Source organism: Narcine bancroftii, unplaced genomic scaffold (genome assembly GCF_036971445.1).
Source record: "Narcine bancroftii isolate sNarBan1 unplaced genomic scaffold, sNarBan1.hap1 Scaffold_152, whole genome shotgun sequence".
Lineage (NCBI taxonomy): Eukaryota > Metazoa > Chordata > Chondrichthyes > Torpediniformes > Narcinidae > Narcine > Narcine bancroftii.
In genome coordinates this window covers 1,660,244-1,732,332 of record NW_027211887.1, presented here as the reverse complement: position 1 = coordinate 1,732,332, position 72,089 = coordinate 1,660,244, and positions in this window count along the sequence as shown.

Here is a 72,089-nt window from a genome sequence, read left to right as displayed (position 1 = left end):
CACTGTTCTGCAGTATTCCCCACTTCTCCACTATTTTCCAATTTTTTTGCCATGATCGCTTTGGTTCCTCTCTGTCTGCAGTGTTCTTCACAGTTCCCCACTTTATCCAATCCGTTCCCCCTGCTACCTTTGTTTCCCCTCTGTCCTGCAATGTTCTCCACGTTTCCCCACTTTTTGCAATCCATTCCCCCTACTCCTTTTGGTTCTCCACTGTTCTGCAGAACTCCCCACGGTTACCCACTTTTTCCAAACCGTTCCCCCTGCTCCCTTTGGTTCCCCTCTGTCCTGCCGTGTTTCCCACGGTTACCCACTTTTTCCAATCTGTTCCCCCTGCTCCCTTTTTTTTCCTCACTCTACTGCATTTTCCACACCGTTCCCCACTTTTTCCAATCTGTTCCCCCTGCTCCCTTTGTTTCCTCACTCTTCTGCATTTTCCACACTGCTCCCCACTTTTTCCAATCTGTTTCCCCCGCTCCCTTTGGTTCCCCACTGTTCTGCAGTGTTCCCCACTTCTCCACTATTTTCCAATTTGTTCGCCGTGCTCGCTTTGGTTCCTCTCTGTCTGCAGTGTTGTTCACAGTTCCCCACTTTTTCCAATCCGTTACCCCTGCTCTCTCGGTTCCCCTCTATTCTGCAGTGTTCCCCACGGTTCCCCACTTTTCCGAGTTCTTCCCTCTGCTCCCTTTGAGTCCTCTCTGTTCTGCAGTGTTCCCCATAGTTCTCCACATTCTTTCCAATCTGTTCCCATGCTCCATTATTTCCCCTCTGTTCTGCTGTGTTCCAGACAGTTCCCCAATTTTTTCAAATCTGTTCCCCCTGCGCCTTTGGTTCCCCTCTGTTCTGCAGCTTCCCCACGGTTCTCCAAATTTTTCCAATCTGTTCCCCCTGATCCCTTTGGTTCCCCTTTTTTCTGCAGTGTTCCCCAAGATTCCCCACTTTTTCCAATCTGTTCTCCCTGCTCCCTTTGTTTCCCCTCTGTCCTGCAGTGTTCGCCATGGCTCCACACTTTTTACAATCTGTTCGCCGTGCTCTCTTTGTTTCCCCTCCGTTCTACAGTGTTCCCCACAGTTCCCCACTTTTTCCAATGTATACCCCCTGCTCCCTTTGTTTCCTCACTCTTCTGCATTTTCCACACTGTTCCCCACTTTTTCCAATCTTTTTACCCCGCTCCCTTTGGTTCCCCTCTGTTCTGCAGTTTCCCCACGGTTCTCCACATTTTTCCAATCTGTTCCCCCTGCTCCCTTTGGTTCCCCTCTTTTCTGCAGTGTTTCCCAGGATTCCCCAATTTTTCCAATCTGTTCTCCTTGCTCCCTTTGGTTCCCCTCTGTCCTGCAGTGTTCCCCACGCCTCCACACTTTTTCCAATCTGTTCGCCGTGCTCTCTTTGGTTCCCCTCTGTTCAATAGTGTTCCCCACAGTTCCCCACTTTTTCCAATCTGTTCCCCCTGCTCCCTTTGGTTCCCCTCCGTCCTGCACTGTCCTCCATTGTTTCCCAATTTTTCCAATCTCTTCCCCGTGCTCCTTTGGTTCCCCTCTGTTGTGCTGTGTTCCTAACGGTTCCTCACTTTTTCCAATCCGTTCCCCCTGCTTCCTTTGTTTCCCCTCTGTTCTGCAGTGTTCCAAACACTTCCCCACTTTTTCCAATCCGTTCACCCTGCTCCCGTTGTTTCTCCACTCTTCTGCATTTTTCCACACCGTTCCCCACTTTTTCCAATCTGTTCGCCCTGCTCCCATTGTTTCCCCTCGGTTCTGCAGTGTTCCCCACAGTTCCCCACTTTTTCCAATCCGTTCCCCCTGTGCCCTTTCTTTCCCCTCTGTCCTGCATTGTCCTTCGCGATTCCCCACTTTTTCCAATCCGTTCCACCTGCTCCATTGGTTCCCCTCTGTTCTGCAGTTTTCCCCACGGTTCCGCAAATTTTCCAATGTATACCCCCTGCTCCCTTTGTTTCCTCACTCTTCTGCATTTTTCCACACTGTTCCCCACTTTTTCCAATCTGTTTCCCCCGCTCCCTTTGGTTCCCACTGTTCTGCAGTATTCCCCACTTTTCCACTATTTTCGAATTTGTTCGCCGTGATCGCTTTGGTTCCTCTCTTTCTGCAGTGTTCTTCACAGTTCCCCACTTTATCCAATCCGTTCCCCCTGCTCCCTTTGGTTCCCCTCTGTCCTGCAGTGTTCCCCACTTCTCAACTTCTTTCCGATATGCTCGCCGTGCTCCATTTCGTTCCCCTCTGTTCTGCAGTGTTTCCCACGGTTCCCCACTTTTTCCAATCCGTTCCCGCTGCTCCCTTTGGTTCCCCACTGTTTTGCAGTTTTCGCCATGGTTCTGCACTTTTTCCAATCTGTTCCCTTTGCTCCGTTTAGTTCCCCTCTATTCAGCAGTGTTCCCCAATTTGCACACTTTTTCGAATCTGTTCACCCTGCTCCCTTTGTTTCCCCTCTGTCCTGCAGTGTTCCCCACGTTTCCCCACTTTTTCCAATAAGTTCGCCCTGCTCCCTTTGTTTCCCCTCTGTCCTGCAATGTTCTCCACGGTTCCCCACTTTTTCCAATCCATTCCCCCTGCTCCTTTTGGTTCCCCACTGTTCTGCAGAACTCCCCACGATTCCCCACTTTTTCCAATCTGTTCCCCCTGCTCCGTTTGGTTCTCCTTTATTCTGCAGTGTTCCCCAAGGTTCCCCACTTTTCCGAGCTGTTCCCCCTGCTCCCTTTGCTTCTGCAGTGTTCTGCAGTGTTCCCCACGGTTACACACTTTTTCCAAACCGTTCCCCCTGCTCCCTTTGGTTCCCCTCTGTCCTGCAGTGTTCCCCACGGTTACCCTCTTATTCCAATCCATTCCCCCTGCTCCCTTTGGTTCCCCTCTGTCCTGCATTTTCCCCCACGTTTCCCCACTTTTTCCAATCCATTCCCCCTGCTCCTTTTGGTTCCCCACTGTTCTGCAGTGTTCGCTAACGGTTCCCCACTTTTTACAACCTGTACCTCCTGTTCCCTTTGGTTCCCCTCTGTCCTGCAGTGTTCCCCACGGTTCCACACTTTTTCCAATCTGTTCGCAGTGCTCTCTTTGGTTCCCCTCAGTTCTACAATGTTCCCCACAGTTCCTCACTTTATCCAATCTGTTCCCCCTGCTCCCTTTGGTTCCCCTCCGTCCTGCACTGTCCTCCATGTTTTCCCAATTTTCCCAATCTCTTCCCCGTGCTCCTTTGGTTCCCCTCTGTTGTTCAGTGTTCCGAACGGTTCCCCACTTTTTCCAATCCGTTCCCCCTGCTTTCTTTGATTCCCTTCTGTTCTGCAGTGTTCCACACTGTTCCCCAATTTTTCCAATCCGTTCACCCTGCTCCCATTGTTTCTCCACTCTTCTGCATTTTTCCACACCGTTCCCCACTTTTTCCAATCTGTTCGCCCTTCTGCTTGGGCTCCCCTCTGTTCTGCAGTTTACCCCACAGTTACCACTTTTTCCAATCTCTTCCCCCTGCTCCCTTTGGTTTCCCCTCTATTCTGCAGTATTCTATACAGTTTCCCACATTTTCCAATCCGTTACCCCTGCTCCCTTTGGTTCCCCTCTGTTCTGCAGTGTTCTCCACAGTTCCCCACTTTTTCCAATCTGTTCCCCCTGCTCCCTTTGTTTCCTCACTCTTCTGCATTTTTCCACGCTGTTCGCCACTTTTTCCAATCTGATCCCCCTGCTCCCTTTGGTTTCCCACTGTTCTGCATTTTTCCACACGGTTCCCCAATTTTTCCAATCTGTTCCCATGCTCCATTTGGTTCCCCTCTTTTCTGCAATATTCCCCACTGTTCCCCACCTTTTGCAATCTGTTCACCCTGCTCCCTTTTGTTTCCCACTGTTCTGCATTTTTCCACACGGTTCCCCAATTTTTCCAATCTGTTCCCATGCTCCATTTGATTCCCCTCTTTTCTGCAATATTCCCCACTGTTCCCCACCTTTTGCAATCTGTTCCCCCTGCTCCCTTTGGTTCCCCACTGTTCTGCAGTGTTCGCTAACGGTTCCCCACTTTTTACAATCTGTACCTCCTGTTCCCTTTGGTTCCCCTCTGTCCTGCAGTGTTCCCCACAGTTCCACACTTTTTCCAATCTGTTCGCCGTGCTCTCTTTGGTTCCCCTCAGTTCTACAATGTTCCCCACAGTTCCCCATTTTTTGCAATCTGTTCCCCCTGCTCCCTTTGGTTCCCCTCCGTCCTGCACTGTCCTCCATGGTTTCCCAATTTTTCCAATCTCTTCCCCGTGCTCCTTTTTTTCCCCTCTGTTGTGCAGTGTTCCGAACGGTTCCCCACTTTTTCCAATCCGTTCCCCCTGCTTTCTTTGATTCCCTTCTGTTCTGCAGTGTTCCACACTGTTCCCCAATTTTTCCAATCCGTTCACCCTGCTCCCATTGTTTCTCCACTCTTCTGCATTTTTCCACACCGTTCCCCACTTTTTCCAATCTGTTCGCCCTTCTGCTTGGGCTCCCCTATGTTCTGCAGTTTACCCCACAGTTACCACTTTTTCCAATCTGTTCCCCCTGCTCCCTTTGGTTTCCCCTCTATTCTGCAGTATTCTATACAGTTTCCCACATTTTCCAATCCGTTACCCCTGCTCCCTTTGGTTCCCCTCTGTTCTGCAGTGTTCTCCACAGTTCCCCACTTTTTCCAATCTGTTCCCCCTGCTCCCTTTGTTTCCTCACTCTTCTGCATTTTTCCACACTGTTCGCCACTTTTTCCAATCTGATCCCCCTGCTCCCTTTGGTTTCCCACTGTTCTGCATTTTTCCACACGGTTCCCCAATTTTTCCAATCTGTTCCCATGCTCCATTTGGTTCCCCTCTTTTCTGCAATATTCCCCACTGTTCCCCACCTTTTGCAATCTGTTCCCCCTGCTCCCTTTTGTTTCCCACTGTTCTGCATTTTTCCACACGGTTCCCCAATTTTTCCAATCTGATCCCCCTGCTCCCTTTGATTCCCCTCTGTTCTGCAGTGTTTCCCACGGTTCCCAACTTTTTCCAATCCGTTCCCACTGCTCCCTTTCGTTCCCACTGTTTTGCAGTGTTCGCCGTGGTTCCGCACTTTTTCCAATCTATTCTCCATGTTCCCTTTAGTTCCCCTATGTTCTGCTGTGTTCCACACAGTTCCCCACTTTTTCGAATCTGTTCACCCTGCTCCCTTTGTTTCCCCTCTGTCCTGCATTGTTCTCCACTGTTCCCCACTTTTTCCAATCCATTCCCCCTGCTCCTTTTGGTTCCCCACTGTTCTGCAGAACTCCCCACGATACCCCACTTTTTCCAATCTGTTCCCCCTGCTCCGTTTGGTTCTCCTTTATTCTGCAGTGTTCCCCACGGTTCCCCACTTTTCCGAGCTGTTCCCCCTGCTCCCTTTGGTTCCCCTCTGTTGTGCAGTGTTCCCCACAGTTCCCCACTTTTTCCAATCCGTTCCCCCTGTGCCCTTTCTTTCCCCTCTGTCCTGCATTGTCCTTCGCGATTCCCCACTTTTTCTAATCCGTTCCACCTGCTCCCTTGGTTCCCCTCTGTTCTTCAGTGTTCCCCATGGTTCCCCAATTTTTCCAATGTATACCCCCTGCTCCCTTTGTTTCCTCACTCTTCTGCATTTTTCCACACTGTTCCCCACTTTTTCCAATCAGTTTCACCCGATCCCTTTGGTTCTCCACTGTTCTGCAGTATTCCCCACTTTTCCACTATTTTCGAATTTGTTCGCCGTGATCGCTTTTGTTCCTCTCTGTCTGCATTGTTCTTCACAGTTCCCCACTTTATCCAATCCGTTCCCCCCTGCTCCCTTTGGTTCCCCTCTGTCCTGCAGTGTTCCCCACTTCTCAAATTCTTTCCGATATGCTCGCCGTGCCCCATTTCGTTCCCCCCTGTTCTGCAGTGTTTCCCACGGTTCCCCTCTTTTTCCAATCCGTTCCCGCTGCTCCCTTTGGTTCCCCACTGTTTTGCAGTTTTCGCCATGATTCTGCACTTTTTCCAATCTGTTCCCCATGCTCCGTTTGGTTCCCCTCTGTTGTGCAGTGTTCCCCACAGTTCCCCACTTTTTCCAATCCGTTCCCCCTGTGCCCTTTCTTTCCCCTCTGTCCTGCATTGTCCTTCGCGATTCCCAACTTTTTCCTATCCTTTCCACCTGCTCCTTTGGTTCCCCTCTGTTCTTCAGTGTTCCCCATGGTTCCCCAATTTTTCCAATGTATACCCCCTGCTCCCTTTGTTTCCTCACTCTTCTGCATTTTTCCACACCGTTCCCCACTTTTTTCAATCTGTTCGCCCTTCTCCATGGGCTCCCCTGTGTTCTGCAGTTTACCCCAAAGTTTCCACTTTTTCCAATCTGTTCCCCCTGCTCCCTTTGGTTTCCCCTCTATTCTGCAGTATTCTATACAGTTCCCCACATTTTCCAATCCGTTACCCCTGCTCCCTTTGGTTCCCCTCTGTTCTGCAGTGTTCTCCACGGTTCCCAACTTTTTCCAATCTGTTCCTCCTGCTCCCTTTGATTCCCCACTGTTCTGCATTTTTCCACACAGTTCCCCACTTTTTCCAATCTGTTCCCCCTCCTCCCTTTGTTTCCTCACACTTCTGCATTTTTCCACACTGTTCGCCACTTTTTCCAATCTGATCCCCCTGCTCCCTTTGTTTCCTCACTCTTCTGCATTTTTCCACACTGTTCCCCACTTTTTCCAATCTGTTTCCCCCGATCCCTTTGGTTCCCCACTGTTCTGCAGTATTCCCCACTTTTCCACTATTTTCGAATTTGTTCGCCGTGATCGCTTTGGTTCCTCTCTGTCTGCAGTGTTCTTCACAGTTCCCCACTTTATCCAATCCGTTCCCCCCTGCTCCCTTTGGTTCCCCTCTGTCCTGCAGTGTTCCCCACTTCTCAACTTCTTTCCGATATGCTCGCCGTGCTCCATTTCGTTCCCCTCTGTTCTGCAGTGTTTCCCACGGTTCCCCACTTTTTCCAATCCGTTCCCGCTGCTCCCTTTGGTTCCCCACTGTTTTGCAGTGTTCGCCATGATTCTGCACTTTTTCCAATCTGTTCCCCATGCTCCGTTTAGTTCCCCTCTATTCTGCAGTGTTCCCCAAGGTGCACACTTTTTCGAATCTGTTCACCCTGCTCCCTTTGTTTCCCCTCTGTCCTGCAGTGTTCCCCATGTTTCCCCACTTTTTCCAATCTGATCCCCCTGCTCCTTTTGGTTCCCCACTGTTCTGCAGATCTCCCCACGATTCCCCACTTTTTCCAATCTGTTCCCCCTGCTCCGTTTGGTTCTCCTTTATTCTGCAGTGTTCCCCAAGGTTCCCCACTTTTCCGAGCTGTTCCCCCTGCTCCCTTTGGTTCTGCAGTGTTCTGCAGTGTTCCCCACGGTTACCCACTTTTTCCAAACCGTTCCCCCTGCTCCCTTTGGTTCCCCTCTGTCCTGCAGTGTTCCCCACGGTTACCCTCTTATTCCAATCCATTCCCCCTGCCTCCTTTGGTTCCCCTCTGTCCTGCATTTTCCCCCACAGTTCCCCACTTTTCCAATCCGTTTCCCCTGCTCCCTTTAGTTCCCCTCTGTACTGCAGTGCTCTCCACGGTTCCCCGCATTTTCCAATCCGTTCTCCCTGCTCCCTTTGGTTTCCCACTGTTCTGCATTTTTCCACACGGTTCCCCAATTTTTCCAATCTGTTCCCATGCTCCATTTGGTTCCCCTCTTTTCTGCAATATTCCCCACTGTTCTCCACCTTTTGCAATCTGTTCCCCCTGCTCCCTTTGGTTCCCCACTGTTCTGCAGTGTTCGCTAACGGTTCCCCACTTTTTACAACCTGTACCTCCTGTTCCCTTTGGTTCCCCTCTGTCCTGCAGTATTCCCCACGGTTCCACACTTTTTCCAATCTGTTCGCCGTGCTCTCTTTGGTTCCCCTCAGTTCTACAATGTTCCCCACAGTTCCCCACTTTATCCAATCTGTTCCCCCTGCTCCCTTTGGTTCTCCTTTATTCTGCAGTGTTCCCCACGGTTCCCCACTTTTCTGAGCTGTTCCCCCTGCTCCCTTTGGTTCCCCTCTGTTGTGCAGTGTTCCCCACAGTTCCCCACTTTTTCCAATCCGTTCCCCCTGTGCCCTTTCTTTCCCCTCTGTCCTGCATTGTCCTTCGCGATTCCCCACTTTTTCTAATCCGTTCCACCTGCTCCCTTGGTTCCCCTCTGTTCTTCAGTGTTCCCCATGGTTCCCCAATTTTTCCAATGTATAACCCCTGCTCCCTTTGTTTCCTCACTCTTCTGCATTTTTCCACACTGTTCCCCACTTTTTCCAATCAGTTTCACCCGATCCCTTTGGTTCTCCACTGTTCTGCAGTATTCCCCACTTTTCCACTATTTTCGAATTTGTTCGCCGTGATCGCTTTTGTTCCTCTCTGTCTGCATTGTTCTTCTCAGTTCCCCACTTTATCCAATCCGTTCCCCCCTGCTCCCTTTGGTTCCCCTCTGTCCTGCAGTGTTCCCCACTTCTCAAATTCTTTCCGATATGCTCGCCGTGCTCCATTTCGTTCCCCCCTGTTCTGCAGTGTTTCCCACTGTTCCCCACTTTTTCCAATCCGTTCCCGCTGCTCCCTTTGGTTCCCCACTGTTTTGCAGTGTTCGCCATGATTCTGCACTTTTTCCAATCTGTTCCCCATGCTCCGTTTAGTTCCCCTCTGTACTGCAGTGCTCTCCACGGTTCCCCGCATTTTCCAATCCGTTCTCCCTGCTCCCTTTGGTTTCCCACTGTTCTGCATTTTTCCACACGGTTCCCCAATTTTTCCAATCTGTTCCCATGCTCCATTTGGTTCCCCTCTTTTCTGCAATATTCCCCACTGTTCTCCACCTTTTGCAATCTGTTCCCCCTGCTCCCTTTGGTTCCCCACTGTTCTTCAGTGTTCGCTAACGGTTCCCCACTTTTTACAACCTGTACCTCCTGTTCCCTTTGGTTCCCCTCTGTCCTGCAGTATTCCCCACGGTTCCACACTTTTTCCAATCTGTTCGCCGTGCTCTCTTTGGTTCCCCTCAGTTCTACAATGTTCCCCACAGTTCCCCACTTTATCCAATCTGTTCCCCCTGCTCCCTTTGGTTCCCCTCCGTCCTGCACTGTCCTCCATGGTTTCCCAATTTTTCCAATCTCTTCCCCGTGCCCCTTTGGTTCCCCTCTGTTGTTCAGTGTTCCGAACGGTTCCCCACTTTTTCCAATCCAATCCCCCTGCTTCCTTTGATTCCCCTCTGTTCTGCAGTGTTCCACACTGTTCCCCACTTTTTCCAATCCGTTCACCCTGCTCCCGTTGTTTCTCCACTCTTCTGCATTTTCCACACCGTTCCCCACTTTTTCCAATCTGTTCCCCCTTCTCCTTGGGCTCCCCTCTGTTCTGCAGTTTTCCCCACAGTTTCCACTTTTTCCAATCTGTTCCCCCTGCTCCCGTTGGTTCCCCTCTATTCTGCAGTTTTCTATACAGTTCCCCACATTTTCCAATCCCTTACCCCTGCTCCCTTTGGTTCCCCTCTGTTCTGCAGGGTTCTCCACGGTTCCCGACTTTTTCCAATCTGTTCCTCCTGCTCCCTTTGGTTTCCCACTCTTCTGCATTTTTCCACACAGTTCCCCACTTTTTCCAATCTGATCTCCCTGCTCCCTTTGATTCCCCACTGTTCTGCAGTGTTCCCCACTTCTCAACTTTTTTCCGATATGTTCGTCCTGCTCCCTTTCGTTCCCCTCTGTTCTGCAGTGTTTCCCACAGTTCCCAACTTTTTCCAATCCGTTCCCACTGCTCCCTTTCGTTCCCCACTGTTTTGCAGTGTTCGCCGTGGTTCCGCACTTTTTCCAATCTATTCTCCATGTTCCCTTTAGTTCCCCTCTGTCCTGCAGTGTTCCCCACGGTTCCTCACTTTTTCCAATCCATTCCCCTGCTCCTTTTGGTTCCCCACTGTTCTGCAGAACTCCCCACGATACCCCACTTTTTCCAATCTGTTCCCCCTGCTCCGTTTGGTTCTCCTTTATTCTGCAGTGTTCCCCACGGTTCCCCACTTTTCTGAGCTGTTCCCCCTGCTCCCTTTGGTTCCCCTCTGTTGTGCAGTGTTCCCCACAGTTCCCCACTTTTTCCAATCCGTTCCCCCTGTGCCCTTTCTTTCCCCTCTGTCCTGCATTGTCCTTCGCGATTCCCCACTTTTTCTAATCCGTTCCACCTGCTCCCTTGGTTCCCCTCTGTTCTTCAGTGTTCCCCATGGTTCCCCAATTTTTCCAATGTATAACCCCTGCTCCCTTTGTTTCCTCACTCTTCTGCATTTTTCCACACTGTTCCCCACTTTTTCCAATCAGTTTCACCCGATCCCTTTGGTTCTCCACTGTTCTGCAGTATTCCCCACTTTTCCACTATTTTCGAATTTGTTCGCCGTGATCGCTTTTGTTCCTCTCTGTCTGCATTGTTCTTCTCAGTTCCCCACTTTATCCAATCCGTTCCCCCCTGCTCCCTTTGGTTCCCCTCTGTCCTGCAGTGTTCCCCACTTCTCAAATTCTTTCCGATATGCTCGCCGTGCTCCATTTCGTTCCCCCCTGTTCTGCAGTGTTTCCCACTGTTCCCCACTTTTTCCAATCCGTTCCCGCTGCTCCCTTTGGTTCCCCACTGTTTTGCAGTGTTCGCCATGATTCTGCACTTTTTCCAATCTGTTCCCCATGCTCCGTTTAGTTCCCCTCTGTTCTGCAGTGTTTCCCACGGTTCCCAACTTTTTCCAATCCCTTCGCACTGCTCCCTTTCGTTCCCCACTGTTTTGCAGTGTTCGCCACGGTTCCGCACTTTTTCCAATCTATTCTCCATGTTCCCTTTAGTTCCCCTATGTTCTGCAGTGTTCCACACAGTTCCCCACTTTTTCGAATCTGTTCACCCTGCTCCCTTTGTTTCCCCTCTGTCCTGCATTGTTCTCCACGGTTCCCCACTTTTTCCAATCCATTCCCCCTGCTCCTTTTGGTTCCCCACTGTTCTGCAGAACTCCCCACGATACCCCACTTTTTCCAATCTGTTCCCCCTGCTCCGTTTGGTTCTCCTTTATTCTGCAGTGTTCCCCACGGTTCCCCACTTTTCCGAGCTGTTCCCCCTGCTCCCTTTGGTTCCCCTCTGTTGTGCAGTGTTCCCCACAGTTCCCCACTTTTTCCAATCCGTTCCCCCTGTGCCCTTTCTTTCCCCTCTGTCCTGCATTGTCCTTCGCGATTCCCCACTTTTTCCTATCCTTTCCACCTGCTCCTTTGGTTCCCCTCTGTTCTTCAGTGTTCCCCATGGTTCCCCAATTTTTCCAATGTATACCCCCTGCTCCCTTTGTTTCCCCTCTGTACTGCAGTGTTCCCCATGTTTCCCCACTTTTTCCAATCAGTTCGCCCTGCTCCCTTTGTTTCCTCTCTGTCCTGCAATGTTCTCCACGGTTCCCCACTCTTTCCAATCCATTCCCCCTGCTCCTTTTGGTTCCCCACTGTTCTGCAAAACTTCCCACGATTCCCCACTTTTTCCAATCTGTTCCCCCTGCTCCCTTTGGTTTCCCACTGTTCTGCATTTTTCCACACGGTTCCCCAATTTTTCCAATCTGTTCCCATGCTCCATTTGGTTCCCCTCTTTTCTGCAGTGTTCGCTAACGGTTCCCCACTTTTTACAACCTGTACCTCCTGTTCCCTTTGGTTCCCCTCTGTCCTGCAGTATTCCCCACCGTTCCACACTTTTTCCAATCTGTTCCCCCTTCTCCCTTTGGTTCCCCTCCGTCCTGCACTGTCCTCCATGGTTTCCCAATTTTTCCAATCTCTTCCCCGTGCTCCTTTGGTTCCCCTCTGTTGTGCAGTGTTCCGAACGGTTCCCCACTTTTTCCAATCCGTTCCCCCTGCTTTCTTTGATTCCCTTATGTTCTGCAGTGTTCCACACTGTTCCCCAATTTTTCCAATCCGTTCACCCTGCTCCCATTGTTTCTCCACTCTTCTGCATTTTTCCACACCGTTCCCCACTTTTTCCAATCTGTTCGCCCTTCTCCATGGGATCCCCTGTTTTCTGCAGTCTACCCCACAGTTTCCACTTTTTCCAATCTGTTCCCCCTGCTCCCTTTGGTTTCCCCTCTATTCTGCAGTATTCTATACAGTTCCCCACATTTTCCAATCCGTTACCCCTGCTCCCTTTGGTTCCCCTCTGTTCTGCAGTGTTCTCCACGGTTCCCGACTTGTTCCAATCTGTTCCTCCTGCTCCCTTTGGTTCCCCACTGTTCTGCATTTTTCCACACAGTTCCCCACTTTTTCCAATCTGTTCCCCCTGCTCCCTTTGTTTCCTCACTCTTCTGCATTTTTCCACACTGTTCGCCACTTTTTCCAATCTGATCCCCCTGCTCCCTTTGTTTCCTCACTCTTCTGCATTTTTCCACACTGTTCCCCACTTTTTCCAATCTGTTTCCCCTGATCCCTTTGGTTCCCCACTGTTCTGCAGTATTCCCCACTTTTCCACTATTTTCGAATTTGTTCGCCGTGATCGCTTTGGTTCCTCTCTGTCTGCAGTGTTCTTCACAGTTCCCCACTTTATCCAATCCGTTCCCCCCTGCTCCCTTTGGTTCCCCTCTGTCCTGCAGTGTTCCCCACTTCTCAACTTCTTTCCGATATGCTCGCCGTGCTCCATTTCGTTCCCCTCTGTTCTGCAGTGTTTCCCACGGTTCCCCACTTTTTCCAATCCGTTCCCGCTGCTCCCTTTGGTTCCCCACTGTTTTGCAGTGTTCGTCATGGTTCTGCACTTTTTCCAATCTGTTCCCCATGCTCCGTTTAGTTCCCCTCTATTCTGTACTTTTCCCCAAGGTGCACACTTTTTCGAATCTGTTCACCCTGCTCCCTTTGTTTCCCCTCTGTCCTGCAGTGTTCCCCATGTTTCCCCACTTTTTCCAATCAGTTCGCCCTACTCCCTTTTTTTCCCCTCTGTCCTCCAATGTTCTCCACGGTTCCCCACTTTTTCCAATCCATTCCCCCTGCTACTTTTGGTTCCCCACTGTTCTGCAGAACTCCCCTCGATTCCCCACTTTTTCCAATCTGTTCCCCCTGCTCCCTTTGGTTCCCCTCTGTCCTGCAGTGTTCCCCACGGTTACCCTCTTATTCCAATCCATTCCCCCTGCTCCCTTTCGTTCCCCTCTGTCCTGCATTTTCCCCCACAGTTCTCCACTTTTCCAATCCGTTCCCCCTGCTCCCTTTAGTTCCCCTCTGTACTGCAGTGCTCTCCACGGTTCCCCGCATTTTCCAATCCGTTCTCCCTGCTCCCTTTGGTTTCCCACTGTTCTGCATTTTTCCACACGGTTCCCCAATTTTTCCAATCTGTTCCCATGCTCCATTTGGTTCCCCTCTTTTCTGCAATATTCCCCACAGTTCCCCACCTTTTGCAATCTGTTCCCCCTGCTCCCTTTGGTTCCCCACTGTTCTGCAGTGTTCGCTAACGGTTCCCCACTTTTTACAACCTGTACCTCCTGTTCCCTTTGGTTCCCCTCTGTCCTGCAGTGTTCCCCACGGTTCCACACTTTTTCCAATCTGTTCGCAGTGCTCTCTTTGGTTCCCCTCAGTTCTACAATGTTCCCCACAGTTCCTCACTTTATCCAATCTGTTCCCCCTGCTCCCTTTGGTTTCCCTCCGTCCTGCACTGTCCTCCATGGTTTCCCAATTTTCCCAATCTCTTCCCCGTGCTCCTTTGGTTCCCCTCTGTTGTGCAGTGTTCCGAACGGTTCCCCACTTTTTCCAATCCGTTCCCCCTGCTTTCTTTGATTCCCTTCTGTTCTGCAGTGTTCCACACTGTTCCCCAATTTTTCCAATCCGTTCACCCTGCTCCCATTGTTTCTCCACTCTTCTGCATTTTTCCACACCGTTCCCCACTTTTTCCAATCTGTTCGCCCTTCTGCTTGGGCTCCCCTCTGTTCTGCAGTTTACCCCACAGTTACCACTTTTTCCAATCTGTTCCCCCTGCTCCCTTTGGTTTCCCCTCTATTCTGCAGTATTCTATACAGTTTCCCACATTTTCCAATCCGTTACCCCTGCTCCCTTTGGTTCCCCTCTGTTCTGCAGTGTTCTCCACAGTTCCCCACTTTTTCCAATCTGTTCCCCCTGCTCCCTTTGTTTCCTCACTCTTCTGCATTTTTCCACACTGTTCGCCACTTTTTCCAATCTGATCCCCCTGCTCCCTTTGGTTTCCCACTGTTCTGCATTTTTCCACACGGTTCCCCAATTTTTCCAATCTGTTCCCATGCTCCATTTGGTTCCCCTCTTTTCTGCAATATTTCCCACTGTTCCCCACCTTTTGCAATCTGTTCCCCCTGCTCCCTTTGGTTTCCCACTGTTCTGCATTTTTCCACACGGTTCCCCAATTTTTCCAATCTGTTCCCATGCTCCATTTGGTTCCCCTCTTTTCTGCAATATTCCCCACTGTTCCCCACCTTTTGAAATCTGTTCCCCCTGCTCCCTTTGGTTCCCCACTGTTCTGCAGTGTTCGCTAACGGTTCCCCACTTTTTCCAATCTATTCTCCATGTTCCCTTTAGTTCCCCTATGTTCTGCAGTGTTCCCCACAGTTCCACACTTTTTCGAATCTGTTCACCCTGCTCCCTTTGTTTCCCCTCTGTCCTGCATTGTTCTCCACGGTTCCCCACTTTTTCCAATCCATTCCCCCTGCTCCTTTTGGTTCCCCACTTTTCTGCAGAACTCCCCACGATACCCCACTTTTTCCAATCTGTTCCCCCTGCTCCGTTTGGTTCTCCTTTATTCTGCAGTGTTCCCCACGGTTCCCCACTTTTCCGAGCTGTTCCCCCTGCTCCCTTTGGTTCCTCTCTGTTGTGCAGTGTTCCCCACAGTTCCCCACTTTTTCCAATCCGTTCCCCCTGTGCCCTTTCTTTCCCCTCTGTCCTGCATTGTCCTTCGCGATTCCCCACTTTTTCTAATCCGTTCCACCTGCTCCCTTGGTTCCCCTCTGTTCTTCAGTGTTCCCCATGGTTCCCCAATTTTTCCAATGTATACCCCCTGCTCCCTTTGTTTCCTCACTCTTCTGCATTTTTCCACACTGTTCCCCACTTTTTCCAATCAGTTTCACCCGATCCCTTTGGTTCTCCACTGTTCTGCAGTATTCCCCACTTTTGCACTATTTTCGAATTTGTTCGCCGTGATCTCTTTTGTTCCTCTCTGTCTGCATTGTTCTTCACAGTTCCCCACTTTATCCAATCCGTTCCCCCCTGCTCCCTTTGGTTCCCCTCTGTCCTGCAATGTTCCCCACTTCTCAAATTCTTTCCGATATGCTCGCCGTGCTCCATTTCGTTCCCCCCTGTTCTGCAGTGTTTCCCACGGTTCCCCTCTTTTTCCAATCCGTTCCCGCTGCTCCCTTTGGTTCCCCACTGTTTTGCAGTGTTCGCCACGATTCTGCACTTTTTCCAATCTGTTCCCCATGCTCCGTTTGGTTCCCCTCTGTTGTGCAGTGTTCCCCACAGTTCCCCACTTTTTCCAATCCGTTCCCCCTGTGCCCTTTCTTTCCCCTCTGTCCTGCATTGTCCTTCGCGATTCCCAACTTTTTCCAATCCTTTCCACCTGCTCCTTTGGTTCCCCTCTGTTCTGCAGTTTACCCCAAAGTTTCCACTTTTTCCAATCTGTTCCCCCTGCTCCCTTTGGTTTCCCCTCTATTCTGCAGTATTCTATACAGTTCCCCACATTTTCCAATCCGTTACCCCTGCTCCCTTTGGTTCCCCTCTGTTCTGCAGTGTTCTCCACGGTTCCCGACTTTTTCCAATCTGTTCCTCCTGCTCCCTTTGATTCCCCACTGTTCTGCATTTTTCCACACAGTTCCCCACTTTTTCCAATCTGTTCCCCCTGCTCCCTTTGTTTCCTCACACTTCTGCATTTTTCCACACTGTTCGCCACTTTTTCCAATCTGATCCCCCTGCTCCCTTTGTTTCCTCACTCTTCTGCATTTTTCCACACTGTTCCCCACTTTTTCCAATCTGTTTCCCCCGATCCCTTTGGTTCCCCACTGTTCTGCAGTATTCCCCACGTTTCCACTATTTTCGAATTTGTTCGCCGTGATCGCTTTGGTTCCTCTCTGTCTGCAGTGTTCTTCACAGTTCCCCACTTTATCCAATCCGTTCCCCCCTGCTCCCTTTGGTTCCCCTCTGTCCTGCAGTGTTCCCCACTTCTCAACTTCTTTCCGATATGCTCGCCGTGCTCCATTTCGTTCCCCTCTGTTCTGCAGTGTTTCCCACGGTTCCCCACTTTTTCCAATCCGTTCCCGCTGCTCCCTTTGGTTCCCCACTGTTTTGCAGTGTTCGCCATGATTCTGCACTTTTTCCAATCTGTTCCCCATGCTCCGTTTAGTTCCCCTCTATTCTGCAGTGTTCCCCAAGGTGCACACTTTTTCGAATCTGTTCACCCTGCTCCCTTTGTTTCCCCTCTGTCCTGCAGTGTTCCCCATGTTTCCCCACTTTTTCCAATCTGATCCCCCTGCTCCTTTTGGTTCCCCACTGTTCTGCAGATCTCCCCACGATTCCCCACTTTTTCCAATCTGTTCCCCCTGCTCCGTTTCGTTCTCCTTTATTCTGCAGTGTTCCCCAAGGTTCCCCACTTTTCCGAGCTGTTCCCCCTGCTCCCTTTGGTTCTGCAGTGTTCCCCACGGTTACCCACTTTTTCCAAACCGTTCCCCCTGCTCCCTTTGGTTCCCCTCTGTCCTGCAGTGTTCCCCACGGTTACCCTCTTATTCCAATCCATTCCCCCTGCCTCCTTTGGTTCCCCTCTGTCCTGCATTTTCCCCCACAGTTCCCCACTTTTCCAATCCGTTTCCCCTGCTCCCTTTAGTTCCCCTCTGTACTGCAGTGCTCTCCACGGTTCCCCGCATTTTCCAATCCGTTCTCCCTGCTCCCTTTGGTTTCCCACTGTTCTGCATTTTTCCACACGGTTCCCCAATTTTTCCAATCTGTTCCCATGCTCCATTTGGTTCCCCTCTTTTCTGCAATATTCCCCACTGTTCTCCACCTTTTGCAATCTGTTCCCCCTGCTCCCTTTGGTTCCCCACTGTTCTGCAGTGTTCGCTAACGGTTCCCCACTTTTTACAACCTGTACCTCCTGTTCCCTTTGGTTCCCCTCTGTCCTGCAGTATTCCCCACGGTTCCACACTTTTTCCAATCTGTTCGCCGTGCTCTCTTTGGTTCCCCTCAGTTCTACAATGTTCCCCACAGTTCCCCACTTTATCCAATCTGTTCCCCCTGCTCCCTTTGGTTCCCCTCCGTCCTGCACTGTCCTCCATGGTTTCCCAATTTTTCCAATCTCTTCCCCGTGCCCCTTTGGTTCCCCTCTGTTGTTCAGTGTTCCGAACGGTTCCCCACTTTTTCCAATCCAATCCCCCTGCTTCCTTTGATTCCCCTCTGTTCTGCAGTGTTCCACACTGTTCCCCACTTTTTCCAATCCGTTCACCCTGCTCCCGTTGTTTCTCCACTCTTCTGCATTTTCCACACCGTTCCCCACTTTTTCCAATCTGTTCCCCCTTCTCCTTGGGCTCCCCTCTGTTCTGCAGTTTTCCCCACAGTTTCCACTTTTTCCAATCTGTTCCCCCTGCTCCCGTTGGTTCCCCTCTATTCTGCAGTTTTCTATACAGTTCCCCACATTTTCCAATCCCTTACCCCTGCTCCCTTTGGTTCCCCTCTGTTCTGCAGGGTTCTCCACGGTTCCCGACTTTTTCCAATCTCTTCCTCCTGCTCCCTTTGGTTTCCCACTCTTCTGCATTTTTCCACACAGTTCCCCACTTTTTCCAATCTGATCTCCCTGCTCCCTTTGATTCCCCACTGTTCTGCAGTGTTCCCCACTTCTCAACTTTTTTCCGATATGTTCGTCCTGCTCCCTTTCGTTCCCCTCTGTTCTGCAGTGTTTCCCACGGTTCCCAACTTTTTCCAATCCGTTCCCACTGCTCCCTTTCGTTCCCCACTGTTTTGCAGTGTTCGCCGTGGTTCCGCACTTTTTCCAATCTATTCTCCATGTTCCCTTTAGTTCCCCTATGTTCTGCAGTGTTCCACACAGTTCCCCACTTTTTCGAATCTGTTCACCCTGCTCCCTTTGTTTCCCCTCTGTCCTGCATTGTTCTCCACGGTTCCTCACTTTTTCCAATCCATTCCCCCTGCTCCTTTTGGTTCCCCACTGTTCTGCAGAACTCCCCACGATACCCCACTTTTTCCAATCTGTTCCCCCTGCTCCGTTTGGTTCTCCTTTATTCTGCAGTGTTCCCCACGGTTCCCCACTTTTCTGAGCTGTTCCCCCTGCTCCCTTTGGTTCCCCTCTGTTGTGCAGTGTTCCCCACAGTTCCCCACTTTTTCCAATCCGTTCCCCCTGTGCCCTTTCTTTCCCCTCTGTCCTGCATTGTCCTTCGCGATTCCCCACTTTTTCTAATCCGTTCCACCTGCTCCCTTGGTTCCCCTCTGTTCTTCAGTGTTCCCCATGGTTCCCCAATTTTTCCAATGTATACCCCCTGCTCCCTTTGTTTCCTCACTCTTCTGCATTTTTCTACACTGTTCCCCACTTTTTCCAATCAGTTTCACCCGATCCCTTTGGTTCTCCACTGTTCTGCAGTATTCCCCACTTTTCCACTATTTTCGAATTTGTTCGCCGTGATCGCTTTTGTTCCTCTCTGTCTGCATTGTTCTTCTCAGTTCCCCACTTTATCCAATCCGTTCCCCCCTGCTCCCTTTGGTTCCCCTCTGTCCTGCAGTGTTCCCCACTTCTCAAATTCTTTCCGATATGCTCGCCGTGCTCCATTTCGTTCCCCTCTGTTCTGCAGTGTTTCCCACGGTTCCCCACTTTTTCCAATCCGTTCCCGCTGCTCCCTTTGGTTCCCCACTGTTTTGCAGTGTTCGCCATGATTCTGCACTTTTTCCAATCTGTTCCCCATGCTCCGTTTAGTTCCCCTCTGTTCTGCAGTGTTTCCCACGGTTCCCAACTTTTTCCAATCCCTTCGCACTGCTCCCTTTCGTTCCCCACTGTTTTGCAGTGTTCGCCACGGTTCCGCACTTTTTCCAATCTATTCTCCATGTTCCCTTTAGTTCCCCTATGTTCTGCAGTGTTCCACACAGTTCCCCACTTTTTCCAATCCATTCCCCCTGCTCCTTTTGGTTCCCCACTGTTCTGCAGAACTCCCCACGATACCCCACTTTTTCCAATCTGTTCCCCCTGCTCCGTTTGGTTCTCCTTTATTCTGCAGTGTTCCCCACGGTTCCCCACTTTTCCGAGCTGTTCCCCCTGCTCCCTTTGGTTCCCCTCTGTTGTGCAGTGTTCCCCACAGTTCCCCACTTTTTCCAATCCGTTCCCCCTGTGCCCTTTCTTTCCCCTCTGTCCTGCATTGTCCTTCGCGATTCCCCACTTTTTCCTATCCTTTCCACCTGCTCCTTTGGTTCCCCTCTGTTCTTCAGTGTTCCCCATGGTTCCCCAATTTTTCCAATGTATACCCCCTGCTCCCTTTGTTTCCCCTCTGTACTGCAGTGTTCCCCATGTTTCCCCACTTTTTCCAATCAGTTCGCCCTGCTCCCTTTGTTTCCTCTCTGTCCTGCAATGTTCTCCACGGTTCCCCACTCTTTCCAATCCATTCCCCCTGCTCCTTTTGGTTCCCCACTGTTCTGCAGAACTTCCCACGATTCCCCACTTTTTCGAATCTGTTCCCCCTGCTCCCTTTGGTTTCCCACTGTTCTGCATTTTTCCACACGGTTCCCCAATTTTTCCAATCTGTTCCCATGCTCCATTTGGTTCCCCTCTTTTCTGCAGTGTTCGCTAACGGTTCCCCACTTTTTACAACCTGTACCTCCTGTTCCCTTTGGTTCCCCTCTGTCCTGCAGTATTCCCCACGGTTCCACACTTTTTCCAATCTGTTCCCCCTGCTCCCTTTGGTTCCCCTCCGTCCTGCACTGTCCTCCATGGTTTCCCAATTTTTCCAATCTCTTCCCCGTGCTCCTTTGGTTCCCCTCTGTTGTGCAGTGTTCCGAACGGTTCCCCACTTTTTCCAATCCGTTCCCCCTGCTTTCTTTGATTCCCTTATGTTCTGCAGTATTCCACACTGTTCCCCAATTTTTCCAATCCGTTCACCCTGCTCCCATTGTTTCTCCACTCTTCTGCATTTTTCCACACCGTTCCCCACTTTTTCCAATCTGTTCGCCCTTCTCCATGGGCTCCCCTGTTTTCTGCAGTCTACCCCACAGTTTCCACTTTTTCCAATCTGTTCCCCCTGCTCCCTTTGGTTCCCCACTGTTTTGCAGTGTTCGTCATGGTTCTGCACTTTTTCCAATCTGTTCCCCATGCTCCGTTTAGTTCCCCACTGTTCTGCAGAACTCCCCTCGATTCCCCACTTTTTCCAATCTGTTCCCCCTGCTCCCTTTGGTTCCCCTCTGTCCTGCAGTGTTCCCCACGGTTACCCTCTTATTCCAATCCATTCCCCCTGCTCCCTTTCGTTCCCCTCTGTCCTGCATTTTCCCCCACAGTTCTCCACTTTTCCAATCCGTTCCCCCTGCTCCCTTTAGTTCCCCTCTGTACTGCAGTGCTCTCCACGGTTCCCCGCATTTTCCAATCCGTTCTCCCTGCTCCCTTTGGTTTCCCACTGTTCTGCATTTTTCCACACGGTTCCCCAATTTTTCCAATCTGTTCCCATGCTCCATTTGGTTCCCCTCTTTTCTGCAATATTCCCCACAGTTCCCCACCTTTTGCAATCTGTTCCCCCTGCTCCCTTTGGTTCCCCACTGTTCTGCAGTGTTCGCTAACGGTTCCCCACTTTTTACAACCTGTACCTCCTGTTCCCTTTGGTTCCCCTCTGTCCTGCAGTGTTCCCCACGGTTCCACACTTTTTCCAATCTGTTCGCAGTGCTCTCTTTGGTTCCCCTCAGTTCTACAATGTTCCCCACAGTTCCTCACTTTATCCAATCTGTTCCCCCTGCTCCCTTTGGTTTCCCTCCGTCCTGCACTGTCCTCCATGGTTTCCCAATTTTCCCAATCTCTTCCCCGTGCTCCTTTGGTTCCCCTCTGTTGTGCAGTGTTCCGAACGGTTCCCCACTTTTTCCAATCCGTTCCCCCTGCTTTCTTTGATTCCCTTCTGTTCTGCAGTGTTCCACACCGTTCCCCACTTTTTCCAATCTGTTCGCCCTTCTGCTTGGGCTCCCCTCTGTTCTGCAGTTTACCCCACAGTTACCACTTTTTCCAATCTGTTCCCCCTGCTCCCTTTGGTTTCCCCTCTATTCTGCAGTATTCTATACAGTTTCCCACATTTTCCAATCCGTTACCCCTGCTCCCTTTGGTTCCCCTCTGTTCTGCAGTGTTCTCCACAGTTCCCCACTTTTTCCAATCTGTTCCCCCTGCTCCCTTTGTTTCCTCACTCTTCTGCATTTTTCCACACTGTTCGCCACTTTTTCCAATCTGATCCCCCTGCTCCCTTTGGTTTCCCACTGTTCTGCATTTTTCCACACGGTTCCCCAATTTTTCCAATCTGTTCCCATGCTCCATTTGGTTCCCCTCTTTTCTGCAATATTCCCCACTGTTCCCCACCTTTTGCAATCTGTTCCCCCTGCTCCCTTTTGTTTCCCACTGTTCTGCATTTTTCCACACGGTTCCCCAATTTTTCCAATCTGTTCCCATGCTCCATTTGGTTCCCCTCTTTTCTGCAATATTCCCCACTGTTCCCCACCTTTTGCAATCTGTTCCCCCTGCTCCCTTTGGTTCCCCACTGTTCTGCATTGTTCGCTAACGGTTCCCCACTTTTTACAATCTGTACCTCCTGTTCCCTTTGGTTCCCCTCTGTCCTGCAGTGTTCCCCACAGTTCCACACATTTTCCAATCTGTTCGCCGTGCTCTCTTTGGTTCCCCTCAGTTCTACAATGTTCCCCACAGTTCCCCATTTTTTGCAATCTGTTCCCCCTGCTCCCTTTGGTTCCCCTCCGTCCTGCACTGTCCTCCATGGTTTCCCAATTTTTCCAATCTCTTCCCCGTGCTCCTTTGTTTCCCCTCTGTTGTGCAGTGTTCCTAACGGTTCCCCACTTTTTCCAATCCGTTCCCCCTGCTTCCTTTGATTCCCCTCTGTTCTGCATTTTTCCACACCGTTCCCCACTTTTTCCAATCTGTTCCCCCTGCTCCCTTTGGTTCCCCTCTATTCTGCAGTTTTCCATACAGTTCCCCACATTTTCCAATCCGTTACCCCTGCTCCCTTTGGTTCCCCTCTGTTCTGCAGTGTTCCGCGCTTCTCAACTTCTTTCCGATATGCTCGCCCTGCTCCATTTCGTTCCCCTCTGTTCTGCAGTGTTTCCCACGGTTCCCCACTTTTTCCAATCCGTTCCCGCTGCTCCCTTTGGTTCCCCACTGTTTTGCAGTGTTCGTCATGGTTCTGCACTTTTTCCAATCTTTTCTCCATGCTCCGTTTAGTTCCCCTCTATTCTGCACTGTTCCCCAAGGATGCACACTTTTTCGAATCTGTTCACCCTGCTCCCTTTGTTTCCCCTCTGTACTGCAGTGCTCCCCACGATTCCCCACATTTTCCAATCTGTTCTCCCTGCTCCCTTTGGTTTCCCACTGTTCTGCATTTTTCCACACGGTTCCCCAATTTTTCCAATCTGTTCCCATGGTCCATTTGGTTCCCCTCTTTTCTGCAATATTCCCCACTGTTCACCACTTTTTGCAATCTGTTCCCCCTGCTCCCTTTGGTTCCCCACTGTTCTGCAGTGTTCGCCAACGGTTCCCCACTTTTTCCAACCTGTACCTCCTGTTCCCTTTGGTTCCCCTCTGTCCTGCAGTGTTCCCCATGGTTCTCCACTTTTTCCAATCTGTTCTCCATGCTCCGTTTAGTTCCCCTCTATTCTGCAGTGTTCCCCAAGGATGCACACTTTTTCGAATCTGTTCACCCTGCTCCCTTTGTTTCCCCTCTGTACTGCAGTGTTCCCCACAGTTCCCCACTTTTTCCAATCTGTTCCCCCTGCTCCCTTTGGTTCCCCTCCGTCCTGCACTGTCCTCCATGGTTTCCCAATTTTTCCAATCTCTTCCCCGTGCTCCTTTGGTTCCCCTCTGTTGTGCAATGTTCCGAACGGTTCCCCACTTTTTCCAATCCGTTCCCTCTGATCCCTTTAGTTCCCCTCTGTACTGCAGTGCTCCCCACGATTCCCCACATTTTCCAATCCGTTCTCCCTGCTCCCTTTGGTTTCCCACTGTTCTGCATTTTTCCACACGGTTCCCCAATTTTTCCAATCTGTTCCCATGCTCCATTTGGTTCCCCTCTTTTCTGCAATATTCCCCACTGTTCCCCACTTTTTGCAATCTGTTCCCCCTGCTCCCTTTCGTTCCCCACTGTTCTGCAGTTTTCGCCAACGGTTCCCCACTTTTTCCAACCTGTACCTCCTGCTCCCTTTGGTTCCCCTCTGTTCTGCAGTTTTCTCCATGGTTCCCGACTTTTTCCAATCTGTTCCTCCTGCTCCCTTTGCTTCCCCACTGTTCTGCATTTTTCCACACTGTTCCCCACTTTTTCCAATCTGATCCCCCTGCTCCCTTTGATTTCCCACTGTTCTGCAGTGTTCCCCACTTCTCAACTTTTTTCCGATATGTTCGCCCTGCTCCCTTTCATTACCCTCTGTTCTGCAGTGTTTTCCACGGTTCCCCACTTTTTCCAATCCGTTCCCACTGCTCCCTTTGGTTCCCCACTGTTTTGCAGTGTTCGCCACGGTTCCCCTTTCCTAATTGTTCCCCACTATTCCCCTCTGTTCCCCATTGTTCTGCAGTGTTCCTCATGGTTCCACACTGTACCCCATTTGTTCCTCACTGTTTCCCACCTGTTGAAAACAGGTTCACCAGACGTCCCCACTGTTCCTCTCAATTCCCCACTGAACCCCACATTACTTCACTCTTCCTTGCTGTTCTCCAGCAGGTCCCGAACTGTTTCCCACTGTTCCCGCATTTTCCACAGTTCGCTATCTGTTCTCCACCGCTCCCCACTATTCCCCACTGTTCCGCAGTTTTCCAAACTGTTCACCATATGTTCCCTGAGGTCCGCATTATTCTCCGCTACTCCCCACTATTCCCCTCCATTCCCAATTATTATGCAGTGTTCACCAGAGTTCCACACTGTTGCCCATTTGTTCCTCACTGTTAATCACATGTTCGACATATTTTACCCACATGTTCGACACATGTTCCCCACAAGTCCCAACTGTAACTCAGCAGTTCCACACTATGTCTCCAATGTTCCCCACTATTCTCAGTTTTCCCTACAGTTCCCCACTGTTCCTCAATATTCCCCTCTGTTCCTAACTGTTCCCCAGCTGTTCTCCATTTCTTTTCCATCTGTTACTCACTGTTCCCCCATTCTCCACTGTTCCCCATCTGTTCCCCTTTCCTCATTGTTAACCCCCTGCTTCCCACTATTCCCCTCTATTTCCCACTGCCCAGCAGTATTTTCCACGGTACCCCACACTCTCCCATCTGTTCCTCACTGTTCCCCACCTGTTCCTCAACAGTTTACCACAATTTCTAGTCTGTTCCCCATCTGTTCTCCACTGTTCCTCACAAGTTCCCCACTGTTCACCACTTAGACACTATGTTCCCCCACTGTTCCCTTTGGATCCCCACTGTTCCCCTCATTTCCCAATCTGTTTCCCATTTTTCCCCACTGTTCCCCCATTCTCCACAGTTCACCACTGCTCCCCACTATTCCCCTCTGTTCTGCAGATTTTCCCACTGTTCCCCATCTGTTCCTTCAATTCCTCATTTTTCTCCCCTATTCCCCACTATTCCCCTCCATTCCCCATTGTTATGCAGTGTTCATCCCAGTTCCACACTGTTCCCCACATGTTTGACACATGTTCACCACTTGTTTGACACATGTTCCACACTATTCCCCTCTGTTCACCAGCAGTTCTCTCCATTCCTTAATGTTACCCTCTGTTACCCACTCTTCTCCACTGATCCCCACTGTTCCTCAATGATCCCCCTCTGTTATCCACTGTTCCACACAGTTCCTCACTGTTTCCCAGCTGTTCTCTATCTCATTTCCATCTGTTACCCACTGTTCCCCACATTCTCCAATGTTCTGCATTTGTTCACCTTTCCTCATTATTCACCCCTGCACCCCACTCTTTCCCTCTGTTCTGCACTGTTCTCAACCGTTCAACATTTGTTCCCCTTTCCTCATTGTTCACCCCTGCTCCCCACTATTCCCTCTGTTACCCACTGCTTGGCAGTGTTCCCCAAGGTTCCCCACTCCTCCCCATCTTTTCTTCACTTTTTCCCACCTGTTAGATACATGTTCCCACAAGTCCCCATTTTTCACCTGCAGTTCCCCACCATCTCTCCACTGTTCCCCATCAGTTCCCCATCTAATACCCACTGTTTTCAAGCTGTTTCCGCAATGTTCCCCTCCTGTTCGACACATGTCCCCAGCAGTTCTCCACCATTTCTCCACTTTTCCCTACGGTTCCCCATCATTTTAACATTCCTCAGTGTTTCCCCCCCCAACTGCTCTCCAATATTCCCCTCCATTACCCATTATTCTGCAGTGTTCTGCACGGTTCCACATTGTTCCCTACTATTCCCCACTGATCCACATCTGTTCTTCCCCGTTGCCCATATTCCCAAATGTTCCTCACAGTTCCCCATTTTTCCCCATTAATACCACTGTTGCCCATCTGTTCGTCACTGTTGCCCCATTTTAGTAATATTCCCACTGTTCACTATCAGTTCCCCACTGTTCCTCAATTGTTCCCCACAGTTTCCCACTTTAACCTTCTTATTCCCACAGTTCCACATATGTTCCGCCATCTTGCCCATTTTCCCTAATGTTTCCCACTGTTCCCCATCTTTTCCCACTGTTTCCCATTTACCCACTGTTCCCCACTGTTTCACACCTGTTCTCCACTGTTCCACAACTGTTCCCCACAGTTCCTTACATTTCCCCACTGTTCCCCACCAATCCCATCTGTTTCCCAGAAGTTTCCCAACTGTTCCCTAGGGTTGCCCACTGTCCCCAATAGTTCCTCACTGTTCCCTACCTGTTCGACACATGTTCCCCAGCAGTTGTCCATCATTTCACCACTGTTCCCCACTGATCCCCAGAGTTCCACATCAGTTCCCCATCTGTACTAAACTGTTTCACACTGTCCCTCCACATCAGTTCCCCATCTGTACTAAACTGTTTCACACTGTCCCTCACCTTTTCCCCATCTGTTCCTCACTGTTCCCGACCTGTTCGACACATGTTCCCCAGCAGTTGCCCACCATTTCTGCACTGTTCCTCACTGATCGCCACAGTTCCACATCAGTTCTCCATTTGTTCTAAACATTTTCCCACCGTCCCTCACCTTTTTCGACTGTTCCCCACCTGTGTCCCACCAGTTCTGCACTTTTCAACACTGTTTCCCAAGATTCCCCACTGTTCACCTCATTCCCAATCTGTTCCCCATTTTTCCCCACTCTTCCCCCATTCTCCATTGTTCACCATCTGTTCCACACTGTTCTTCCTGCTCCCCACAGTTTGGCAGCTGTTTTCCAGCAGTTCCCCTTTTACCACTGTAGCCTACTGTTCTGGATCTGCTCCCCACTGTACCCCACTTTTTTCCACATGTTCCCCAACTGTTTCCTACTCTTCCCCATCAATCCCAACTGTTTACCAGCAGTTTCCCACCTGTCCCCCTTAGTTTACCTGTGTTCCCCATCAGTTCCCCATCTGTTCCCCTCTGTTCTCCAGCTGTTCCTAAACTGTTCCCCACTGTTCACCACTGTTCCCCTTTGTTCCCCATTTTTCTTACTGTTCCACATCTGTTCCCCAACTTTTCCCCACTTTCCCACCAATCCCAACTTTATCCCAGCATTTTCCCACATATTACCCACAGTTCCCCACTGTTTCCCATCAGATTCCCAACTGTTCCCCCAACACTCTTTTGCTCACCTCTGTTCTGCAGTGTTCCCCATCAGTTCCCCTTTCCTCGTTGTTCCACCCTGCTCCCCAATATTCCCCTGTTCATCATTTTTCTAGAGTTTTCCCCACGGTTCCACACTTTTCCCCACTGTTTCACACCTGTTCTCCTTTATTTAACAACTGCTCCACAATTACTTTTCCCCACTGTTCCCCATCTGTTCTGCATTGTTGCCCAATTTTTGCAATGTTCCCCAATCTTCATATTCAGTTCCCCACTGTCCCACAACTATTCCCCACTGTTCCACACAGTTCCCCACTTTTCCCCTCTGTTCCCCATTTATACCACTGTTCCCCAATGTTTTACAACTGTTCTCCACTATTCCACAACTATTCCCCAAATGTTCCTTACTTTTCCCCACTGTTCCCCAATTGTTCCTCACTATTCCCTACCTGTTCGACACATGTTCCCCATCAGTTCCCCACTGTTCTCCAGCTGTTCCCGATCTGTTCCCGATCTGTTCCCCATTTTTCCCACTGTTCCCCATGGGTCCACACTGTTCCCCAACAGTTACCAATCTGCTTCCCACTGTTCCACACAGTTCACCACTTTTCCCCACTGTTTCTCTTTTTTCCCACCTTTCCACCTCTGTTCACCACCATTCCCGACTGTCCCCCAGTGTTCCCCAATATTCTCCAGCTGTTCCCCACAGTTCCACATAATTCTTCACTGTACTCCACTGTTCTTCACCTGTTCTGCATGGTCCCCACTGTTCTCTAGCTGTAACCAAACTGTTCCCCACCTTTTCCCAACTATTTCCCAAAGTTCATCGCTGTTCCCCACTGTTCCCCTTTGTTCCCAACTCTTCCTCATTTTCCCCACTGTTCCCTACTGTTCCACATCTGTTCCGCACTGTTCCACACAGTTCTTCACTATTCTCTCGCCGTACCCTAATTGTTCCCCATTTATCCCACTGATCCCTATTGTTTCACATCTGTTACCCACAATTCTTCACTGTACCATGCTGTTCTTCACCTGTTTCCCAACTGTTACGCACTGTTCGCCACCAATCCCAACTGTTTTCCAGCATTTTCCCACCTGTTCCCCACGGTTCCCCATGGATCCCCACTGACACCTCATTTCCCAATCTGTTCCCCACTGTTCCCCCGTTCTCCACAATTCCCTATCTGGTCCCCACTATTCCCCGCTGTTGCCCACTGTTCTCCTCTGTTCTGCAGAGATCTCCACTGTTCCCCATCCCTTCCTTCCATTCCTCAATTTTCCCCAATGTTGCCCTCTATACACCACTGTTCCTCAACTTTTTCCCAAGTGTTCCCTGCTGTTCCCCACCTGTCACACACTTTTTAACAGTTAACCACATTCTCCAGTGTTCCCTACTGCTCTCCCCTGTTACCCTCTGTTCTCCACTGTTACTCATTCTCCCCATTACCCACTGTTCCCTCACAGTTCCTCACTGTTCTCCAGCTGTTCCCAAATGTTACCCATCCTTTCTCCACTGTTCTCCATTTTTCCCACTGTTTCCTACTGTTCCACACCTGTTCTCCACTGTTCCCCAGCTGCTCTCAAACTGTTCACCACTGTTCTCCATTTTTCCCACTGTTTCCTACTGTTCCACATCTGTTCTCCACTGTTCCCCAGCTGCTCTCAAACTGTTCACCACTGTTCTCCATTTTTCCCACTGTTTCCTACTGTTCCACACCTGTTCTCCACTGTTCCCCAGCTGCTCTCAAACTGTTCACCACTGTTCTCCATTTTTCCCACTGTTTCCTACTGTTCCACACCTGTTCTCCACTGTTCCCCAGCTGCTCTCAAACTGTTCACCACTGTTCTCCATTTTTCCCACTGTTTCCTACTGTTCCACACCTGTTCTCCACTGTTCCCCAGCTGCTCTCAAACTGTTCACCACTGTTCTCCATTTTTCCCACTGTTTCCTACTGTTCCACATCTGTTCTCCACTGTTCCCCAGCTGCTCTCAAACTGTTCACCACTGTTCTCCATTTTTCCCACTGTTTCCTACTGTTCCACACCTGTTCTCCACTGTTCCCCAGCTGCTCTCAAACTGTTCACCACTGTTCTCCATTTTTCCCACTGTTTCCTACTGTTCCACACCTGTTCTCCACTGTTCCCCAGCTGCTCTCAAACTGTTCACCACTGTTCCCCATTTTTCCCATTGTTCCCTAATGCTCCATATCTGTTCCACACTGATCCCCACAGTTCTTCACTGTTCCCCACTGTACTCCAGCTATTCACAAACTGTTCCCCACTCTTCCCCATTTGTTCTACCATTCCCTAATGTTCCACATCTATTTCCCACAATTATTCACTATACCACACTGTTTTTCACCTTTCTCCAACTGTTCCACACTTTTCCCCACCAATCCCAACTGTTTTCCAGCAGTTTCCCTCCTGTTCCTCACGGTTCCACACTGTTCCCCATCAGTTCCCCCTGGTCCCTACTGTTCCCCTCTGTTCTCATCTGTTCTGCAGTGTTCCCCACTGTTTCCCATCTGTTCCTTTCCTCATTGATCCCCCCTGCTCCCCAATATTCCCCTCTGATCCCCATTGTCCTACAGTGTTCCCCATGCTTCCAGACTGTTTCACATCTGTTCCACACTGTTGCCCATTTTTCCCCACTGTTCTCCATCTGTTCCCCACTCTTCCATTTTCCCCCATGTTCTGCACTGTTTCCCAATGTTCTCTAGCTGTTCCCCATCTGTTCCCTAATTTTTTCCACAGTTACCCCAATTCCCCATTGTTCACCTCTGTTCCCCACTGTTCCCCAGAGTTCTTCACTGTTCCACACTTTTCCCAACTGTAGCCGAACTGTTCCCCATTTTTCCCACTGTTCGCCATCTGATCACCACTGTTCCCGACTATTCTCCACAGTTCTCCACTGTTCCGCTCTGTTGCCTACTGTTCCCCATGGTTCTTCACTGTTCTCCACCTCTCCACTGTTATCCAGATGTTCCCGAACTGTTTCCTACTGTTCGCCACTTTTCTCCACTGTTCCTCACTGTTCCCCAATGTTCTCCACAGTTCTGCAGTGTACCCCACTATACCCCATCTGTCCCCTTGTTCCTCATTGTCCTCACTGTTCTCCACTATTTCACACCTGTTCCCTACTGATCCCAACTGTTCCCTTTAGTTCCCCACTTTTCCCCACTGTTTCCCATTTTTGCCATTGTTCCACATCTGTTCACCACCATTACTGACTGTTCCTGACTATTCCCCACTATTCTCATCAGTCCCCCATCTGTTCCCCACTGTTCCTCCTATTCCCCAATGTTCTCCACTGTTCCCCTCATTACCCATCAGTTACCCACTTTTCTCCACTATTACCCCGTTCTCCACAGTTCGCTATCTATTACCCACTGTTACTCATTCTTCCCTTTGACCCCTCAGTTTCCCACCAGGTCCCATGGTTCCCCACTGTTCCCCACTGTTCCCCATTTGTTCCCCACTGTTATCCAGCTGTTTCCCACCACTTCCCCACTTTTCACCACTGTTCCACATGGTTCCCCACTTTTCCCCTCATTTCCCAATCTGTTCCCCACTGTTCCCACATTCTCCACAGGTCAATATCTGTTCCCCATTGCTCCCCCCTATTTGTCTCTGTTCCAATGTTCTCCACTGTTCCTCAGTGATCCCCACTTTTCCCCATCTCTTCCTTCTGTACCTCAATTTTCCCCACTGTTGCCCACTATACACCACTGTTCCCTAATTGTGCCCCGTGTTTCCCACTGTTCTTCACAGTTCTCCATCTGTCACACACATTTGACCACTGTTCCCCACATTCTCCAATGTTCACATTCTGTTCCCCACTGCTCTCCCCGTTACCCTGTATACCCCACTGTTACTCATTCTTCCCCTCTTTCCCACTGTCTCCCACAGTTCCTCACTGTTCCCCACTTCTCTCCATCTATTCTAAACTGTTCCCTACTTTTCCACTCTGTTCACCACTGTTCCCCTCTGTTTTTTACTTTTCCCCTCTGTTCCCAACTGTTCCCCATTTCTCCCACTTTCCCCTATTGTTCCTCACTGTTCCCGACTGTACCCCACAGATCCCAACTGTTACCCACTGCACCCCATGTTTCCCATTGTTGCCCATCATATACTCCTCTTTTTCCCATCTGTGACCTAATTTTCCACACTGTTTCCCACAGTTCTCCACTGTTCACCATCTGTTCCCCACTGCTCCCCACTGTCCTCAACAGTTCCCCAGTTTTCACCAATGTTTCCCAGAGTTGCTCACAGTTCCCCAGCTGTTCGACACATGTTCCCGATAGTTCCCCACATTTCTCCACTGTTCACTAATGTTCCACATCAGTTCCCCATCTGTTCTAAACTGTTTCCCACTGTCCCTCATCTTTTCCCCACTGTTCCCCAACGTTTTCCTACTGTTCCAAACCTGTTCCCACTGTTCCCCAGCTATTCCACACCTGTTCGCCACTGTTCCCCAACTGTCTCCCACCAATTCCCCACTTTTCCCCCATTCTCCACCGTTCACCATCTCTTCCACACTGTTCCCCTGCTCCCCACAGTTTGGCTCTGTTTTCCAGCTGTTCACCAATTTTTCCACTGTACCCTACTGTTCCACCTCTTTACTCCACAGTTCATCACTGTCCCCCACTGTTCTTCACCTGTTCCCAAATGTTCCCTACTCTTCTCCACCAATCCCAACTGTTTTCTACCAGTTTCCCACCTGTTTCCCCATGGTTCCCCACTGTTCCCCATCAGTTCCCCTCTGTTCTCCAGCTGTTCCCAAACTGTTCTCTACTGTTTCACATCTGTTCCACACAGTTCTGCACTGTAGCCCATTGTTCTTCACCTGTTCCCCAACTTTCCCCACTGTTCCCCACCAATCCCAACTGTTTTCTAGCAGTATCCCACCTATTACCCACAGTTCCCCACTGATTCCCATCAATCCCCCTGCTCCCTTTTGTTCCCCTCTGTTCTGCAGTGTTCCCCACTCTTTCCCATCTGTTCCCCTTTCCTCATTGTTCCACCCTGCTCCCCAATATTCCCGTGTTCTCCATTTTACTGCAGTGATCACCACGGTTCCACACCATTCCCTACTTTTCCCCACACTTGATCTCATGACAAGATCTACCTTGGTGAAAGCACAGAAATTGTGCAGATGGGCAGCGAAATCTCGCATATGAGGTATAGGGTATCTGTCGGCTGTAGTTATTGATCCTACGGTAATCGCTGCAGGGTGTCCATCCACCTGTTTTCTTGGGTGCCATGTTTAACAGTGATGCCCAAGGACTGTTGGAGTGCTGAATGATACCTAATTCCTCAATTGCAGTTCACTCTGCCCTTGCCTGCGCAGTTTATCAGGTGGAAGATGACGAACCCTGGCGTAATTTGGTGGGCCTGAAGTGTCTATGTAATGGGACACACCCTGGGCTGTTTAGGAGATATTGAAATTAGGTGAGAGAGTACAGGGAAATTCGTTGAGCAGAGCAGCATGTGCACATTTGTTCAAGGTATGCACCCCGAGGTGGGAAACTCTCCCTTTGCTGCATCCCAGAGGGTATGTTTGAAAAGTGGTAGCAGGAACCAATTTCTTCCACTTCACATCTACTGGCAAGTCATGGGACCTTAAAAAATCTGCACCCAAAATAGGCTGTGCAATGGAAGCCAATAGGCAATTCCAATGGAATGTCACACCTCCTATCCCAATCGTGACCTATCCTGTGCCAAAGCAGGGAATTTTCATCCCATTTGTGTTTGAAGAGTCAGGTGGTGTTGTTTATGTGGGTTTTATTTCAAAATAGGTTGGTGGGAGCAAACGAACCTCAGCACTCGTGTCTACAAGAAACTTGTGCTTACCAGCGCAGTCTTGAAAGATACAATGGGACGTACTTGTGCCAGCTGCCATGGCCATAAATGGTAGACGGCCTTATCGTTTCCTGCCTTTTTTCTGTAATAGGTACATGTCGGGACACATTTATGGGCATTTTTCACCAACGGCCATGGTAAAAACACCATTCTCACCGCCTGTCAGCACGTTCATCCTTCTTTGACTGAACTGAAGATATAGTTGGCTCATAGGACACGGGATATGGATCTGCTGCGAAAACAGTCTGTACGTGAGCAGAGTCTAGCGTTGGAGTGTGATCCAGCCTGTCAGTCTCCTGCGCTACGTCATGGGGATGGTGGAAATCCATGTTAATGATTGGTATTGCGACACGACCTGGGAGTTTGGACAGGAATAGAGTCTCAAAAAGTAAACAATGAGAATAACCATCTGCTAATGCGAGCATCTCATTCATTAAATCGGATAGATTCCTATCACCTAGGTCCTCCATATTTAAAAGTCGTGCTCATGTCTAGTCAATTCCAGCGAGTCCAGGAGAAATTGGCGGAACCTGGTTTACTGGTTTTCTGCCAGGGGATTGGCAACATATTCTATTACTTGAGACGCTGCAGTAGTGTCCAATGCACCTATTACATGGCAGAATTTCATGTCCTCTGCCATTATGCCACAAGACAAATCTGGGTTTCAGCCTGATTAAGCCATACCCGAGGTTGATGTGTCCAGAAAGGAGGGAAGTGAAGTTCCACCACATTAACTGCAGCCCTGGTGGCAACAGCTGCTGCCATCCTTGTGTACATGGTAACTGGAGATTCAAGTTTCCCTGAATCTTGCATTTGGGGTCCCCAATTGTAGCGGCGACTTCGGTAGAGCTACTAAAGTAATACACACACAAACACACATACACCAAGTTAGTCAACACAAGACTGCTTTATTCAGACTTTACAGACTTCTTTTAGGAACAGTGGGGAACAATGAGGGAACAGTGGGGAACAGAGGGGAAAAGTGGTGTATAGTGGGCAACAGAGGTGAAAATTGAGGAATGAAAGGAAGAGATGAGAAAAAGTGGGGATCGCTGAGGAACAATGGAGAACAGTGGGGAACAGAGACAAATGGGAGGAACAGTGGGGAACAGATTGGGAAATGAGGGGAAGAGTGGGGAATCATGGGGTACGGTGGTGAATAGTGGGGAACTGGTGGGGAACAGCTGGGGAATAGTGGGGAACAGGTGTACCACATCTGTTCCACCCTGTTGCCCATTCTTCACAATGTTCCCCACTTTGCCCCATCTGTTCCCCACTGTTCCCCATTTATCCCAGCCCATAAGTATTACATTCCTTAAATGGCAATTATTACCCTTTCTGGGCTTTTTGAATTTCTTAGGATGCCACTTGGGTTGAAGAATGCTGTTCAAACCTGCCAGCAGCTTATTGGCACTTAGGGCAGATATTTAGAATTCCCTTAAATATACTTGGAAACATCTGGTAAAAACAATGGCGTCATGAATATTCTGTCCAGACCGACTGTATATCATATTCAGGATGAGATTGATATTCCTGAATTAGCCAGTGTCCAGGCAATGGACCCCGATGGTCAGCCATATAGTACGACCATGACTAACTTGGACATACTGCAGGTGGCATCACAACTGGGCGGCCAACCTTACTTTGTGACATGTCTTTGGGCTACATTAGACCAGTGATTCCGGATATCTTGGAGGCAACGCCTTTTTGACCAGATACACACCTTGTCTCATCTGTCCATCAGAACATCTGTCAAGCTCATGTCAAATAAATATGTATTGCATGGACTAAAAAAGGGTGTTGCATAATGGGTCTGCACAGGTACCTCCTGCCAGACTGCCAAAATTCAGCGGCACAATAAGGCACCTCTTCAACATTTCCCGGTGGTACACAGGCGGTTGGAACACGTGCATGTGGACCTGCTTGGATCATTGCCATTATCTCAAATTTTGAAATACATTCTAATAGTCATAGAACGTTTCACACGCTGGTCAGGGGCTGTCCCGTTGCCATCCAGTGACACTGAGACAAGGGCAAGAGCATTCACTGTCGATTGGATGGCTAGATTTGGTTTTCCAACACACATTACTTCAGATCGTTGAGCACAATTCATCCACAGTCCAACAGACTTGTGGAACGTTTCTACTGGCAACTGAAGTCCGCACTTAAGGCCTGACTCACCAGTCCCAATTAGGTCGATGAGTTGCCATGGATTCTATTCGGAGTGCACATCTCTTCAAAGGAAGATATGTCCGCATTGTCCACAGAGATGGTTTATGGTACAGTTCTTACAGTTTCATGGGACATTCATTTCACAACCAACTCTGACCTGAATTTCCTTCACAGCTTTGACATGGAGTCATGATCAGCAAACTTTTTCCTACCCACTGGCATGGATCACCTAAACAGAATGTGCCCCACCATTCCTGGACGCTGATTTTGTTTTTGTGCGCAGACAGGTCCCAGGAGCGCCATTACAATTAACGTATGAGGGCCCTTTCCATGTGGTGAAGAAGGATGGGCTTGTGTATACTTTGGACATAAGGGGACATTCACAGCTGTTTCGTGTAGACTCAGCCTGCCCATGTGAAGCCCGCTTCACCTATTTCAGTGCCCCCAGCCCAGACGGCGAGGGGGTCCACCTCAGGTGCATGCAGCTGATGTTTTAGTTTCTGTGAAGGTTCTGTGGGGGAACTGGGTGGTTTAGCAGCTGTGTAGTGGGCCGAGCGGGTAAGGTTCTTTGGCACGCGAGTGAAAATATAAGACAGACAGTTGGGAACTCATCCATTTAATTGACTGTCCAGGCGTGGTGCTTCGTGGCGTGGAACGGCACGTTGATCTGTGGATTCTCCTGCCGGATGGCACGGGACACTCACACGGCTTCATTTAAATCTGCGGTCCTGTGGTTCAGAAGCAAACTCATAATGATGTCCCATGGAGCCCAGGACACACTAAATCAAAGAAGCCTGTAAAGTCTGAATAAAGCAGTCTTGTGTTGACTAACCTGGTGTGTGTGTGTGGGTGTGTTGCTTTAGTAGCCCTATCGAAGTAGCCGCTACATATATAAATATTTGGGATGATTATCCCACTTACAGGATACTTTTCTTCCATCTCACAGCCTGTGGGAAGAAGCTATTCCCCAGCCTGGCAGTCCTGATTTTGATGATGGACGTGGTTAAAGATGCTGTGCACTGGATGGAAATGGTCTTTTTACAATTCCTTGAGCCCTATTTAAACAACACTCCCAGTAAATGTCATCTACAGAAGAAAGGGAGACCCCAGTGATCCTCACAACTCTTTGCATCATTCCTGTCTGATGCTTTACAGCTACTAGACCATCCAATGATGCAGCCAGACAGGAGACTCAACTGCGCTCCTGTAAAATCTCAGGATGAGAGCCGTTGGCCTTGACCTCCTCAGTCTCCTTGTGAGGTTTACGCACTTCCTGACCAATAAGGAGGTGTGATTGTTTTGTGTATTAATACATGTTCTGTATAGATGTAACAATCTTTAGTGGAGAGAATTACTCATTGTACTTCAGGGTGTACAATCAGGTACAGAATATCCTTAAATAGCCATTTGGCCCAGATGTCTATTCAGTACAAGAATACTTTCAATCTCAGGGAGATTTTGAACAATAACACCATTCATTTTGCAACAAGCGCAACTTAATTTTGCCAGTTGTTCAATGGCAAGCGACATGGGGAAAACACCACTGTCAACTCTTCTACCTTAAAGGAGTAATTTTATTCAAATGGGCAGTAGATCAAGAGATGGAAACTGAAATCAGACAGAGGTGAGTGATTGGTTAAAATTAGAAACATTCGTATTCATGCTATAGAGTTTAAGGCTGCCCAGGAGGAATATAATATGTTTTCTTTAAGTTTGTGTGCCCTCAGCCTGCCAAAGGATGGGGCCAACAGACATGTTGCTGGAAGGGTTTGAGAAATGATATGGTAGGCCACAGGAAGCTCAAGGTTAGATCCACAGAGTACAGATGTTTAGCAAAATGGCTACCCAGTCTGTATTTGGTCTTGGTGATATCGAGGTCAACTGAGTCGACCAAATGTAGTAGATTAGGTTGGATGGGGTGCATGTGAAACAGTGCATCACCTGGAAGGTCTGATTGTGGCCTTGGATGGAGGTGGCAGGAAATGGAGGGACAACTTTGGAAATTTCTGCAATTCCAAAGGGGAGTGCGTCAGGTGGTGGTGGGTGGAGAGGGAAGTGCTGTCAAGGGAGAGGGAAGTGCTCTTGAGGGAGTCACAGAAAGACGTGCCCCTGTGAAAAGAGGATCTGAGTGGAGTGGGTTAGATGTAGCAGGTTAGAGAATGGTGCTGAAGTTGGAAGTGTTCAAGGATAATGTGTCAGATGTGGCAGCTGATGGGTGGTAAGCGAGAAATCTGAGGATTCTGTCCTTGTTCTGCCGGAGAGGAGGTGGGGTAAGGGCAGAAAGAAAATTGGAGATATGGGTGCAGGCTTTATGGGGGAATCTGCATTTATTGAAGAAATAAGACATTTTGGGTGTTCTGGAGTAGAAAACCTCCTTGGGACTTTTACAAGCCCAGAGGACCCAAAGCCTAGCAGCAATAGAAAATCACCAAGACAAAAGATACTTTAACAAACGTCATTTTTAATTTTCTTTAAACAAAAAAACAGGATCAAACTTTAACTTATCACTATTAACTTAACAGCCTTACATTGCCCCGTTCTAATTCTCAGTGCAGGTGTATTTAATGTGCATAAAGTTCTTTGACACAACTCCATGTTCACTGGTGTCTATCAATTCTTATACTGTGCAAAGAATTCAACATTTATGAATTTGCACCAAGCTCTGGTGCTTAAAAGTGAATGGTTACCCCTCCAGGAAGGCTCTTGTTGGTTTCAGAGAGGGATTTCTTGCTCATTGGACACACAAAAACTGATTCCCTCTGATCAGCCACTTTGGGGTCTTGTCAATGAAACCCGTCACGGTTTTCCAAATGATCACCTCTTCTGCAGGTCACCATAGAGTTCCTTTTGTTTTCCTTATTTCAGTTGAAACACTCAGGCCAGCCATTTCCTATAGTTTGGATTAAAAGTTTTTCAACAGGCTGAACTGAGAACTCACAAACCGTCTTCAGCTTGCCATCTCTCTATTAGAAAAAGCATATTTGGTCTCTCCTCTATGCTTGCAAAAGCACATGACCTTCGTAGAACAGCAAACTGCAACCAGCCAGATTACTGCACTGGACCCAAACTTCTGAGTCCATTCATCAGTTGATTTAAAATCAATAATCCATTTACACCTGCTTTTGAAATTCTTTAGCAAAGCAGTCTCCTTGTTTTGTCTTTGCAAAGGCTCTTGGCACCTGAATGACTCTCTATCAGCAAAGCTCTTGCATTTTAAATAAGAGCTGTTTTGTGAAGTGTTTGTGTTTGTTTGTGGCCTCCACGACTCCTACAATAATCTCTTTCAAAAACATATCAATATACAATGTGGTGTCCTTGCAAAAAAATAAAGTGGGAAGAGGTATAATCCAGGTAGCTCTGGTGACTGGAGTTTGTAATAGTTTGAAACTTGAACCTCTCTCTCTATTTACTGTCATATAATTAAAAAGTGTCTTATCACACAAAATTGCCTTTTTCCTGCTGTGAGGCAGACAGATTCGCCATTGATTTTAATTATCTTTAAATATGAATATGGAATTACACTTCAACATATGACTGTTTTACTACTTTAAATTACTTTACTTAACTTACCCCCCTTCTAATTCTAAGTGCACGTGTGTGTAATGTGTGTGTAAGTTCAGAAAAGTTCTTTGGTTCACAGTCCAATCTCACTTCTCATTCCTCAAAGTTCACTGGTTGCAGGCCATTCTTATACTGTGCACAGAATTTAACATATGTAAAATTCACCAGGCTTTGGTGCTCGAAAGGTAAAAAAAACATTACAGTTCAGGAAGGTTCTTGCTGGTTTTCAGAGAGAGGTGTGTTGTTCAGGGAAGTATTAGGGTGTTTCTGACTCGTCGTATCTGCATCTGAATTCTGATATCTCTTCAGAAAAGCTCTGATAGCTTTAGCATGGAGCAGAGCTGAGCCAGGACTTTGGAGGAATTTAAGGGAGTGTGTGGGCAGGGTTTGTTCTGGACCAACAATCTCACCAAATGACTCTGCTTGAAATCAAGATTCAAACCATTTTGAGGAATACAACAGGAATTGTTCAACAAAAGCCTGAGTTTTCTTTCAATAGTGGAAATGATTTTTTTTTAAAAGCCCGTTAATATTCCTGATACAGATCTTTGTATTTATCTTTCAGGTTGCTATCTGTTGTTAACTTGGAGGCCTTTAATGAGGTGACTGGGAGGAATCTTTGCTTTAACCCAGCAGTTCTCTTGCAATTTTCCAGCTGTAGGATGAGGTGCAGTTGCTTGCAAGTTTAGCAAGTGGGATTAAGATGTGAAACTGCAAGTCACAGCACCATTTTTGTTTTTGAAAATGCAAATATGAAAATTTTAACTTTGGTCTCCTTGGTTTGCTTAAGTTTACAGAGGAGACGTTGGGTCAAGCTGAGAAGAGAGAGTTGGATGCCCATTTGGTGAAGCTGCACAGGCAAAAAAGAAAACACAAAACGAGGGACTGAAAAAATAATGAAGCAAAATGAAGAGCTGTTGCAACCAAACCCAAGTAAAGAATTTAATTTTGTGAGGCGTACTTTAGAGACCAAATGATTTGGGCTTTTAATGGTGACCTATTTAAATGAACAAAATCTGATTAGAATTTAACTTTATGGAAAGTTTGGAAGTTGCCACAAGAAAAATGGAGCATATAAATTAGATGTTGTAATGAAGAGAAATTAACAATACAATGAGCCTTGTGTCATAGTATCTACCTCAGTCTACCGTACATCACGTTAAACCTTCTCCCCATTGTGAACTTGGTGTCACAGTATCAAACACAGTTTATCGTACATTACTGTTCAACCGTATGACGGATGTGAACCCAGTGTCACAATATTTGACACAGTTTATTGTTCATCACTGTTTAAACTCATTCCCTCTATTCAACTAGTGCCACAGTATCCATCTCAATTTACCGTACATCACCATTAAACTTTGTCCCCACTGTGAACCTGGGGTCACAGTATTTGACACAGTTCATCGTTCATTACTGTGAAACATTCTCGCACTGTGAACCTAGGGTCAAAGTATCTTGCACAGTTTATGGTCCAGCAGTGATTGACCTTCTCCCCATTGTGAATCCGGTTTCACAGTATCTGCCTCTGTCTTCTGTTCATCACTATTAAACCACTCCCCACAGTGAATCCGGTGTCACAGTATCTCATGGAGTTTATAGTATCTGTCTCAGTCTGCCGTACATCACCATTAAACCATCTCTCCACAGTGAACCCGGTGTCATAATATCTGGAACTGTTTATCGTGTATCACTGTTAAACATTCTCATTACTGTGAACCCGGTGTCACAGTATCTGACGTAGTTTATTGTACATCAATGTTGAACCTTCTCCCCACTATGAAACTGGGGTCATAGTATATGCCAGAGTTTATTATACATCACCATTAAAACTTCATAATATTGTGAACATCATGTCACAGTATTGCCACAATTTATCATACATCACTGTTCATCCTTCTCCCCACTGTAAACCCATTGTCTCTCTATCTGCCACAGATTATCGTACATCGCCATTAAACCTCTTTCCCCTTTGAACCTTCTGTCAAAATATCTGCTACACATAATCCTACACTGTTAAATCCACTAACAAATGGTTATCAGGTGTCACAGAACCTGGGACTGTTTATCGTACTGTTAAATCTTCCACCACTGTGAACTCAATGTCACAGTATCTGTCTCACTCTAACAAACATCATAAAACCTTCTCCTCACTGTGAACCTGGTGTCTCTGCATCTGCCATAATGTATCATCTTTGGCTTGGCTTCGCGGACGAAGATTTATGGAGGGGGTAAAAAGTCCACGTCAGCTGCAGGCTCGTTTGTGGCTGACAAGTCCGATGCGGGACAGGCAGACACGATTGCAGCGGTTGCAAGGGAAAATTGGTTGGTTGGGGTTGGGTGTTGGGTTTTTCCTCCTTTGCCTTTTGTCAGTGAGGTGGGCTCTGCGGTCTTCTTCAAAGGAGGTTGCTGCCCGCCAAACTGTGAGGCGCCAAGATGCACGGTTTGAGGCGTTATCAGCCCACTGGCGGTGGTCAATGTGGCAGGCACCAAGAGATTTCTTTAGGCAGTCCTTGTACCTTTTCTTTGGTGCACCTCTGTCACGGTGGCCAGTGGAGAGCTCGCCATTTAACACGATCTTGGGAAGGCGATGGTCCTCCATTCCGGAGACGTGACCCATCCAGCGCAGCTGGATCTTCAGCAGCGTGGACTCGATGCTGTCGACCTCCGCCATCTCGAGTACTTCGACGTTAGGGGTGTAAGCGCTCCAATGGATGTTGAGGATGGAGCGGAGACAACGCTGGTGGAAGCGTTCTAGGAGCCGTAGGTGGTGCCGGTAGAGGACCCATGATTCGGAGCCGAACAGGAGTGTGGGTATGACAACGGCTCTGTATACGCTTATCTTTGTGAGGTTTTTCAGTTGGTTGTTTTTCCAGACTTGTAGTCTTCCAAAGGCGCTATTTGCCTTGGCGAGTCTGTTGTCTTTCTCAATGTATCATATATCACTGTTAAACCTACTCACTACTGTGTACCTGGTGTGAACAGTATCTGTCAAAGTGTACCATACATCCTCATTAAACATTCTCCCCACTGTGTAACTGGTGTCACAGTATCTGCCTCAGTCTGCCATACATCACCATTGTTTTATCTCTCAAATGTGAATCCAGTGTCACAGTATTTGCTACATTATATTGGACATCATTGTTAAACCTTCTCACTGCTTCTGTGAACCCTGTCTCACAGTATCTTCCTCATTCTTCCGTATATCACCGTTAAACCTTCTGCCCGGTGAACCCGGTGTAACATTATTTGCCTATGTCTGCCATGCATCACCGTTAAATCTTCTCACTACTGTGAGCCCAGTGTCTGAGTACCTGCCTCAGTCAACCATATACCACCATTGAACATTCTCAAGTCTGTGAACTTGGTGTCTCAGTATCTGTCACAGTTTATCTTACAGCACCGTTAAACCTTATGCCAACTGGAAACCTCTTGTCAGAGTTTCTGCCACAGTTTATTGTACAAAACTGTAAACTTTCTCCCCACTGTGAACCCAGTGTAACGGTCTCTGCCTCAGTCTGCCGTACATCACCATTAAACCTTCTTACTGTGAACATGGTGTTACAGTATCTGACACAGTTTATCGTACATCACTTTTTAACCATTTCACTACTGTGAACACAGTGTCACAAAATATGCCTGAGTCTACCATATATCACCATTAAACCATCTCTCCACTTTAAACTCGGTCACCATATCCACCAAAGTTTATCGTACGTCACTGTAGAGCTCGTCGAAAGAACCAAAGACTTGTTGATCCAAACCAAGGCTTTTATTAGCAAAAGACCGGAGCTCTTCACAGGTGGCCGACCAGTCCGGAATGATCCGACCTGGCTAGGGACACAACCCTTTAAGGCCCAAACAATAGGTGTGGCTTAGCTCTCAGCCAATCGCTGTAAGCACAGTCTAGATACAGTAACTATATACACTATGTACATTGGTGATAGATCTGTACTATCACAGTCACTATTTAAACTTCTCAACACTGTGAAACCTTTGTCACAGGATCTGTCTAACATCACCGTTAATCTTTCTCCCCACTATGAGACCCGTGTTACTGTATTTGGCACAGTTTATTGTACATCACTGTTAAACCATCTCAACACTGTGTACCTGGTATCATAATATCTGCTTCAGTTTACAGTACATCACTGTTAAACCATCTCCTAACTGTCAAATTGGAGTCACTGCATCTGGCAGGAAGACCATTCTACATCCGGCATCTGGCAGGTGGACCATTGGAAATCCGACATATTGAAGAAGAACCATTCCAGATCCAGCAACTGGCAGGAAGACCATTCTCCTTCTTGCTTCTGGCAGGCAGACTATTCCTCATCCAGCATATGTCAGATGGACCATTCCATATCGGACATTTTCCAGGAAGGCCATTCCACATCATGAATCTGACAGGCAGAACATTCCACATCCGGCATCTGGCAAAGGACCATTCCACATTCTGTAAGTTGCTAGCAGTCCATTCCACATCCAGAAACTGGCACGAAGTCCATTCCACATCCAGATTCTCACATGAGGACCATTCCACCTCCAACATTTGGCAGGTGTACCATTCCACATCCGGAATCTGGCAGAGGAACATTCCACATCCAGCATCTGACAGGCAGACCATTCCACATCCGGCATCTGGCAGGTAGTCAATTCTAAATCCGGCATCTCGTTGGCAGACCAGTCCAAATCTGGCATCTGGCAGGCCAACCGCTCCACATTCAGCATCTGGCAGGAATACCATTCCACATCTGGCATTTGGCAGCAAACCAATCCACATCTGGCAATTGAAAGCTGGACCATTCCACATCTGGCATTCTACAGGAGTACCATTCTACAATCGGCATCTGGCAGGCAGACAATTTCACATCAGGCATTTTTCAGGCAGACCATTCCATATCTGGCATCTGTCGACCATTCAACATCCAGTGTTTGGCAGGTGGACCATTTCACATCTGGCATCTGTTAATTGGACAATTTCACATCTGGCAGTAGGACCATACCATATCTGGCATCTGGTAGGTGGACCATTCCGTCTGCAATTTGTCAGGATGACCATTCCACCTCTGCATCTGGCAGGTGGACTATTCCACATTAACATCAGCCAGGCAGGACATTCCACATCTGTCATCTGGCAGGAGGACAATTCCACCTCTGATATCTGGCAAGTGGACAATTTCACATCTGAAATCTGATAGGCAGACAATTCCACATCTGGCATCTGGCAGGATGACCATTCAACCTTAGGCATCTGGCAGATGGACTATTCCACTACAGCATCAGCCAGGTGGCTCATTCCACATCCAGCATCTGGCAGGAGTACCATTATACATTCAGCATCTGGCAGGCATACCATTTGACATCAGGCATTTTTCAGATGGATCATTCCATATCTGGTATCTGTCGACAATTCACCATCCAGCATCTGGCAGGTGGACCATTTCACATCTGGCATCTGTCAAGTGAACCATTCCACATATGGCAGGAGGACAATACCATATCTGGCACCTTCTAGGCGGACCATTCCACATTTGCAATTTGTCAGGATGACCATTCAACCTCCAGCATCTGGCAGGTGGACTATTCCACACCAGCATCAGCCACGCAGACCATTCCACATCTGGCATCTGGCATGAATTCCATTCCACATCCAGCATCTGTCCAGAAGATAATTCTACATTTGGCATATGGCCGGTGAACCATTACACATCTGGCAACTGGCAAGTGGACGTTTCCATATCCAGCAAATGGCAGGAAGCTGATATGACATTTGACATCTGACATGCAGACCATTCTGCATCCGGCATCTGACAAGTGGTCCATTCCAAATCCGGCATCTGACAGGTAGACCATTGCACATCTGGCATCTGTCAGGTAGACTAGTCAATATCTGACCTCAAGTGGGTGGACAATGCCACATCTGGCATCTGGCCAGACGACCACTCCACATCCTGCATCTAGGAAAAACACCATTCCACATTTGGCATCTGACAGCAAACCATTCCTCATCCGGCAACTGTGGTCTATTCCACTCCAGCAAACTATTCTTCATCTGGCAACGTGGTCTATTCCACTCCAGCATCAGCCAGGCGGACCATTCCATATCTTTCATCAGTCAGGTCCATCATTCCACATCTAGCAACTGGGAGGCGGACCAGACCATTACACATCTGGCATCTCTCAGGCGGTCCATTCTACAGCTGGCATCTGGTAGGCGGACCATTCAAAATCTGGCATGTGGCAGGAGGACCATTCCACCTCCGGCATCTGTCTGGTGGACCATTCCACATCCAGCAACTGGCATGCGGAACATTCCACATGTGGCATCTGGCAGGAGGACTATTCCACATGCCATCTGGCAGGAGGTCCTTTCCAAATCTGGCATCTGACCAGAAGATCATTCCACATCTAGCATCTGTCAAGTGGACCATTCCACTTCCGGCATCTGGCAGGTGGACCATTCCACATCCGGCAACTGCCAGTTGGACTGTTTGACATCTGACATCTTTAAGGAAGACCATTCCACATCTAGCATTTGGCAGGAGGACTATTCCATTTAAGGCATCTGGCAGGCGGAACTTTCCAAACCTGGCATCTGGCCATAAGACCATTCTACATCTGGCATCTGGCAGGCGGACCATTCCACATCCAGCATCTGGCAGGTTGACCATTCCACATCCAGCATCTGGCAGGTTGACCATTTCACATCCAGCATCTGGCAGTTGGTCCATTCCACATCCGGTATATGGCAGGCGGACCATTCCACGTCCAGCATCTTGCATATGGACTATTCCACATCCGGCATCCTGAAGTGCTCTCGGCAATGGGTAAAGTAGTACCTCTCACTTTGTTCGTTTTAGATTGGTCACAATGTTTGAGCTTCTGAAAGAAAACAGACACACACACTGAGAGTACTTTAGTTTGTACAAAACTTTATTACTAAATCTGAAGCTGAATTCAAAGTACAATATCACATCTCCAGGTCACACTGATAAAATTACTCACATAACAAGCTTACACTGTGGGACTCAGTAACATAAAATGTACAATATGGGATTTACAAAGAAAACATGATTATACAGTGGAACTCACTCACGTAACAAGGTTACACTGTGGAACTCACTAACAAAACATTTTCAATGTCGAACCCAGTGATATAACAAGGTCAGAATATGGGACTCACTCACATAACAAGGTTAGATGGCAGGTAAAAATTACATCACATGTTCATTCTGTGGAACTCATTCAAATAACAAAGTTAAGTTGTGTAATCCCCCTCAATAAGAAAATTAAACTGTGGGAATCTCTCATATAATAGGTTTGCAATGTGGAACTCACTAGCACATCAATATCACACTGTGGAACTAACTCAAATAGCAAGGTCACACTGTGAAAGTCACCAACATAACAATCTCACACTGTGGTACACTTTACTTAACAAGGTTACACAGTGCAACTCATTAACATAACATGGCTGGAATGTGGAATTCACACACATAACCATCCACATTGTGAAAATTTTTCATATCAAAAGGTCACACTGTAAAAACCACTCACTTCACATTTTCAATCTCGAACTCACTGACATAACAAGGTGAAACTGTGGGACTCACTCACAGAACAAGTTCACTCTGTTTGACTAACTCACTTTAATGTTTACACAGTAGAACTCGCTCACATAACATGATAACACTATGGGAATACCTCAAATAACAAGGTCACACTGTGGAACTGACTAACAAAATGTTTACATGGTGGGAATCTCACACATAACAACGTCACACAGTCAAACTCACTAACATACCAATTTTACACTCTGAGATTCACTAACTAGAGGTTGACAGTGTGGAATTCACTCCCATCACTCACATAACACGGTTACACTGTGGGACTCAGGAACATAAAATGTATAATATGGGATTTACAAAGAAAACATGATTATACAGTGGAACTCACTCACGTAACAAGGTTACACTGTGGAACTCACTAACAAAACATTTTCAATGTCGAACACCAGTGATATAACAAGGTCAGAATGTGGGACTCAATCACATAACAAGGTTAGACGGCAGGTAAAAATCACATCACATGTTCATTCTGTGGAACTCATTCACATTGTGGAATCCCCCTCAATAAGAAAGTTAAACTGTGGAAATCTCTCACATAATAAGTTTACAATGTGGAACTCATGACCTCAGCAATGTCACACTGTGGAACTGATTCACATAACAAGGTCAAATTGTGGGGCTCACTCACGTAACATTTACAATGTGGGATTCTCTAAGTAAACCAAATTATACTGTGCAACTCTCACACATAACAAATTTACACCATTGAACTATCTCACATGACATTTTCAAATGTCGAATACACTGACATAAAAAGTTCATTCTGTGGAACTCATTCACCTCCTCAATAAGAAGGTGAAATAAACTGTGGGAATATCTCACATAATAAATTTACCCTTTGGAACTCACTAGAACACCAAGGTCACAGTGTTGAAGTGACTAACATAACAAGCTCACACTGGTACTCAATTAGTTCACAAGGTTTCACTGTGGGCCTCACTGACATAACATGGTTTGAATGTGGAACTCACTCACAGAACCAGTCCACACTGTGAAAATCATTCCTATCACCAGGTCACACTGTGAAAATCACTCACTTTACATTTTCAATGTCGAACTCACTGACATAACAGGTCAAACTGTGCGACTCACTCACAGAACATGAGAACACTATGGGAATCCCTCAAATAACAATGTTACACCGTGAAACTGACCCAGATAACAAGCTTACACTGTGGAACTCTCTCACATAAAAAATTTACACTGTGGGAATCACTAACATAACATTTTCAATATAGAATTTAGTGAAATTACAAGTTGACACTGTGTAAATTACTCACAAAACAAGTTTACACTGTGGGAGTCACTAACATGAAGTTTACAATATGGGATTCACTAAGTGAACAAAATTATACTGTGCAACTCTCTCACATGACAATGTTACACTGTGGAACTAACTCACATAACACAGTTACACTGTGGAGCTGACTCACGTAACACATTTACACTGTGGAACTCACTCACCTAAAAAGGTTGCACTGAGGAACTCACTAACATCACATTTTCAATCTCGAATATAGTGGAATTACAAGGTTACACAGTGAAACTCACCCACATAACAAGTTTACACGGTGGGAATCACACACATTACAATGTCACAATGTCAAATTCACTCACATTACAAGATCAAATTGTGGTACACACTCACCTAACAAGGTCACACTGTGGAACTCACTCACCTAAAAAAGTTGCACTGAGGAACTCACTAACATAACATTTTCAATATCGAATTTAGCAAAATTACAAGAAAACACTGTGAAACTACGACACATAACAATTTTACATGGTGGAAATCACTCACATAACAAGGTCACACTGTGTAAATTACTCACACAACAAGTTTACACTGTGGGACACACTAACATATAGTTTAGAATATGGGTTTCACTAAGTAAACAAAAGTATACTGTGCAACTCTCTCACATGACGTTTACACTGTAGAACTGATTCACATGACACTGTTACACTGTGGAACTCACTCACAAAACAAGGTTATACTGTGTAACTTACTCACCTAAATAGGTTTCACTGAAGAACTCACTAACATCACAATTTCAATATCGAATTTAGCGAAATTAAAAGGTAACACTGTGAAACTCAGACACATAACAAGTTTACACGGTGGGAATCTCACACATAACAATGTCACACTGTCATTCATACTCACTCTGTACCAATGTTACACTCTGAAGATCACTAACTAGCCAGGTTGACACTAGAATTCACTTCCATAACAACGTCACACTTTGAAACTCTCTCATATTACAAGGTCAAATGGTGGGACTCACTCACACTGTGGAACACACTCACCTAAAAAATTTCAACTGAGGAACTCACTAACATAACTTTTATAATATCGAATTTAGCCAAATTACAAGGTTACACTGTGAAACTCAGACACATAACAAGTTTACATGGTGGGAATAAATCACATCACACAAAGTAAATTACTCACACAACAAGTTTACATTGAGGGACACACTAACACATAGATAGTTTAGAATATGGGTTTCACTAAGAAAACAAAATTATACTGTGCAACTCTCTCACGTGATAGTTTAGAATATGGGTTTCAATAAGTAAACAAAATTATACTGTGCAATTCTCTCACATGACAAGTTTACACTGTGGAACTGACTAACATAACACGGTTACACTCTTTAAAACACTCACATAAAAATGTTGCACTGAGTTTTTATCTATCGGATTTAGCGAAATTACAAGGTTACAGTGTGAAACTCACACACATAACAAGTTTACACTGTGGGACTAACTCACATGAAGTTTACAATATGGGATTCCCCAAGTAAACAAAATTATACGGTGCAACTCTCTCACACGACGTTTACACTGTGGAAATGACTCACATAACACGGTTACACTGTGGAACTCACAAACATCACATTTTCAATGTCGAATTTAGCAAAATTACAAGGTTACACTGCGAAACTCAGACACATAACAAGTTTACATGGTGGGAATCAATCACATGACAAGGTCACATTATGTAAATTACTCACAGAAGTTTACACTGTGGGACACACTAACATATAGTTTAGAATATGGGTTTCACTAGGTAAACAAAATTATACTGTGCAACTCTCTGACTTGACAAGTTTACACAGTGGAACTCACTCACATAACATTTTCAATATCGAATTTAGCAAAATTACAAGGTTAGACTGTGAAACTCAGACAAATAACAAGTTTACATGGTGGGAATCACTCACATAATAAGGTCACACTCTCTAAATTACTCACACAACAAGTTTACTCTGTGGGACACACTAACATATAGTTTGGAATATGGGTTACGCTAAGTCAACAAAATTATACTGTGCAACTCTCTCATATGACAAGTTTACACTGTGGAACTGACTCACATAACAAATTTATACTGTCAATCTCCGGATGTGGATTTGTTTGCTGCCAAATGCTAGATGTGGAATGGTACTCCTGCCAGATACTGAATGTGGAGTGGTTGGCCTGCCAGGTACCAGATTTGGACTGGTCTCCCAGTGAGATGCCGGATTTAGAATTGACTACCTGCCAGATGCTAGATGTGGAATGGTCTGCCTGTAAGATGCTGAATCTGGTATCATCTTCCTGCCATTTGCTGGACATGGACTGCTCTGACTAACAGATGCCAGATGTGGAATTGTCCATCTGGAAGACGCTGGATGTGGAATGTTCCTCTGGCACTTCCGGATTTGGAATGGTACATCTGCCAGATGGTCCTCATGTGAGAATGTGGATGAACAATATAATTCGTACCAGATGCAAGATGTGGAATTGTCCACCTGCAAGATATCGGAGGTATAATTGTCCACCTGCGAGACGCCAGATGTGGAATGTTCCACCTGCCAGATGCCGGAGGTGGAATGGTCCTTCTGTGATAATCCGGATGTGGAATGGACTTTGTACCAGATGCCGGACGTGTAATGGTACAGCGGCGAGATGCCGGATGTAGAATGATCTTCTGGACGGATGCCGGATGTGGAATGAAATTCGTGCCAGATGCCAGATGTGAAATGGTACAGCGGTGAGTTTACAGTGTGGGACTCACTCACCTAAAAAGGTTACACTGAGGAATTCACTAACATGACATTTTCAATCTCGAATTTAGCGAAATACAAGGTAACACTGTGAAACTCACCCACATAACAAGTTTACACGGTGGGACTCTCACATATAACAATGTCACACTGTCGCACACACTCCAAACCAATGTTACACCCTGATACTCACTAAGTAGAAAGGTTGAAACTATGGAAATCACTTCGATAACAATGTCACACTTTCAAACTCACTCACAAAACAAATTTAAACTCTGGGAATCTCTCACATAATAAGGTGAATTTTTGGGACGCACATAATAAGGTCACACTGTGTAAATTACTCACAGAACAAATTTACACTGTGGGACTCACTAACATAAAGTTTACAATATGGGATTCCCTAAGTACCCAAAATTATACTGTGTAAATCTCTCACACGACAAGTTTACACTGTGGAACTCACTCACCTAAAAAAGTTGCACTGAGGAATACACTTACATAACTTTTACAAGATCGAATTTAGCAAAATTACAAGGTTACACAGTGAAACTCAGACACATTACAAGTTTACATGGTGGGAATCACTCACATAATAAGGACATACTGTCTAAATTACTCAAACAACGTTTACACTGTGGGACTAACTCACATGAAGTTTACAACATGGGATTCCCCAAGTGAACAAAATTATACGGTGCAACTCTCTCACACGACAAGTTTACACTGTGGAAATGACTCACATAACACGGTTACACTGTGGAACTCACTCGCATAACAAATTTATACTGTCAATCGCCGGATGTGGATTTGTTATCTGCCAAATGCCAGATGTGGAATGGTACTCCTGCCAGATACTGAATGTGGAGTGGTTGGCCTTCCAGATGCCAGATTTCGACTGGTCTGCCAGTGAGATGCCCGATTTAGAATTGACTACCTGCCACATGCTAGATGTGGAATGGTCTGCCTGTAAGATGCTGAATCTGGTATCATCTTCCTGCCATTTGCTGGACATGGACTGCTCTGCCTAACAGATGCCAGATGTGGAATTGTCCATCTGGAAGATGCTGGATGTGGAATGTTCCTCTGACACATTCCGGATTTGGAAAGGTACATCTGCCAGATGGTCCTCATGTGAGAATGTGGATGTACAATATAATTCATGCCAGATGCTAGATGTGGAATTGTCCACCTGCAAGATGTCGGAGGTATCATTGTCCACCTGCGAGTCGCAAGATGTGGAATAGTCCTTCTGTGAGAATCCGGATGTGGAATGGACTTTGTACCAGATGCCGGACGTGTAATGGTACAGCGGCGAGATGCCGGATTTAGAATGATCTTCTGGACGGATGCCGGATCTGGAATGAAATTCGTGCCAGATGCCAGATGTGAAATGGTATGCTTGTCAGTTGCAGGATGTGGAATGGTCCTCTGCCAGATGCTGGATATGGAATGGTCTGCCTGGCTGATGCTGGAGTGGAATAGACCACCTGCCAGTTGCAGGATGGGAAATTGTTTGCTGCCGGATGCCAGATGTAGAATGGTTTTCTTTTCCCAGATGCAGGATGTGGAGTGGTCGGCCTGCCAGATGCCAGATGTGGCATTCTCCACCCACTTGATGCCAGATATTGACTAGTCTGCCTGATAGATGCCAGATTTGGACTGGTCTGCCAGTGAGTTGTCGCATTTAGAATTGACTACCTGCCAGATGCTGGATGTGGAATGGTCTGCCTGTAAAATGCTGAATCTGGTATCATCTTCCTGCCATTTGCTGGAATTGGACTGCTCAGCCTAACAGATGATGGATGTGGAATTGTCCACCTGGAAGATGCTGGATGTGGAATGTTCGTCTGACACATTCCGAATGTGGAATGGTCTGCCTGCCAGATGCCAGATGTGGAATGGTCCACCTGTCAGATGCCGGAGGTGGAATGGTCCTTCTGTGAGAATCCGGATGTGGAATGGACTTCATAACAGATGCTGGATGTGAAATGGTACAGCGGCGTGATGCCAGAGTAGAATGATCTTCTGGACAGATACCGGATGTGGAATGGAATTCGTGCCAGATGCCAGATGTGAAATGATACAACGGCGAGTTTACAGTGTGGGACTCACTCACCTAAAAAGGTTACACTGAGGAACTCACTAACAAAACATGTTCAATATCGAATTTAGCAAAATTACAAGGTAACACTGTGAAACTCACCCGCATAACAAGTTTACACTGTGGGAATCTCACACATAACAATGTCACACAGTCAAACTCACTCTCTACCAATGTTACACTCTGAGGCCCACTAACTAGACAGGCTGACACTGTGGAATTCACTTCCATAACAATGTCACACTTTCAAACTCACTGACATTACAAGTTTACTCTGTGGGAATTTCTCACATAATAAGGTCAATTTGTGGGACTCACATAATAAGGTCACACTGTGAAAATTACTCACATAACAAATTTACACTGTGGGACTCACTAACATAAAGTTTACAATATGGGATGCCCTAAATACCCAAAATTATACTGTGGAACTCTCCAAAATAACACGGTTACACTGTGGAACACACACACCTGAACATGTTTCATTGAGGAACTCACTAACATAACATGTTCAATATCGAATTTAGCAAAATTACAAGGTAACACTGTGAAACACACCCACATAACAAGTTTACACTGTGGGAATCTCACACATAACAATGTCACACAGTCAAACTCACTCTCTACCAATGTTACACTCTGAGGCTCACTAACTAGACAGGTTGACACTGTGGAATTCACTTCCATAACAACGTCACACTTTCAAACTCTCTCATATAACAAGGTCAAACGGTGGGATTCACTCACATAACAAGGTCACACTGTGTAAATTACATAACACGGTTACACTGTGGAACTCACTCACCTAAAAAAGTTGCACTGAGGAACTCACGAAAAAACAATATCGAATTTAGCAAAATTATAAGGTTACACAGTGAAACTCAGACACATTACAAGTTTACATGGTGGGAATCACTCACATAATAAGGTCACACTGTCTAAATTGCTCACACAACAAGTTTACTCTGTGGGACACACTAACATATAGTTTGGAATATGGGTTACACTAAGTAAACAAAATTGTACTGTGCAACTCTCTCACATGACGTTTACACTGTGGAACTGACTCACATTACACGGTTACACTGTGGAACTCACTCACATAACAAATTTATACTGTCCATCGCCGGATGTGGATTTGTTTGCTGCCAAATGCCAGATGTGGAATGGTACTCCTGCCAGATACTGAATGTGGAGTGTTTGGCCTGCCAGATGCCAGATTTGGACTGGTCTGCCAGTGAGATGCCGGATTTAGAATTGACTACCTGCCACATGCTAGATGTGGAATGGTCTGCCAGTAAGATGCTAAATCTGGTATCATCTTCCTGCCATTTGCTGGACATGGACTGCTCTGCCTAACAGATGCCAGATGTGGAATTGTCCATCTGGAAGATGCTGGATGTGGAATGTTCCTCTGACACATTCCGGATTTGGAATGGTACATCTGCCAGATGGTCCTCATGTGAGAATGTGGATTTACAATATAATTCGTCCCAAATGCTAGATGTGGAATTGTGCACCTGCAAGATGTCGGAGGTATAATTGTCCACCTGCGTGACGGCAGATGTGGAATGTTCCACCTGCTAGATGCCGGAGGTGGAATGGTCCTTCTGTGAGAATCCGGATGTGGAATGGACTTTATACCAGATGCCGGACGTGTAATGGTACAGCGGCGAGATGCCGGATGTAGACTGATCTTCTGGACGGATGCCGGATGTGGAATGAAATTCGTGCCAGATGCCAGATGTGAAATGGTATGCTTGTCAGTTTCAGGATGTGGAATGGTCCTCTGATAGATGCTGGATATGGAATAGTCTGCCTGGCTGATGCTGGTGTGGAATAGACCACCTGCCAGTTGCAGGATGGGGAATGGTTTGCTGCCAGATGCCAGATATCGAATGTTTTTTTTTCCCAGATGCAGCATGTGGAGTGGTCGGACTGCCTGATGCCAGATGTGGCATTGTCCACCCACTTGATCCCAGATATTGACTAGTCTGCCTGATAGATGCCAGATGTGGACTGGTCTGCCAGCGAGATGCCGCATTTAGAATTGACTACCTGCCAGATGCTGGATATGGATATGTATGCTTGCAAGATCCCGTAGTTGGAATTGTCGACCTGCAAACACACAAATGTGGAATGGTCTGCCTGCCAGATTCCAGATGTGGAATGGTCCACCTGTCAGATGCCGGAGGTGGAATGGTCCTTCTGTGAGAATCCGGATGTGGAATGGACTTCATGACAGATGCTGGATGTGTAATGGAACAGCGGCGAGATGCCAGAGTATAATGATCTTCTAGACAATATACCGGATGTGGAATGGAATTCGTGCCAGATGCCAGATTTGAAATGGTACAGCGGTGAGTTTACAGTGTGGGACTCACTCACCTAAAAAGGTCACGCTGAGGAATTCACTAACATAACATTTTCAACACTGAATTTAGCGAAATTACAAGGTTACACTGTGAAACTCACCCACATAACAAGTTTACACGGTGGGAATCTCACATATAACAATGTAACACTGTCGAACACACTCCATACCAATGTTACACTCTGATACTCACTAAGTAGAAAGGTTGACACTATGGAAATCACTTCGATAACAATGTCACACTTTCAAACTCAATCACATAACAAGTTTACACTCTGGGAATCTCTCACATAATAAGTTGAATTTGTGGGATGCACATAATAAGGTCACACTGTGTAAATTACTCACAGAACAAATTTACACTGTGGGACTCACTAACATAAAGTTTACAATATGGGATTCCCTAAGTACCCAAAATTATACTGTGCAAATCTCTCACATGACAAGTTTACACTGTGGAACTCACTCACATAACAAGTTTACACTGTGGAACTCACTCACCTAAAAAAGTTGCACTGAGGAACTCACGAACAAACAATATCGAATTTAGCAAAATTATAAGGTTACACAGTGAAACTCAGACACATTACAAGTTTACATGGTGGGAATCACTCACATAATAAGGTCACACTGTCTAAATTGCTCACACAACAAGTTTACTCTGTGGGACACACTAACATATAGTTTGGAATATGGGTTAAACTAAGTAAACAAAATTGTACTGTGCAACTCTCTCACATGACGTTTACACTGTGGAACTGACTCACATAACACGGTTACACTGTGGAACTCACTCACATAACAAATTTATACTGTCCATCGCAGGATGTGGATTTGTTTGCTGCCAAATGCCAGATGTGGAATGGTACTCCTGCCAGATGCTGGATATGGAATAGTCTGCCTGGCTGATGCTGGTGTGGAATAGACCACCTGCCAGTTGCAGGATGGGGAATGGTTTGCTGCCAGATGCCAGATATAGAATGTTTTTTTTTCCCAGATGCAGCATGTGGAGTGGTCGGACTGCCTGATGCCAGATGTGGCATTGTCCACCCACTTGATCCCAGATATTGACTAGTCTGCCTGATAGATGCCAGATGTGGACTGGTCTGCCAGCGAGATGCCGCATTTAGAATTGACTACCTGCCAGATGCTGGATGTGGAATGGTCTGCCTGTAAGATGCTGAATCTGGTATCATCTTCCTGCCATTTGCTGGACATGGACTGCTCTGACTAACAGATGCCAGATGTGGAATTGTCCATCTGGAAGACGCTGGATGTGGAATGTTCCTCTGGCACTTCCGGATTTGGAATGGTACATCTGCCAGATGGTCCTCATGTGAGAATGTGGATGAACAATATAATTCGTACCAGATGCAAGATGTGGAATTGTCCACCTGCAAGATATCGGAGGTATAATTGTCCACCTGCGAGACGCCAGATGTGGAATGTTCCACCTGCCAGATGCCGGAGGTGGAATGGTCCTTCTGTGATAATCCGGATGTGGAATGGACTTTGTACCAGATGCCGGACGTGTAATGGTACAGCGGCGAGATGCCGGATGTAGAATGATCTTCTGGACGGATGCCGGATGTGGAATGAAATTCGTGCCAGATGCCAGATGTGAAATGGTACAGCGGTGAGTTTACAGTGTGGGACTCACTCACCTAAAAAGGTTACACTGAGGAATTCACTAACATGACATTTTCAATCTCGAATTTAGCGAAATACAAGGTAACACTGTGAAACTCACCCACATAACAAGTTTACACGGTGGGACTCTCACATATAACAATGTCACACTGTCGCACACACTCCAAACCAATGTTACACCCTGATGCTCACTAAGTAGAAAGGTTGAAACTATGGAAATCACTTCGATAACAATGTCACACTTTCAAACTCACTCACAAAACAAATTTAAACTCTGGGAATCTCTCACATAATAAGGTGAATTTTTGGGACGCACATAATAAGGTCACACTGTGTAAATTACTCACAGAACAAATTTACACTGTGGGACTCACTAACATAAAGTTTACAATATGGGATTCCCTAAGTACCCAAAATTATACTGTGTAAATCTCTCACACGACAAGTTTACACTGTGGAACTCACTCACCTAAAAAAGTTGCACTGAGGAATACACTTACATAACTTTTACAAGATCGAATTTAGCAAAATTACAAGGTTACACAGTGAAACTCAGACACATTACAAGTTTACATGGTGGGAATCACTCACATAATAAGGACATACTGTCTAAATTACTCAAACAACGTTTACACTGTGGGACTAACTCACATGAAGTTTACAACATGGGATTCCCCAAGTGAACAAAATTATACGGTGCAACTCTCTCACACGACAAGTTTACACTGTGGAAATGACTCACATAACACGGTTACACTGTGGAACTCACTCGCATAACAAATTTATACTGTCAATCGCCGGATGTGGATTTGTTATCTGCCAAATGCCAGATGTGGAATGGTACTCCTGCCAGATACTGAATGTGGAGTGGTTGGCCTTCCAGATGCCAGATTTCGACTGGTCTGCCAGTGAGATGCCCGATTTAGAATTGACTACCTGCCACATGCTAGATGTGGAATGGTCTGCCTGTAAGATGCTGAATCTGGTATCATCTTCCTGCCATTTGCTGGACATGGACTGCTCTGCCTAACAGATGCCAGATGTGGAATTGTCCATCTGGAAGATGCTGGATGTGGAATGTTCCTCTGACACATTCCGGATTTGGAAAGGTACATCTGCCAGATGGTCCTCATGTGAGAATGTGGATGTACAATATAATTCATGCCAGATGCTAGATGTGGAATTGTCCACCTGCAAGATGTCGGAGGTATCATTGTCCACCTGCGAGTCGCAAGATGTGGAATAGTCCTTCTGTGAGAATCCGGATGTGGAATGGACTTTGTACCAGATGCCGGACGTGTAATGGTACAGCGGCGAGATGCCGGATTTAGAATGATCTTCTGGACGGATGCCGGATCTGGAATGAAATTCGTGCCAGATGCCAGATGTGAAATGGTATGCTTGTCAGTTGCAGGATGTGGAATGGTCCTCTGCCAGATGCTGGATATGGAATGGTCTGCCTGGCTGATGCTGGAGTGGAATAGACCACCTGCCAGTTGCAGGATGGGAAATTGTTTGCTGCCGGATGCCAGATGTAGAATGGTTTTCTTTTCCCAGATGCAGGATGTGGAGTGGTCGGCCTGCCAGATGCCAGATGTGGCATTCTCCACCCACTTGATGCCAGATATTGACTAGTCTGCCTGATAGATGCCAGATGTGGACTGGTCTGCCAGTGAGTTGTCGCATTTAGAATTGACTACCTGCCAGATGCTGGATGTGGAATGGTCTGCCTGTAAAATGCTGAATCTGGTATCATCTTCCTGCCATTTGCTGGAATTGGACTGCTCAGCCTAACAGATGATGGATGTGGAATTGTCCACCTGGAAGATGCTGGATGTGGAATGTTCGTCTGACACATTCCGAATGTGGAATGGTCTGCCTGCCAGATGCCAGATGTGGAATGGTCCACCTGTCAGATGCCGAAGGTGGAATGGTCCTTCTGTGAGAATCCGGATGTGGAATGGACTTCATAACAGATGCTGGATGTGAAATGGTACAGCGGCGTGATGCCAGAGTAGAATGATCTTCTGGACAGATACCGGATGTGGAATGGAATTCGTGCCAGATGCCAGATGTGAAATGATACAACGGCGAGTTTACAGTGTGGGACTCACTCACCTAAAAAGGTTACACTGAGGAACTCACTAACAAAACATGTTCAATATCGAATTTAGCAAAATTACAAGGTAACACTGTGAAACTCACCCGCATAACAAGTTTACACTGTGGGAATCTCACACATAACAATGTCACACAGTCAAACTCACTCTCTACCAATGTTACACTCTGAGGCCCACTAACTAGACAGGCTGACACTGTGGAATTCACTTCCATAACAATGTCACACTTTCAAACTCACTGACATTACAAGTTTACTCTGTGGGAATTTCTCACATAATAAGGTCAATTTGTGGGACTCACATAATAAGGTCACACTGTGAAAATTACTCACATAACAAATTTACACTGTGGGACTCACTAACATAAAGTTTACAATATGGGATGCCCTAAATACCCAAAATTATACTGTGGAACTCTCCAAAATAACACGGTTACACTGTGGAACACACACACCTGAACATGTTTCATTGAGGAACTCACTAACATAACATGTTCAATATCGAATTTAGCAAAATTACAAGGTAACACTGTGAAACACACCCACATAACAAGTTTACACTGTGGGAATCTCACACATAACAATGTCACACAGTCAAACTCACTCTCTACCAATGTTACACTCTGAGGCTCACTAACTAGACAGGTTGACACTGTGGAATTCACTTCCATAACAACGTCACACTTTCAAACTCTCTCATATAACAAGGTCAAACGGTGGGATTCACTCACATAACAAGGTCACACTGTGTAAATTACATAACACGGTTACACTGTGGAACTCACTCACCTAAAAAAGTTGCACTGAGGAACTCACGAACAAACAATATCGAATTTAGCAAAATTATAAGGTTACACAGTGAAACTCAGACACATTACAAGTTTACATGGTGGGAATCACTCACATAATAAGGTCACACTGTCTAAATTGCTCACACAACAAGTTTACTCTGTGGGACACACTAACATATAGTTTGGAATATGGGTTACACTAAGTAAACAAAATTGTACTGTGCAACTCTCTCACATGACGTTTACACTGTGGAACTGACTCACATTACACGGTTACACTGTGGAACTCACTCACATAACAAATTTATACTGTCCATCGCCGGATGTGGATTTGTTTGCTGCCAAATGCCAGATGTGGAATGGTACTCCTGCCAGATACTGAATGTGGAGTGTTTGGCCTGCCAGATGCCAGATTTGGACTGGTCTGCCAGTGAGATGCCGGATTTAGAATTGACTACCTGCCACATGCTAGATGTGGAATGGTCTGCCAGTAAGATGCTAAATCTGGTATCATCTTCCTGCCATTTGCTGGACATGGACTGCTCTGCCTAACAGATGCCAGATGTGGAATTGTCCATCTGGAAGATGCTGGATGTGGAATGTTCCTCTGACACATTCCGGATTTGGAATGGTACATCTGCCAGATGGTCCTCATGTGAGAATGTGGATTTACAATATAATTCGTCCCAAATGCTAGATGTGGAATTGTGCACCTGCAAGATGTCGGAGGTATAATTGTCCACCTGCGTGACGGCAGATGTGGAATGTTCCACCTGCCAGATGCCGGAGGTGGAATGGTCCTTCTGTGAGAATCCGGATGTGGAATGGACTTTATACCAGATGCCGGACGTGTAATGGTACAGCGGCGAGATGCCGGATGTAGACTGATCTTCTGGACGGATGCCGGATGTGGAATGAAATTCGTGCCAGATGCCAGATGTGAAATGGTATGCTTGTCAGTTTCAGGATGTGGAATGGTCCTCTGATAGATGCTGGATATGGAATAGTCTGCCTGGCTGATGCTGGTGTGGAATAGACCACCTGCCAGTTGCAGGATGGGGAATGGTTTGCTGCCAGATGCCAGATATCGAATGTTTTTTTTTCCCAGATGCAGCATGTGGAGTGGTCGGACTGCCTGATGCCAGATGTGGCATTGTCCACCCACTTGATCCCAGATATTGACTACTCTGCCTGATAGATGCCAGATGTGGACTGGTCTGCCAGCGAGATGCCGCATTTAGAATTGACTACCTGCCAGATGCTGGATGTGGAATGGTCTGCCTGTAAGATGCTGAATCTGGTATCATCTTCCTGCCATTTGCTGGAATTGGACTGCTCAGCCTAACAGATGATGGATGTGGAATTGTCCACCTGGAAGATGCTGATGTGGAATGTTCCTCTGACACATTCCGCATGTGGAATGGTACATCTGCCAGATGACGGAGGTGGAATGTTCCTCATGTGAGGCTCTGGATGTACAATATAATTTGTGCCAGATGCCAGATGTGGAATTGTATGCTTGCCAGATCCCAGAGTTGGAATTGTCCACCTGCAAACACCCAAATGTGGAATGGTCTGCCTGCCAGATGCCAGATGTGGAATGGTCCACCTGCCAGATGCCAGAGGTGGAATGGTCCTTCTGTGAGAATCTGGATGTGGAATGGACTTCATGACAGATGCTGGATGTGTAATGGTACAGCGGCGAGATGCCAGAGTAGAATGATCTTCTGGACAATATACCGGATGTGGAATTGAATTCGTGCCAGATGCCAGATTTGAAATGGTACAGCGGTGAGTTTACAGTGTGGGACTCACTCACCTAAAAAGGTCACGCTGAGGAATTCACTAACATAACATTTTCAATGTCGAATTTAGCGAAATACAAGGTAACACTGTGAAACTCACCCACATAACAAGTTTACACGGTGGGAATCTCACATATAACAATGTCACACTGTCGAACACACTCCATACCAATGTTACACTCTGATACTCACTAAGTAGAAAGGTTGACACTATGGAAATCACTTCGATAACAATGTCACACTTTCAAACTCACTCACATAACAAGTTTACACTCTGGGAATCTCTCACATAATAAGGTGAATTTGTGGGATGCACATAATAAGGTCACACTGTGTAAATTACTCACAGAACAAATTTACACTGTGGGACTCACTAACATAAAGTTTACAATATGGGATTCCCTAAGTACCCAAAATTATACTGTGCAAATCTCTCACATGACAAGTTTACACTGTGGAACTCACTCACATAACAAGTTTACACTGTGGAACTCACTCACCTAAAAAAGTTGCACTGAGGAACTCACTAATATAACTTTTTCATTTTCGAATTTAGCAAAATTACAAGGTTACACTGTGAAACTCAGGCACATAACCAGTTTACATGGTGGGAATCACTCACACAACAAGGTCAAATTTTGGGACTCACATAATACGGTCACACTGTGTAAGTTACTCCCAGAACAAGTTTACACCATGGGACTTACTCACCTAAAAAGATTACACTGAGGAACTCATTAACATCACATTTTCAAAATCGAATTTTGCGAAATTAAAAGGTAACACTGTGAAACTCAGACACATAACAAGTTTACACGGTGGGACTCTCACACATAACAATGTCACACTGTCAAACTCACTCTATACCAATGTTATACTCTGAGGCCCACTAACTAGACAGGTTGACACTGTGGAATTCACTTCCATAACAATGTCACACTTTCAAACTCACTGACATTACAAGGTCAAATGGTGAGACTCACTCACACTGTGGAACACACTCACCTAAAAAAGTTGCACTGAGGAACTCACTAACATAACATTTTCAATACTGAATTTTGCAAAATTACAAGGTTACACTGTGAAACTCACCCACATAACAAATTTACACCTTGGGAATTTCACACATAAAATGTCACACTGTCGAACGCACTCCATACCAATGTTACACCCTGAGACTCACTAAGTAGAAAGGTTGACACTGTGGAAATCACTTCTATAACAATGTCACACTTTCAAACTCACTGACATTACAAGTTTACTCTGTGGGAATTTCTCACATAATAAGGACAACTTGTGGGACTAACATAATAAGGTCACACTGTGAAAATTACTCACGTAACAAATTTACACTGTGGGACTCACTAACATAAAGTTTACAATATGGGATGCCCTAAATACCCAAAATTATACTGTGGAACTCTCCAAAATAACACTGTTACACTGTGGAACACACACACCAGAACATGTTTCATTGAGGAACTCACTAACATAACATGTTCAATATCGAATTTAGCAAAATTACAAGGTAACACTGTGAAACACACCCACATAACAAGTTTACACTGTGGGAATCTCACACATAACAATGTCACACAGTCAAACTCACTCTCTACCAATGTTACACTCTGAGGCTCACTAACTAGACAGGTTGACACTGTGGAATTCACTTCCATAACAACGTCACACTTTCAAACTCTCTCATATAACAAGGTCAAACGGTGGGACTCACTCACATAACAAGGTCACACTGTGTAAATTACATAACACGGTTACACTGTGGAACTCACTCACCTAAAAAAGTTGCACTGAGGAACTCACGAACAAACAATATCGAATTTAGCAAAATTATAAGGTTACACAGTGAAACTCAGACACATTACAAGTTTACATGGTGGGAATCACTCACATAATATGGTCACACAGTCTAAATTACTCACACAACAAGTTTACTCTGTGGAACACACTAACATATAGTTTGGAATATGGGTTACACTAAGTAAACAAAATTATACTGTGCAACTCTCTCATATGACAAGTTTACACTGTGGAACTGACTCACATAACACGGTTACACTGTGGAACTCACTCACATAACAAATTTATACTGTCCATCGCCGGATGTGGATTTGTTTGCTGCCAAATGCCAGATGTGGAATGGTACTCCTGCCAGATACTGAATGTGGAGTGTTTGGCCTGCCAGATGCCAGATTTGGACTGGTCTGCCAGTGAGATGCCGGATTTAGAATTGACTACCTGCCACATGCTAGATGTGGAATGGTCTGCCAGTAAGATGCTGAATCTGGTATCATCTTCCTGCCATTTGCTGGACATGGACTGCTCTGCCTAACAGATGCCAGATGTGGAATTGTCCATCTGGAAGATGCTGGATGTGGAATGTTCCTCTGACACATTCCGGATTTGGAATGGTACATCTGCCAGATGGTCCTCATGTAAGAATGTGGATGTACAATATAATTCGTGCCAGATGCTAGATGTGGAATTGCCCACCTGCAAGATGTCGGAGGTATAATTGTCCACCTGCCAGATGCCGGAGGTGGAATGGTCCTTCTGTGAGAATCCGGATGTGGAATGGACTTTGTACCAGATGCCGGATGTGTAATCGTACAGCGGCGAGATGCCGGATGGAGAATGATCTTCTGGACGGGATGCCGGATGTGGAATGAAATTCGTGCCAGATGCCAGATGTGAAATTGTATGCTTGTCAGTTTCAGGATGTGGAATGGTCCCCTGCCAGATGCTGGCTATGGAATGGTCTGCCTGGCTGATGCTGGAGTGGAATAGACCACCTGCCAGTTGCAGGATGGGGAATGGTTTGCTGCCAGATGCCAGATGTAGAATGTTTTTTTTTCCCAGATGCAGGATGTGGAGTGGTCGGCCTGCCAGATGCCAGATGTGGCATTGTCCACCCACTTGATGCCAGATATTGACTAGTCTGCCTGATAGATGCCAGATGTGGACTGGTCGCTAGCGAGATGCCGCATTTAGACTTGACTACCTGCCAGATGCTGGATGTGGAATGGTCTGCCTGTAAGATGCTGAATCTGCTATCATCTTCCTGCCATTTGCTGGAATTGGACTGCTCAGCCTAACAGATGATGGATGTGGAATTGTCCACCTGGAAGATGCTGGATGTGGAATGTTCGTCTGACACATTCCGGATTTGGAATGGTACATCTGCCAGATGCCAGATGTGGAATGGTCCACCTGCCAGATGCCAGATGTGGAATGGTCCACCTGCCAGATGCCAGAGGTGGAACGGTCATTCTGTGAGAATCTGGATGTGGAATGGACTTCATGACAGATGCTGGATGTGTAATGCTACAGCGGCGAGATGCCAGAGTAGAATGATCTTCTGGACAGATACCAGATGTGGAATGGAATTCGTGCCAGATGCCAGATGTGAAAGTGTACAGCGGCGAGTTTACAGTGTAGGACTCACTCACCTAAAAAGGTTACACTGAGGAATTCACTAACATAACATTTTCAATGTCGAATTTAGCGAATTACAAGGTAACACTGTGAAACTCAACCACATAACAAGTTTACACCGTGAGAATCTCACATATAACAATGTCACACTGTCGAACACACTCTATACCACTGTTACACTCTGAGGCCCATTAACTAGACAGGTTGACACTGTGGAATTCACTTCCATAACAATGTCACACTTTCAAACTCACTGACATTACAAGGTCAAATGGTGAGACTCACTCACACTGTGGAACACACTCACCTAAAAAAGTTGCACTGAGGAACTCACCAACAAACAATATCGAATTTAGCAAAATTACAAGGTTACACAGTGAAACTCAGACACATAACAAGTTTACATGGTGGGAATCACTCACATAACAAGGTCACACTGTGTAAATGACTCACACAACAAGTTTACACTGTGGGACTAACTCACATGAAGTTTACAATATGGGATTCCCCAAGTGAACAAAATTATACGGTGCAACTCTCTCACACGACAAGTTTACACTGTGGAAATAACTCACATAACATGGTTACACTGTGGGAATCTCTCACCTAAAAAGGTTACACTGAGGAACTCATTAAAATCACATTTTGAATATCGAATTTAGCGAAATTAAAAGGTAACTCTGTGAAACTCAGACACATAACAAGTTTACACGGTGGGACTCTCACAAATAACAATGTCACACTTTCAAACTCACTGACATTACAAGGTCAAATGGTGAGACTCACTCACACTGTGGAACATACTCACCTAAAAAAGTTGCACTGAGGAACTCATTAACATAACATTTTCAATACTAAATATAGCAAAATTACAAGGTTACACTGTGAAACTCACCCACATAAAAAATTTACACCTTGGGAATCTCACACATAAAATGTCACACTGTCGAACGCACTCCATACCAATATTACACCCTGAGACTCACTAAGTAGAAAGGTTGACACTATGGAAATCACTTCGATAACAATGTCACACTTTCAAACTCACTCACATAACAAGTTTACACTATGGGAATCTCTCACATAATAAGGTGAATTTGTGGGACTCACATAATAAGGTCAAACTGTGTAAATCACTCACAAAACAAATTTACACTGTGGGACTCACTAACATAAAGTTTACAATATGGGATTCCCTCAGTACCCAAAATTATACTGTGCAACTCTCTCACATGACAAGTTTACACTGTGGAACACACTCACCTAAAAATTTTGCACTGAGGAACTCACTAACATAACTTTTTCAATGTCGAATTTAGCAAAATTACAAGGTTAGACTGTGAAACTCAGACACATAACAAGTTTACATGGTGGGAATCAATCACATGACAAGGTCACACTATGTAAATTACTCACAGAAGTTTACACTGTGGAACACACTAACATATAGTTTGGAATATGGGTTTCTCTAAGTAAACAAAATTATACTGTGCAACTCTCTCATATGACAAGTTTACACTGTGGAACTGACTCACATAACATGGTTACACTGTGGAACTCACTTACGTAACAAATTTATACTGTCAATCGCCGGATGTGGATTTGTTTGCTGCCAAATGCCAGATGTGGAATGGTACTCCTGCCAGATACTGAATGTGGAGTGGTTGGCCTGCCAGATGCCAGATTTGGACTAGTCTGCCAGTGAGATGCGGATTTAAAATTGACTACCTGCCAGATGCTAGATGTGGAATGGTCTGCCAGTAAGATGCTGAATCTGGTATCATCTTCCTGCCATTTGCTGGACATGGACAGCTCTGCCTAACGGATGCCAGATGTGGAATTGTCCATCTGGAAGATGCTGGATGTGGAATGTTCCACTGGCACATTCCGGATTTGGAATGGTACATCTATCAGGTGGTCCTCATGTGAGAATGTGGATGTACAGTATAATTCGTGCCAGATGCTAGATGTGGAATTGTCACCTGCAAGATATCGGAGGTATAATTGTCCACCTGCGAGTCGCCAGATGTGGAATGTTCCACCTGCCAGATGCCGGAGGTGGAATCGTCCTTCTGTGAGAATCCGGATGTGGAATGGACTTTGTACCAGATGCTGGACGTGTAATGGTACAGCGGCGAGATGCCGGATGTAGAATGATCTTCTGGATGGATGCCGGATCTGGAATGAAATTTGTGCCAGATGCCAAATGTGAAATGGTATGCTTTTCAGTTGCAGGATGTGGAATGGTCCTCTGCCAGATGCTGGATATGGAATGTTCTGCCTGGCTGATGCTGGAGTGGAATAGACCACCTGCCAGTTGCAGGATGGGGAATGGTTTGCTGCCAGATGCCAGATGTAGAATGTTTTTTTTTTCCCAGATGCAGGATGTGGACTGGTCGGCCTGCCAGATGCCAGATGTGGCATTGTCAACCCACTTGATGCCAGATATTGACTAGTCTGCCTGATAGATGCCAGATGTGGACTGGTCTGCCAGCGAGATGCCGCATTTAGAATTGACTCCCTGCCAGATGCTGGATGTGGAATGGTCTGCCTGTAAGATGCTGAATCTGGTATCATCTTCCTGCCATTTGCTGGAATTGGACTGCTCAGCCTAACAGATGAGGGATGTGGAATTGTTCACCTGGAAGATGCTGGATGTGGAATGTTCCTCTGACACATTCGGGATGTGGAACGGCAAATCTGCCAGATGCCGGAGGTGGAATGTTCCTCATGTGAGACTCTGGATGTAAAATATAATTCGTGCCAGATGCCAGATGTGGAATTGTATGCTTGCCAGATCCCGGAGGTGGAATTGTCCACCTGCAAAAGACCAAATGTGGAATGGTCTGCCTGCCAGATGCCAGATGTGGAATGGTCCACCTGCCAGATGCCAGGTATGGAATGGTCCACCTGCCAGATGCCGGAGGTGGAATGGTCCTTCTGTGTGAATCCGGATGTGGAATGGACTTCATGACAGTTGCTGGATGTGTAATGGTACAGCGGCGAGATGCCAGAGTAGAATGATCTTCTGGACAGATACCGGATGTGGAATGGAATTCGTGCTAGATGCCAGATGTGAAATGGTACAGCGGCGAGTTTACAGTGTGCGACTCACTCACCTAAAAAGATTGCCCTGAGGAATTCACTAACGTAACATTTTCAATGTCGAATTTAGCGAAATACAAGGTTACACTGTGAAACTCACCCACATAACAAGTTTACACGGTGGGAATCTCACATATAACAATGTAACACTGTCGAACACACTCCATACCAATGTTACACCCTGATACTCACTAAGTAGAAAGGTTGACACTATGGAAATCACTTCGATAACAATGTCACACTTTCAAACTCACTCACATAACAAGTTTACACTCGGGGAATCTCTCACATAATAAGGTGAATTTGTGGATGCACATAATAAGGTCACACTTTGTAAATTACTCACAGAACAAATTTACACTGTGGGACTCACTAACATAAAGTTTACAATATGGGATGCCCTAAGTACCCAAAATTATACTGTGGAACTCTCCAAAATAACACGGTTACACTGTGGAACACACTCACCTCAACACGTTTCATTGAGGAACTCACTAACATACATGTTCAATATCGAATTTAGCAAAATTACAAGGTAACACTGTGAAACTCACCCACATAACAAGTTTACACTGTGGGAATCTCACACATAACAATGTCACACAGTCAAACTCACACTCTACCAATGTTACACTCTGAGGCTCACTAACTAGACAGGTTGACACTGTGGAATTCACTTCCGTAACAACGTCACACTTTCAAACTCTCTCAGATAACAAGGGCAAACGGTGGGACTCACTCACATAATAAGGTCACACTGTCTAAATTACTCACACAACAAGTTTACTCTGTGGGACACACTAACATATAGTTTGGAGTATGGGTTACACTAAGTAAACAAAATTATACTGTGCAAATCTCTCATATGACAAGTTTACACCGTGGAACTGACTCACATAACACGGTTACACTGGGGAACTCACTCACATAACAAATTTATACTGTCAATCGCCAGATGTGGATTTGTTTGCTGCCAAATGCCAGATGTGGAATGGTACTCCTGCCAGATACTAAATGTGGAATGGTTGGCTTGCCAGATGCCAGATTTGGACTGGTCTGCCAGTGAGATGCCGGATTTAGCATTGACTACCTGCCAGATGCTAGATATGGAATGGTCTGCCTGTAAGATGCTGAATCTGGTATCATCTTCCTGCCATTTTCTGGACATGGACTGCTCTGCCTAACAGATGCCAGATGTGCAATTGTCCATCTGGAAGATGCTGGATGTGGAATGTTCCTCTGACACATTCCGGATTTGGAATGGTACATCTGCCAGATGGTCCTCATGTGAGAATGTGGATGTACAATATAATTCGTGCCAGATGCTAGATGTGGAATTGCCCACCTGCAAGATGTCAGAATATAATTGTCCACCTGCGAGACGCCAGATGTGGAATGTTCCACCTGCCAGATGCCGGAGGTAGAATGGTCCTTCTGTGAGAATCCGGATGTGGAATGGACTTTGTACCAGATGCCAGACGTGTAATGGTACAGCGGCGAGATGCCGGATGTAGAATGATCTTCTGGACGGATGCCGGATGTGGAATGAAATTCGTGCCAGATGCCAGATGTGAAATGGTATGCTTGTCAGTTGCAGGATGTGGAATGGTCCTCTGCCAGATGCTGGATATGGAATGGTCTGCCTGGCTGATGCTGGAGTGGAATAGACCATCTGCCAGTTGCAGGATGGGGAATGGTTTGCTGCCAGATGCCAGATGTAGAATGGTATTTTTTCTCCCAGATGCAGGATGTGGAGTGGTCGGCCTGCCAGATACCAGATGTGGCATTGTCCACCCACTTGATGCCAGATATTGACTAGTCTGCCTGATAGATGCCAGATGTGGACTGGTCTGCCAGCGAGATGCAGCATTTAGAATTGACTACCTGCCAGATGCTGGATGTGGAATGGTCTGCCTGTAAGATGCTGAATCTGGTATCATCTTCCTGCCATTTGCTTGAATTGGACTGCTCATCCTAACAGATGAATCATGTGGAATTGTCCACCTGGAAGATGCTGGATGTGGAATGTTCATCTGACACATTCCGGATGTGGAATAGTACATCTGCCAGATGCCGGAGGTGGAATGTTCCTCATGTGAGACTCTGGAATTACAATATAATTCGTGCCAGATGCCAAATGTGGAATTGTCCACCTGCAAAAGCCCAAATGTGGAATGGTCTGCCTGCCAGATGCCAGATGTGGAATGGTACACCTGCCAAATGCCAGATGTGGAATGGTCCACCTGCCAGATGCCGGAGGTGGAATGGTCCTTCTGTTAGAATCCGGATGTGGAATGGACTTTGTACCAGATGCCGGACATGTAATGGTACAGCGGCGAGATGCCGGATGTAGAATGATCTTCTGGACGGATGCCGGATCTGGAATGAAATTCGTGCCAGATGCCAAATGTGAAATGGTATGCTTGTCAGTTGCAGGATGTGGAATGGTCCTCTGCCAGATGCTGGATATGGAATGGTCTGCCTGGCTGATGCTGGGGTGGAATAGACCACCTGCCAGTTGCAGGATGGGGAATGGTTTGCTGCCAGATGCCAGATGTAGAAATTTTTTTTTTCCCAGATGCAGGATGTGGAGTGGTCGGCCTGCCAGATGCCAGATGTGGCATTGTCAACCCACTTGATGCCAGATATTGACTAGTCTGCCTGATAGATGCCAGATGTGGACTGGTCTGCCAGCGAGATGCCGCATTTAGAATTGACTACCTGCCAGATGCTGGATGTGGAATGGTCTGCCTGTAAGATGCTGAATCTGGTATCATCTTCCTGCCATTTGCTGGAATTGGACTGCTCAGCCTAACAGATGAGGGATGTGGAATTGTTCACCTGGAAGATGCTGGATGTGGAATGTTCCTCTGACACATTCCGGATGTGGAACGGCAAATCTGCCAGATGCCGGAGGTGGAATGTTCCTCATGTGAGACTCTGGATGTAAAATATAATTCGTGCCAGATGCCAGATGTGGAATTGTATGCTTGCCAGATCCCGGAGGTGGAATTGTCCACCTGCAAAAGCCCAAATGTGGAATGGTCTGCCTGCCAGATGGCAGATGTGGAATGGTCCACCTGCCAGATGCCAGATGTGGAATGGTCCACCCGCCAGATGCCGAAGGTGGACTGGTCCTTCTGTGAGAATCCGGATGTGTAATGGACTTCATGACAGATGCCGGACGTGTAATGGTACAGCGGCGAGATGCCAGATGTAGAATAATGTTCTGGACGGATGCCGGATGTGGAATGAAATTCGTGCCAGATGCCAGATGTGAAATGGTATGCTTGTCAGTTGCAGGATGTGGAATGGTCCTCTGCCAGATGCTGGATATGGAATGGTCTGCCTGGCTGATGCTGGAGTGGAATAGACCACCTGCCAGTTGCAAAATGGGGAATGGTTTGCTGCCAGATGCCAGATGTAGAATGTTTTTTTTTCCCAGATGCAGGATGTGGAGTGGTCGGCCTGCCAGATGCCAGATGTGGCATTGTCAACCCACTTGATGCGAGATATTGACTAGTCTGCCTGATAGATGCCAGATGTGGACTGGTCTGCCAGCGAGTTGCCGCATTTAGATTTGACTACCTGCCAGATGCTGGATTTGGAATGGTCTGCCTCTAAGATGCTGAATCTGGTATCATCTTCCTGACATTTGCTGGAATTGGACTGCTCAGCCTAACAGATGAGGGATGTGGAATTGTTCACCTGGAAGATGCTGGATGTGGAATGTTTCTCTGACACATTCCGGATGTGGAACGGCAAATCTGCCAGATGCCGGAGGTGGAATGTTCCTCATGTGAGACTCTGGATGTAAAATATAATTCGTGCCAGATGCCAGATGTGGAATTGTATGCTTGCCAGATCCCGGAGGTGGAATTGTCCACCTGCAAAAGCCCAAATGTGGAATGGTCCACCTGCCAGATGCCAGATGTGGAATGGTCCACCTGCCAGATGCCGAAGGTAGAATGGTCCTTCTGTGAGAATCCGGATGTGGAATGGACTTCATGACAGATGCCGGACGTGTAATGGTACAGCGGCGAGATGCCGGATGTAGAATAATCTTCTGGACGGATGCTGGATGTGGAATTGTCTTGGATAAACTTATACCTCTCATTTTGTTCATTTTAGATTGGTCACAGTGTTTGAGCTACCGAAAGAAAATAGACACACACACCGAGAGCAGTTCAGTTTATACAAATGTTTATTACTAATTCAAAAGCTGATTTCACACTACAATATGCAAGCCCTTCCCAACTATACTTATCAACGCTTGGACTGGTCCCAACTGCCGAAGCGAGGCAACGACTGCACAGTTGTAGTAGGTTGTCAGGGCGCTGGTAGCAGCTTCTCCACCTCCCCCGACCGGGACGTTGCTCGGACTCTGGCTGTTCTTCCTTCTTGACAAGGGGTGTTCCCACCCCTCGGAGAGTCTAAACTTCAGCAGCAGGACCACAGGCTTATATACCCCAAAAACAATTATCATGCGCCTACTCCTTCTAATATTTGTCAGTCAAAATCAAAACTGAACATTACATTCTACAATTTAGAAGATTAATTATTAT